At 38.4% G+C, this 72,089-nt stretch overlaps 3 protein-coding genes across 3 annotated transcripts; 1 reads left to right on the top strand and 2 right to left on the bottom strand.

Annotated features, from left to right (window-relative positions):
• Positions 1 to 31,292: 31,292 nt before the first annotated feature.
• On the top strand, positions 31,293 to 31,861 carry LOC138873736 (uncharacterized). Its single transcript, XM_070152213.1, has 2 exons — positions 31,293 to 31,583; positions 31,700 to 31,861. Exons 1-2 carry the CDS (start codon positions 31,293 to 31,295, stop codon positions 31,859 to 31,861), a joined length of 453 nt encoding a protein of 150 aa, XP_070008314.1.
• An 11,546-nt stretch (positions 31,862 to 43,407) lies between these two features.
• On the bottom strand, positions 43,408 to 44,867 carry LOC104233442 (transcription repressor OFP1-like). The gene has a single exon (XM_009786840.1). It carries the CDS (start codon positions 44,706 to 44,708, stop codon positions 43,665 to 43,667), a length of 1,044 nt encoding a protein of 347 aa, XP_009785142.1. The 5' UTR covers positions 44,709 to 44,867; the 3' UTR covers positions 43,408 to 43,664.
• An 11,751-nt stretch (positions 44,868 to 56,618) lies between these two features.
• On the bottom strand, positions 56,619 to 57,173 carry LOC138873735 (uncharacterized). The gene has a single exon (XM_070152212.1). It carries the CDS (start codon positions 57,171 to 57,173, stop codon positions 56,619 to 56,621), a length of 555 nt encoding a protein of 184 aa, XP_070008313.1.
• Positions 57,174 to 72,089: the final 14,916 nt, after the last annotated feature.

Below are 72,089 nucleotides of genomic sequence, written 5' to 3'. Positions count from 1 at the left end.
GATTCCTCACTATTACATTAGTTTAAATCCTCTTTCAGTACCCTATCGTCAGCTCACTTAAACTAGTAATTTCTGCTCTTTTCAAACCCCCAAATTGCCCCTGTTAAACCCTGATTATTACTGTATTATCCTACTGCAACAGAAGGACATTTTGAACTTCTGAAAGTTCAAATTCAAAGCTGCCCTAGACTGAGTTCTAATTATTTGTATTGCAGTTAACCATTTTCAAGCAATGTCAAATGTCCAATGAACGACAATGACTCGATCCATCCTATGAAGCTATACTACTCAGAATATTTGAACATTCAATCCTATAAAGCTAATCGACGACGTTTATCTAATCGACTATACTAATCACGACGTAGAATAATCAGTCGATCAAAAAATGAATGGGGCATTAACTGCCTTCAACCATTTTGCACGACATAGGGAATCTATATGACTGACGACATTAATTAACTCGAGCATGTATATCACAAAATATTCAAACACAAACAAAATAACAATCGACCAAATGAAAGGTCTTATGAGGACGGAACAGAATTAAAGGAAAAATGACAGAAAAATCAAACAAATTAAACTAGCATGTAAACAAACACAAATAGCACACAAACAGAAGGAAAGAAAGGGAAATTTACCTCTGAAAACTTAAAAACAAAATGACCCATGCTCGAACTGGACTCGACCCTTTTTGAGGTCGAACGGACTTTAATCGAAGTGTTCTCGACTGAGAACACCTCGATTAAGGTCTATTAGACCCCAACCTGCTATTGATTTGGACGGACCCCCATGGGTTCGATTTTTAGGGTTCTTGAGCTTAGATTTGTGGTTCGAAGAGTTCTACCTAGATTCGAACGAAACAAAAGTTGATTAGGGTATGAGGAATGTCAGGGGAGTGGCTGGGGTGAATTTGGGACTCATCAGGTGACTTAGGGTTTTGGCTCGAATCTTTGATCGAAGATTCGAGCACCCTAGAGGTGATTCGAAGTTAAGTGACCAGGGATTTAAGTTCAGGGTGGCTTGTAGGTCCAGTGGTGTAGCTATGGTAGTCACCGGCGTCCTTGCCGCCGGGTTTTCGTTGAAAGGGAACCAGGGCGGCTGCTAGGGTTTCGGGGGTGTTTGGGATCTTTCTGAGAGAGACGAAGGAGCAGGGTAGGGTGCTTGGATAGGGGGCGGGGTAAAAGGGTTAGGCTTATATACGACTTAGGGGTTTAGATCCTGGCCGTTGGATCGGGTGAGATTGATGGCCAGGATCTATTCACAGGAGGGGGACGACGTCGTTTGGGCGTAGTGGTGGGTGAGACCGGGTATGGGAATGGATTGGGTCAGGTTAACGGGTCTAGGGGAGGGCTTGGATCCGTTGGATCAATGGGGTTGGACGGCTCAGATCAACGTGCCTACAACGGCGTCGTTAAGGTTTAATGAGTGGCCTGATCGGTACCGTTCATTTGAATCAAATCAACGGCTCAAGACGGGGACGCTGATACGGCGTCGTTTGGGGCCGTGCCTGGGCAGCCTGGGTTTGGACTGGATCCATGTGGTTGGTTTGGGCCTGAAAGTTTGGTTCCACCTGGCCCAAACCAGGTTTCCTTGATATTTTACCCACTTAGGATTACCAAAATTAAACAAAAATCCTAAATAAATTGTAAAATCAAAAATAAAATTACACACATATTATTTAACACCTATAATAATTAACACACAAATTTAAATAAAATTACTCAATGACAAGAAACACACATGCATATATTTTTTGGTTTTCTTTTAACCAAATTATGGTTAATTAATTTCTAAATGTACCATTAATTCCTAAATGCATGCAACATGTATTTTTGTATTTTCAACTATTGCAAGGTGAGTGTTTACGGATAGAACAATTATCAAAATGTCACGCATATTCTCAAAATTGTACCCGAAGGTAACTTGCTTTATTTTCGATTTCTTTTGGAGTAGTTTCCGTGAATCAAAAATCACGTGCTCACAGCATGGTCCAAAGACGTGTTTTAGATGACGTTGAAATCTTCCTTAAAATAATTAAAAGCGGTTTAAAGCTAAAATGCACATAGGTCTAAAAGTGTTTTTAAAATCAAATAATTGAGCCAAAAATAACAGTTGAGCGACCGTGCTAGAACTCGGGAATGCATAACACCTTCTCCCGGGTTAACAGAATTCCTTACCCGGATTTCTGTATTCGCGGACTGTAAAACAGAGTCAATCCTTTCCTCGATTCGGGATTTGAACCGGTGACTTGGGACACCATAAAATTATCCCAAGTGGCGACTCTAAATCTTTAAATGAAATAATCCCGTTTCGATTATCCTTTAATTGGAAAAACTCCCTTATACCCTTCCGGGGGTGTAGGTAAAAAAGGAGGTGTGATAGCTCTGGCGACTCTGCTGGGGATAAGAACCCAGAACTTCTGGTTCAAGGTTCAGAATTCGAGCTTTGATGAATTGTTATATTTGACTTTATCTACTATTTGATTTTATTACATGTTTGGGTCTAATGTGCTAAATGTTGCTTTTACCGCTTTGATATTATCTGAACTGTATATAAACTGTTACGAAACCCTTCTCTTCTCATCTTCGGGGATGTGCTCACTGGTCGAGACTCCCACTCTGTTAGTGTCATACCTTGAAATAAGAAAGAGGCTCGGACAATTTACTAAGCCGGATGGCCTTTTGGTTCCTGGTACGTAGCCCCCTCCTCAGCTCGAGATGTCCGCTCAGGTACACAAGTCTAGAACAACTGCCCAGGTTTTGAACCTAGAATAACTCAGCTTCATGTCGGATCCCTAGTAGGAACGCTTGTTTGCATCATGTGCACTTGACTTAGGGGACTCGACACAGGGGTTGGGTTTGTCTAGGACAAGTACACCCCAAAAAATAAAAGACTATCCTGATGCATCTTATGTGCTACATGTTGCATTTATTCAAGGGTAAAAGGGTCATTTGGCGGACCAATGATAGTTGAGGGTAAATGAAGAAATGAAAAAAAATAATGAAAAAAGAAAGAAAAAAAAAATAAAAGAGAGGGTGAACTGTGAAGATAAAGCGAGTGGGGCCCGATTATGTTTTCTATCATATTCTTGTTAAAAAAGAGAGCTTGAAAATTCAAAAAACAAAAAAAGATATTTTGCATTTTTTTTATCATTTTCCGTAAATCAAAAAATCAAAAAAAAAAAGAAAAAGAAAAAAAATCCAAAAAAAGTTACATGTCTCATCATTTTTTTTAAAAAAAAAAGAAAAAAAATATGTTTTCTCTAAATTAGTAGTTTTTTTTTAATTCTCGCTCGTATCCAATCTGCCGGAACTACGCATACCTGATTCTCATCTTTCGGGGCGTGATACGTAGGCAACCCACATAGGGTTCGGTCTTCCTAGTACATCTTAGATTCTTGGCTTTGCGGGGTCTTTGCCAAATTTTGCACTTCTAGCCATCTTTTGGCCAAATAAGTCATTTTGCAAAAATAGCCTAAATCATATCTTGCATGTTTTCAACAGGAAGGGTTATTGTCTCGCATAGCACTCTAAGTCTTTAACCTATTTGGTTTTAATTTTCCCATACAGGCGTGGATTTATTTATCGGAGTTTGAGCAGGACAGAGCCCCAGGACATCTAGTCATGATCGCTCATTCAGGAGTGGATTAAAAGAAGATTTTCTTTTCTTTTTATGTTTTGAGTCTGTTATTTTATTTCATGTCATCTTTTATCTCTTAGTTTTGTATAGTAATGTCGAGTTTTAGTATTATTATTGTACTTTCTATTTTGCATTTGAAAGGGTGTGTAATGAATCAAAAATCCAAAAAAAATAAAAAATTGCGTTTCATATTTCCGTTAGGAATCTTCTTTAGAATACTAATTGTAGGTATTAAAAAAAAGTATTTTGGAAGTGGTTTTTCCTTTAGGCAATTAATATCTAGGACTTAAATAAAAATTATTTTTATATTTCCTTTACTATATTAGGACCAAAATTCAGAAAAAAAAAATTCCTTTTAGTACCTTTTAAAAGTTTTCCTTAAGGCATTAATCTCAAAAATCCAAAAAGATTTTCTTTTGACGTTCTTAATGAAAAATGAAAAAAAAATATTTTTTTATTTTGCTAAGAACTTTAGGATATTGTACATAGAAGAAAAAAGAACATACTTTATCTTTTGTTTAAAGTTTCTTCCTTTAGGCAATCAAATTGAAATCCAAAAACATGTTGTTTTATCCTTTTTGCTTGTTTCAAAATCCTGCATCAGGATATCAAATGGAAATTCAAAATATTTTTCTGTGGTTTATTCTTTCGATCTTCTTCCTAAAAAAAGAATCAAAAAGTATTTTTTTTTCTCTTCTAGGGTTTTTCCTTAATAATTTCTCATAGAGTGTTTGTTTCAAGAAAGAAAAAAAAGAAAAAATATATGCTCGTTAAGCTTGAGTTTGCAATAGGTTATAGAACATTAAGTCTAGAAAATTCAAAAAAAAAAGGATTTTCTTCTTTTATTCCTCTTTTCTTACAAGAATAGTCCTTAAGGTAAAAAAAAGAGAAAAGAAAAAGAACGTTAGTTTGTTTACTTTATTCCCGTTCTTCCAGAACTACGCAAAGATCTGATTCATGCGGTGTCATGATACGTAGGCAACATACATAGGGTTCGATCGAATCATTTTTTTTATTAAAAGAAAAAAAAGGTGGAATTGTGGGATGTGAGATATGAGAGAAAGAAAGGGTGATGATTAAAAAAAGAGAAATGAAGGAAAATGGGCAAGCCAGCAAGTGCTAGAAAAGCAAAGAAAAGAGAGGTTGAAATGAACAAATTGGGATGATGCCAACTGACCTTTGTACCCTCAAAGTCATTTTAGAACCGATAACTGTGGCTAGGTGCATTGCACATAAAGTGAGATTATCTTATGTTAAATACATAAAGTCAAAGGCAATGGCAGACAACAACAGAACTGAGTTGGTTGATACCGGCGCTCGAAAGCAGTTGGTTGAATAAGACAATGGGTTGGTTGAAGAGGTAAAGATGTTAAAACAACACATGGCTGACATGTATCAGGCTTGGATGACTGGGAAGGCGTCACCCCCGCCACCACCTAGCTTCCTAGATGTTGCCCTTACCCAAACTCCGGACACAATGCCAGATAATCCTCCATACTCTCCAGATCCACCCGCTTATCTCCAAGCTCATGATGCCAAATATTACCCCTCAGAGGTTGCCCACAAGGTTCCCTACTCATACAAACAGGGCCCAAGGGATGAGCCTCATGTTGAAAATGAAAGGTTCGCAGGAAGAAAAGGGAAAGATGGGGCACCCAAGAGGCTGAAAGGCATAAAACAATCCTTAAATAACAAGCAAGGAATGGGATACCAGGGAAGCATGGCTTACAAAGAACTGTCTGTGACCCCCGAAGTTCGCCTACCCGCGGGGTTTAAAGTGCCAAAATTTAACTTGTATGATGGGTGTGGGGATCGGTAGCCCATCTGAATGTTTATGCAGTGAAATGAGAGGTGTTGGAGAGAAAGATGACTTGATGATGGAGTATTTCAGTGAGAGCCTGACTGGGGCAGCTTTGGAGGCATGCTCGTCAAGACGTTGGTAAGTGGCCTACATTGGGTGACATGGCTCAAGATTTTGTTCAATACTTTCAATACAAATCAGGCGTTACCCCAGACTGCTCTTCCATATCTAGGATGGGAAAGAAACTGGAGGAAAACTTTAGAGAATTTAGGCTCAGATGGAGGGAGCAGGCTGCTCGAGTCAATACCCCGATTGGTGAAGAAGAAATGGTTGAGCTTTTCCTACAAGCCTAGGGACCTACCTACTTCAGTTATTTGATCCCGGCCCTGGGGAAACCTTTCAATGATGTGTTAAAAATAGGGGAGCTAGTAGAAGAGGGAATCAAGTCAGGCAAAATCATGAGTTATTCGAAAAACATTCAGAACACCCTAGTAAGCTTGGGTGGAAGAAAGAGAAACAGAAAAGATGATCCAATGGGCTTTTCCGATCAACACTTCCAGCCTCGACATCGTCCCCGTGGATATCCTTATGCACCAGATGATCCTCCCCAATGTCACTTCTCTCCATAGAACTCCCAAAGTCGTACATCACTCTTCTAGTACCCAGCTTCACAAAATGCCTATCTACCCCCACGAGTCTACTAAAACCACTCTGGATCAGGTTTCCGGCTCAATCAAGCATTTAAGAACGAGAGGTTGCAGAAGATGAAAACCTTAACTCCATTGGGAGAGTCATATGCCAGTTTGTTCCAGAGTCTAAGGAAATTGGATATGTTGAAGCCGATCCAGATAAAAATGCCAAACCCTCTTCCAAAGAAGTTTGATTTTTCTCAAAGGTGTGCATATTGTTCAGATGCCTCGGGGCATGACATAGAGAAGTGTTGGAATCTGAAGAATGCGATTCAGAAGCTTATTGATGCAGGAGACATTGTCGTGCAAAATCCAGACGCAGCAGACACTAGTCAAAGTACGTCACTTGTGCATAATAAGACGCATATGGTGGGGATGATTTATTTTTTAAAAGGAATGTGAGAATTCTTCTGGGATCCTAGGAGGTCCACGTGTTACAAAGATTTTAGTGCTATCAGAGGTTGATCCTAAGAACGAGCAGGAAAAGGGAACCCAAAGGCAATCTGTTAAGAACAATATGATGGAGACTTGTGAAGGTCCTAGTATCGTTGATGCACAAGTCAGTGGCTAAGATGTTGGGTTTTGATGATTGGAAAGACGCTCCTTTCTTGGTTAGCCAGGGAGGAGTTTTGGTGGTTTATTTTGTTGTCATTTCTGCTATCCGGGTTATTTTAGGGTTGTAATCCAGATATTGTCTTGTGACTCAAACCCTTCTATCCTTTTATTTTGCTTAGTTTTTAGTCATAATAGCCAGTTTAGTGTTGTCTAGGTTTGTTCTATGTTTGTAACCCCAGTTTAGTTTGTTTGTTTTGTTGTCTAAACCCTTTCACCATTTGTCTAATACCATTTTCTGTTTTCTATGATTTGTAGTCATTTTTGTTTAGTTCTCTTTTCTTTTTATAGTTATTTTCCTGTTGACTCTAGTGATGTGACATGCACGCGTAATTCTCAGCCTGGTTTAAAAGTCAGTTTAATCACGAAGCAATGAAACAATGTTGAAGATGTAAGGACATTTGAGGGAAATAAGTAAAGGCATTTTGAGATCACTTCAAGCCCGAATTGTGTGAAACTGGGGCAGATAGAACATAAAGAAACACTATTGAAATGCATCCTGACATGTCAGGTTGAAGCTAAAGGCAAGTTTGCCCCAAGTTGGCAGGGGCCGTTCGTGGTAACGAGAGTGTTGTCCAATGGTGCTTTGTATTTAACAGATGTAGAGGGCAAATGTGTGGATATGGTTATCAATTCTAATGCAGTCAAAAGATATTGTGTATGATTCTTTTGGTTTGTTTAATTGTGTTTGTTTGTACTGGGCATGTTTTGAAGATTGGAATAACGAAGGCATTTTGTTCTGCTATCTAAACACTTTATCCTTTGTTACCCTTTTTGAGCCTTATTTATTTCTTTTTCATACCCCTCTTTTGGAATCAGTGGTAAAGTTCAGAAACGCAAGTGCAAAATGTAAGTAAAGGATAAAGAAAAAAAGAGAAATAAAAGAATGAAAAGAGAAAGAAAAGAATGAAGAGAGAAAGAAAAGAATGAAAAGAAAAAGAAAAAAAAAAGAAAAAGAGAGGAAAAAAAACAACAAAAGAAAAAACAAAAAGAAGAAAAGAAGAGAAAGAAAAAGAAAAGAAAAATCACAACAAACAAAGTAAATTCCTATGACATGAACTACGCTCGACCTGATTCCTTTTAAGGATACGTAGGCAGCCTCACGGTTCGGTCCCATCAAAATAAAATTCCAAAAGTCCCCAAGTAAAGAAACTGGGGCAGAAGTTGTGGTTATTGTAGGAAATCTGATTCTGAAAGTTGTAATTTTGAACCCAAATGAGTTGTTTTGAGCCTTTTGATACCCTTTCTTTCTAACCCTATCCAAAAGCCCATATTACGGTCCAAAGGAAGACCTTCCGATCAGTCTTCAAGAAATGTCAAGTCAAGCAAGTGGAGGTGATTCATATCAAGGGCAACACTCTGGTCCAAGCAGAAAATAATGAAAATGAGAGTCTTATTGGTGAAAACCCCCACGGACACCGTAAGGAAACATGAGCTGAGAGAAGTCAAAAATGAGAGAGTCTTATTGGTGAAAACCCTCAGGGCACTGTAAAGCGACGGTAAGTTGAGAGAAAGAACAAAATGAGAGAGGCTTGATGGTGAAAACACTTCGGGCACTACAAGTCGAATAAGGATTGTGAATCAGAGATAATTGGGCATTGAAGCCCAGTTTCACGGTTTAGGGGGTATAACAGGAGTTAAACATCAGACTTGCTCAACAGAATAGGCCACATGTGCATATCATGGTCGGTATCCACATCTGATAGGTTTCTACTTTGTAGTTTTCTTGTTAGGGATCATCTCTTTCCTTGTCCTTTACTCTGTTCCTTTTGTCTTGTTTACTTCCTCTTCTTGAGTCCGTTCGGTCAAAATAAGTGAGAAATCACTTCAAAATTTGCCACCATCTTTCCAATTTCATAAAACGGGATCTGGCCAGTACATCAAAGTGGCATAAGTTAGGAAAGAACGACGTGTGCACTGAGTTGGTAACAATCAACATGCTTTGGGATTCATATGAAATACAAAGGTTGGTAAATGTCAATTCATGAGTAATGCAACAGATAAAGGGTATTGGGTCTAAATGGAGAAGAGGTATTTTCTGTGATAAGGATGACAGAGAAAGTGATTAGTCAAGGAACAAGCAAGGTCTTCGAGTGAAAATCAGTTATCATGAGAAATGAAGGAGCAACCGCCCTCAAAGTCAAGGCCACAAACCAACCACCATATTTTAAACTGACAAGATTTTTCTTTGATTTGAAACAGGGGCAGAAAATTTCGGTTGTTCCGGAGAAATCCTCCACAGGGTAAAGGCAAGCACCAGACAGGTTTGATGTTTGATTTTCAGGACCCGCCTGGATAATGGGATTTAATTTAAAAATCTCAGGACCCGCCTGGAAAATGGGACTTAGTTTAAAATTCAAAACAATCGTGAGTAGCATAATCTAGCACAAATGTATCCTAAAGGAATATAAGTTGGTTTAGAAGTTTACATGTTCGAGATAGGATTCAATTAGGAGTTTTCAGGACCCTCTTGAATAATGAGACTTATTTTTAAGGGTTCAATCAGATAACAACATTTAGCGTAAGTGTTGCTGTAGGGTAGTCTAATTCAGCCGTAAAAGTTGTCACTCTTAAGATAGAACTTGATGTTTGATTTTCAGGACCCTCCTGAATAATGGGATTTAATTTTAAAATTCTCAGGACCCTCCTGGATAATGGTATTTAGTTTTTAAAGTTTTCAGGACCCTCCTGGATAATGGGATCTAGTTTTAAATTCTCAGGACCCTCCTGGATAATAGGATTTAATTTGAAGTTTTCAAGACCCTCCTGGATAATGGGATTTAGTTTTTAAATTTTTAGGACCATCCTGGATAATGGGATTTAATTTTAAAATTTTAGGACCCGCCTGGATAATGGGATTTAGTTTTAAGTTTTCAGGGCCCTCCTGGATAATGGGATTTAATTTTTAAATTTTCAGGACCTTCCTGGATAATGGGATTTAATTTTAAAATTTCAGGACCCTCCTAGATAATGGGGTTTAATCTTAAAAATTCTCAGGACCCTCCTGGACAATGGGACTTAGTTAAAATTCAAAACGTTCATGAGTAACAAGATCTAGCTAGGCTCTACCTTGAGGAAATATAAATTTGGCTTTGAAGTTTTCATGCTTAGGATAAGATTCAATTTGAAATTTTAAGGACCCTCCTGAATAATGGGACTTAGTTTAATACCTCCCTTAGATGCTAAGATTTAGCATAAGTTTCATCGTTAGAAAGTTGAATTTAGCTCTGAAATTTTCACCCTTAAGATGGGATTTGATATTAAATTTCAGGACCCTCCTGGATAATGGAATTTAGTTTTAGGTGTTCAGGACCCGCCTGGATAATGGGATTTAGTTATAGGTGTTCAGAACCAGCCTGGATAATGGGATTTAGTTTTAAGGTTTCAGGACCCTCCTAGATAATGAGATTTAATTTCTTGTTGTCAGGACCCTCCTGGATAATGGGATGTAGTTTAAGACTTTCTTAGATAACAAGATGTAGCAGGAGTAACACCTTTAGAAGATATGATTTAGATTTTTAAAGTCGTCATTTAACTAGGAGTTTTCAGGACCCTCTTGGATAATGGGATTTAGCTTTCAAATTCATAGAGATACTTGGTAACATGATTCAATGCACCCAGCATCAAACCGGGGCAGACATTTTCTTTGTTTTGATTATTTTGTGGAAATCAGGCGCCCACCTGGAGAAAAAGGGAATACATTTCAAGTTTCGGTAATCAAACGCCCACCTGGATAACAAGAGAATACATTTCAAATTCAGCAATCAGGCGCCCACCTTAAGAACAAGGGAATACATTTCAAATTCAGCAATCAGGCGCCCACCTGGAGAACAAGGGAGTACAACTCAAGTTTTAACTTTCAAGTTCTTACTGATATTTGGTAACATGACATACCCAGCACCAAACTGGGGCAGAAGTTTTTCTTTGTTTTGTCTATTTTGTTGAAGTCAGGCGCTCACTTGGAGAACAAAGGAATACATTTTAAGTTTAGCAATCAGGCGCCCACCTGGAGAACAAGGGAATACATTTCAAGTTCAGCAATCAGGAGCCCACCTGGAGAATAAGGGAATACATTCAAGTTTCAGCAATCAGGAACCCACCTGGAGAACAAGGGAATACATTCAAGTTTCAGCAATCAGGAACCAGCCTGGAGAACAAGGGAATACATTCAAGTTCAGCAATCAGGCGCCCACCTGGAGAACAAGGGAATACATTTCAAGTTCAGCAATCAGGCGCCCACCTGGAGAACAAGGGAATACATTCAAGTTTCAGCAATCAGGTGTCCACAAAAGGGAAACATCTCAGATTATAATTCAAGTCAGCAACAAAAGAAGTTAGTGGCAAGAATGCGAGTCAATAGTCCGAGATGATCAACAGAAGTTAGTCGCAATAAGGAAAAAGAGGGGAAGGCAGGAAGTTAATCCAAATGCAGAAGTTGATGAAAGACGTGGGTTGCTCAAGACATGGCTGAGGTTACAAGCACTGCATGCCCGGTTTTGATTCGAAAAGCTGAAGAAGAACGAGCTAGCACCTGCAACTAGCAAGCATCAAGGTTCAAATCCAAAGTCTGCATGAAGAACCATTCAAGACTCAAGATCAAGCTCAGAAGAATTATAGATAGGAATCTTGTAACTCATAGTTGACAGGCTTAGTTAGTCTTTTTCATTTTTTTATTTTGATGTAGTAACAGGACCGACCTCGGCGGAACGGCACCTCGACTGGCTCTCCACCTCGGCACACTCCATCATCTCACTCATCTCTGAACTACACGTGGCCTTATTCCTTTATAGCCAAGGATATGTAGGCAGCTCAGATACCAGGGCTCGGTCACATTCCCCTCTCTCCTAGTTTTAGTCTCTCCAAATAAGGGTCGGGTCAAAAAACCTATCTAGTCGTTCTTTGACTGAAAATACTTTGTATTTCCAGTCAAAGAGGGGCAGCTGTAGACATGTGATTTTTGACCCTCCCCAAGATTTTATATATTTTAGCATGTAAATATTTAGTTTAGGCCTAATATAGCTATTTCAACTCATTTTGACTCTCTTACCTTATTTTATTACAAGAAAAATGAAATTACAAAAATAATTCTCCTTTTTTAGTCGCTTTTAGTTTATATATCTTTCATAAATTTAAATAAAAATATACAAAAATAGTACCTTATTTTTATTTCTATATATTTTTGAAAACACCAAAAATAGTTTCATGTCTTAATATAGTTTAGTCTAATCATAAAATTAGTTTTATATTTTTATATTATAATTGTATATAAGTTTAGAAGGAGGAATTAGTGTCGGATTGGTTTATCCCGTCTTTATGAACTTTGTAGTTTTTTATTTAGTCTTTGGCCCAATTTCAAAGCCACATAACACAAAACCCACACCCCTAAACCTAAAACCTTTCCTATATAGAAACACCCTACACTCTATACCTAGAGGAACGCCTAGAATGAGCTGAAGAGCAAAAAACAACGCCTAAGGGGAGAGCTACAGCCGCAATAGACACGACCCCCCCCCCCCGGAACTTCACCTTCCTCGTCGCACCCCACCTCCAAACACCAACAGAGCTCACCTCTCAACACACCCATCAACAACCTCATCTCCACACCAAATCAGACCCTCTATCCGTTCTGATTCTTCATCAACTTCCTAACAAAAAAACGAGCCACTGAGAACAAAAACGATAGACCCTTAAGCCGTGACCCATCTCCAAATCCCTCTATATCCTCTTCAACCTTGAGAGAACACAAACCCTAGAGAGCTGGAAGCCGCAGCTGCTAACCTCGACCCTTCTGCCATCTCCTTCGCTCGAGCTGTTGCTTCGCCAGAATTGATCACCGGCAAGTGACAACACCAACCAGTGACCCCTACTCGAAAATACACGAAAACGCTACTCATCTCCTTCCAAAAAATAACGCCAAAAGCTCCAAAAGCTCTGCTAGAAAACGTAGCAACACAGCCAGGAAAAACAATCTCAAAAACTAACCCAATCCAGCACCAAAACCGGAACTGAAACTCAGCTGAAGACGTTCCAAAAACGTCCCAAAGTTCTGTCCGTTTTCGAGTCTTCCGGCATCGATTCGAGGTGATACTAGTTTCGAAGTCTGAGTCACCGTTCGAGTACAGTTCGTGATTCTTGTTTAACATTTGTTGTTGTTTGCTGTATTGACGAGTTCCCATCGACGGGTTTTTTGTCCCTCGATTAACTGTAAGTTGTTTTGGAAAGCGTTACTGTCGAGCAAGCTGTTTAAATGTCTGATTTCTCCATATTTTGTTTTTGACTTAGAGATTTCCACATCTCAGTGTTTTATCTTGTTGTTCTTTTAACACCTTTATTGGCAGATGGTTCTTATTGTTGTTCCTCTTATTCAGTGTCACTCTATTTGCATTTTGCTATTCGTACATACCCTTTTTCATGATAACGTTATTTCATTCTTTAGAATTTATGGGTCATATGCTTTCACTTTAAAACAATGATAATTGGACTCAGGATTAATTCTTGGTGAAATTGTTTCGATAAGGAAATTTGTTGTCTTTTGTTTGGGATGATAACAAAATGAATTCTACTAAGCTTAGTTGGGTATAGCTATAGCTAATCTACTTTAAATGAGTTTAATAACCTTTAGTATCGAATCCTACACCTTCCCAATACACCTCCCTAATCTGTTGGATTCACACTGAATCTTGAATGTAGAAAATATTGATGAACGCGTAGTTGCTTTGGGCGCATAATTTAAATTACTTTCCTAAACTCGGGTGTGCATTTCATGTGTCCCAAATCCAAATCTTAGCAACGTTAAATAAAATGTGTCTCGGACTGCGGGCGCATTTCATGTGGCATGGTCCAAAGACATGTTTTAGATGATGTTGAAATCTTCCTTAAAATAATTAAAAGCGGTTTTAAGCTAAAATGCACATAGGTCTAAAAGTGTTTTTAAAATAAAATAATTGAGCCAAAAATAACAGTTGAGCCACCATGCTAGAACCACGGAACTCGGGAATGCATAACACCTTCTCCCGGGTTAACAGAATTCCTTACCCGGATTTTTGTATTCGCGGACTGTAAAATAGAGTCGATCCTTTCCTCGATTTGGGATTTGAACCGGTGACTTGGAATACCATAAAATTATCCCAAGTGGTGACTCTGAATCTTTAAATGAAATAATCTTGTTTCGATTGTCCTTTAATTGAAAAAACTCCCTTATACCCTTCCGGGGGTGTAGGTAAAAAAGGAGGAGTGACACTACCTATCCCTTCCTATCAATCCTAGAGGATTTTTAGGACTAATATTCCTAAAGGGGAGGGAGCTTAGGCTGATTTTAGGTTTTAAAGGTGAAAAAGCTAAGGCGACATACAAAACATATAGGGGTTGCACATCAGGGGAAACATATAACAAATAAGAGGCTCATGTATACCTACTCAAACAAAGCACATAATTAGCATGACTTAAACATACATCTAAGGTCTGAATTTAACATAATAAGGTAAGGGAAATTTCAATTGTTAAGGCAGACCAGTTTATTACATAACTCAGATAAGAAGTCTGAATCAGGCCTGCCTGCTGGTTGTAGCAATTAACAAAGGCGGATTCAATTTTTTGGTTATTATCACCTAAGGCTTTCCTAAGCATTTAGGAGAGATCCTATAGACATGGTATCTATTCAGAATGAAGTGAAACAGTAACAATTGAAGACGAACTATGTGGATCTTATAGGCATGATTTCTAAACCGTGTTAAAGTAAAGAGTAAGGTTGTTTAAAACTGATTCAGAGTCAAAGTGATTTTAAATTGGTTTCAGATCCTATAGGCTCGTGTTGCTCATTTTTAATCCTATAGACATGATATCTAGTCGAGCGTGAATTGAAGCATGAAGTATCCCTATAGGCATGATTTCTACGAAAGGGGGTACTAAAAATGATATCTGATTTTTAGCACGTTAGTTCCTAAGAATGGTGTTTAAGTGTGGTAATGCAAAAATTAAGACAAGTCCTTTAGATAGGTTCTCTAAATGCGGAATTCAATATGCATAATTTAGGTCTTATAGGCATATTCTCTAAATGTAAAACATTCAGAAATTTAATAAAATTGGATCTTATAGGCATGGTATCTAGATGCAGAATTAAACATGCAGAACAACAGATGATATCTAAATTGCAGAATTGAACATGCAGAAATTTAGATCATATAGATGTGATATCTACCCTTGAGCATGCATAATTACCCAGTCCCTTTCACTAGCCAAGCCCCTAAATGTTATTACAAAATTATCACAGACTAGACAATGAATTACACCAAGGAAGCACAAAAGAAAAGTTACAACCAGAGGAAGTCTGATTCTTGACTTCCTCTCTGAGTTATGGAATAAACCACCTCAAGTGCCATTGTTTCAAAGCCTTTCTCAGACTTGAGTGGGTCAAAGTTCCCTAAGGGTCTCAAGAGGACCCCGGGCAGTGCTCACACCCAAGTTGCATAAACAAATAGAGATGAGTGTAGTGTGGAAGGGCCAGCCCTTATATGTCCAAGTTCAGAGGGAGCTCATGGGTCCCAAGGCAAGGCTCACACAAGAGGGGCATAACTTAAGTCTAAGAATATAGTAGAAGTGGAGGAGTAGAGATTTAGAACTGAATGGAGAATGGAGAGGGGAGAGGGGTGAGTTGAAAACAGTAGCAGTAAAGCTAAAATCACAAAATCAGCAATTGCACAAAGGGGTCAGGGGTTTGGGAAATACAATGTAAGGAGCATATATCCTTAGGCAGGGACCAGGTTTGGGCACGTACAGTAATAGATGATGTTGTCATGCCTATAAACCAACCAGACCACACAACATATGGAGGGTATATGGAGGTTATGATCCCAGGGAATCAGGTTTGGGTCATGCACAGCAATGTTCAATGTTGTCATGCCCCAAGCCAACCAAAGATACCAAACACATAGGGGATGTGGAACATATGACCCAGGGAGGGTCAGGTTTAGGTCATGCACAACAATATATGATGCTGACATGCCCTCAAACCAATATACAAACCCATAGGGGGTATGGGGTATTGGGGTTCATACATGAGAAAACATTAATTCAGAAAAAGGAAAGGGCAGATCATAGCATGCTTGATAATGAAACTCAATTAAACATAAGCAAGAAACAGGTAAGAGTGAAGGAAATAGTAAAGAAACATGTTGTTGTTGATGCTGGAAGAGTAATTAGGACATACCAGTAAAGAAAGCAAATGCAGAAAGAAAAAGTAGGCAAGTTTCCCACAACCTAACCTTGGCTTTCAGCCGGCTAGACAAGGTAGCAACACAAGTAGTAATAGAGAAAAGAGAGAGAGTTTGAGTGAAGTGTGTGTTTTTGAACTCAATTGGTTTGTGTCCTTGAAAGAAGAGGGGTGCAGGGTATTTATAGTTTTTTTTTTTAGAAAACGAGTGAAGGAAAAGTAATAAGATACAAACATGGAAACAATCATAGGTTAAAATCAATTGCACAGGTGATTCTCTTTAATTAAGGAATCATTATTTAACAGATTCAAATAAGGAAAGAGATCAGTTTAGATACAGACTGATTATTGCCATAAAAGAAGCAGTAGAAACATTCAGTAAGTAATCAAGTCTAATTACAAAATATACTTATTTTGGAAATAGATTCAACAAGGTAAATATTATAATAAAGGGAAAGAGTCAATTAATTTTGAACGGGCGAGTGAAATTAGGGTCCATAAAAGGGAAACTTTAGAAATCAGACACAAGGTGAAGATTAATCAAGGAAGAAATTTCAGCATATAAATAAAGTTAACAAGGTAATCAGACATGTGAGGCCAAACAAAAGAGATAACACAAACATGTTATAGTGGCAGAAATAAGCTAGTAGTAAAGCAAACATTCGAAGCATATTAATCAAGCAGGTCAAGTCACATTTAACCAATAGTGAATAAAAAATGGAGTATCAGAAGCATGAAAAAGTCTCACAATAACAGATGAGAAACATTTTGAAGTTAGGGTTTCAGGCATAGTCAAGTTTTAAAGATAGTAGAAACCTAGAGTTAGAGGAATCACATAAAGAAAAAGTGATTCTGAAACAAGGAACTTCAAATCGAGTTAGGCATTTAAACGAACAGTTTCAGACCCAAAGCCACAGGATTCTCAACAATAGTCGAGCCCTAAAAATAGATCAAACAAAACTTAACCAAACAAACACTCATCTAACAAACTGCTTTTAGAACTCGACTGAGACCCACAAAAATTTAGGGTTTTCAATAACAACGAGTTCGAAAGATGGTAAACTGACGAGTCAAGCAAGATTTTAAACAAACAAACGCACATCTTAAACATATTAAAAGTCAGAGAAGAGATTTTGAAATAACTTAACAGGGAAAAACCCTAATCGGAAAAAGACAAAGAGTCGTTTTTGAAAGAAAAATTGAAGAAACTTCGAGAAGATGCTTAAAAGTTCAAAGCAAGCATAGATCTAAAGTGGATCTGAAAGAAATCGAAAAGACCTTAGAGATTAGGGTTTTAGAAAACCCAGAAAAGATGAGAAAGGCTTCGAAAGTTACCGTTTTAACCAGGAGAATCAAAGGTCTGACTCGAATGACCATGGTCGGCCGAAGAAAGGTCAAAGATTACCGAAGAAGGGCCATAAACTAAAATTGAACGAAGACTGGACTAGAGCTCTTCATAGACTAGCCTTGAAACCATAAGGACAAACACATAGGAGCCAGGGAAGGTTGGTACAGGTCTCCGATGACCTCGGAAGGCTATGGATTAGGGCGGATTAGAGTGGCGGCGGCTAGGGATCAAGTGGTGTTGTAGAGAGTGTTTGAGAGGAAGGGGATTCTAAGACGGCGGTAAGTGAGAAATGATAGGGTTTTGGGGTCGTTTGGAATTAATTAAGGCAAGGCGACTATTGGCCGTTGATCTGAGTGATCAACGACCTGGATTTAAATGGGTAAATGAGGTGGTTTATGAAACTGGGTTTGGGCCTGGTCTGATGAGTTCAATTGGGTTAAAATTGGGGTAGGATTTAGGCTATGATTGAAATGAATTTGGGCTATTATTTAAATAGTCAATTTGCACTTTTAAAATTATAAAAAATAGCAAATTGATAGCTGGAAATAAATTAAGGTACTAAATGATTTACAACATATAATTATCAATTTAAAAATACTGGACTTAAATTTTATAAATATAGACGCAATTAAATCTTGAAGGGGCTAATATTGCAATTATATGCAATTTAGCTTTAAAAATACTAAATAAATTTGTAAAAATATGCAAAAATATCTTAGCAATATTTTAGTACAAATATAAGAATTCAATAAATTAATCACCAAAAATGATAATTTTGGGAATTATTATTTGGTTTTTATGAATAAAATAGGGGAATAAATTGGTTAAAAATCTTTAAAAAAATAAGGAAAAATAATAAAACATTTGGACACACTTATACATGCATACACATGCTGTTTTAAAAGTATTTTGCATATTAAAAAATATATAGGGAAAAATTGGGTATCAATAATAGGACTGCATTTAGAGAGGAAAATACAGAGAAACAGATAGAAGGCTCAGGTATACCTTCACAAGTAATGCACGTAGACAGCACGACTCATACACAGATAAGATCCACATTTTAACTCAGAATCCTAAAGCATGGTATCTAAGTGACAATAGCAGAATTTAGATTTATCACATGACTCAGATAAAAAGTTCGAATCGGGATTGCCTACTGATTTTAATAGTTGATAGTTAAACACCAATCATGGAGACGGTTTTGGTTTTATTTAAATGATTGCCTAAGTAATATGCAGCAATTATTCAGAATTATTAAAAATAGTTTGGATATTGTTTTTTACTTAAAACGTGTTGTTCTAAATATTGCAAAGATATACATGGATTATTACCAGTTTGTTTAAAGCAGGATGAGACCGTTGATACTCATTTTCATACATCAGTAGTGTAACTAAGCGTAGCTGAGTGAGTATGAACGAGAAGCTAATCATGGTATCTAATGATTTATATGCAGGATTTCTAAATGCACAGCATGATTGCAGAATTTCCTAAGAGCAGGATTTCTAAATGCACAGCATGATTGCAGAATTTCCTAAGAGCAGGATTTCTAAATGTACAACATGATTGCAGAATTTTCTAAGAGAAGGATTTCTAAATGATTGCAAAATTTCTTAAGAGCAGGATTTCTAATGTATGTATGAATCCTAAGCATGGTTTCTATTGCGCAATTAGAAATATAAACCTAATAACATGTTTTCTACCCTTAATAACTATAGCATGCATATTTATCCTATCCCTTTTCACTGGTCACCCTAATACTTGTTTACAATACATTATTACAGACCAACATTGAAATGAAATACATAAGTAGAAATGAAAAATAGGAAGTTACACCATAGGGAGCCTGATTAGGACTTCCTCCCTGAGTTATGTAATAAATCACCTCAAGTGACAAGATTGTTCCATAGCCTTCTCTTAGATGGGTGTGTCAGAGTTCCTTAAGGACCTCAAGGGATCCCGGGCAGTGCTCACACCCAGATTTCATAGCCAAGACAGAGTAAGTGCAGTGTGGAAAGTCCAGCTTTTATATGTCCAAGTTCATAAGGAGCTCAAGGATCCCAAGGCAAGGCTCACACAAAAGGGGCTGAACCTAGTAGTCTAAGAGTATAGTGAAAGTGCAGGACACATGTTTGAAAGGAGTTTTGTTTAAAAACTAGATTGAAAGGTCCATTTTGAAAGCAATTAGTAACAGAGATGGTTGAAAGAAGTTGTATCAGTAAGACAGGGTTCAAACACTTCAGGGTAATACCACACACAGCAAGTGAATGAATTCAGTAATCACACATGGGGTAAAAAGGGTTTGGGGATACATATATATTGACTACAGACACCTGACCCCAATAGGAGTATTAGGACTGGTAGGGACATGCTCAGAGATGGTTGGACACTGGCATAATCACAAACCAGTCATGAACACATAGAGGAGGGATAGGGGATTTGGGATTCACAAGATGGTAAGAGCACATAATACAATCGTCTAGGCATGCTTAAGTCACATGAATTTAAAGGGGAGGGGGGATCATATCAGTATGCTTGGATACAAACTTCACAACAAAAACCACAAGTAAAAGCAGGCCATTAATAAAAAACGAAATAGGAATAGAAACATGTTGTTGTTGAGGCTTTAACTGAAACTAGGACATACCAGTTAAGGAAGAAAAGTACAGAAAGTAAAGCAAGTAGAGTTCCACAGTCTACCCTTGGCTTTCAGCCGGCTTGACAAGCAGTTAGCACAAGTAGCAGAGAGAGAGGAGAGAGTTTTTATGTGTGTATGTGTTTTTTTTAACTAATTGTTCATGTGTTAAGACTGTAGAAGAGAGTCATTTAAGTAGTAGTTTGAAAACTGGTTAAAATATGGCAAGAATCAATTCCTTAGTAATTATAGAACTCAGTATAAAGAATTGGTTCGAATCTCCCTTTGATTAAGGGAGTCAGTGGGATGGTAAAGAGCGGGTGTCAAGTAAGGAAAGAAATCATACACGGTTGGAGTAAACAAATAAGGAAAGATTTCAAAAATAGTACCAGTATAGAACAGGTAATTAAGGCTAGGTTCAGAAAGTTTTCAAACTAAGGAGACAATCAGTAGCAATGCAGACAAGGCAAGGAGAATTAATTAAGGCAAGCAACTAATTAAATTAAGTGGAAAGGTAGGGGTCGAGATTCAGTAGCATAGAGTAAGGACAAATTCATAAAGCCCTGATTAAGGCCACAACTTAGTAGAAAAAATAAATATCATAGCAAAATAGGGTAAGGAAATCAGTCAGCTTAACAGACGGGGCAAAGCTTTTAGGGTTTTTGAAAGAAAATTTTCAATCACCATCGATTAAGAAAACTAGACTTGATCAAGGGGGAGTCATGACTCTATACTTTCAACATATAAATAGAGGAGGTCCGCAAATGTAGCAACAAAAACATATTTGAAGCATAGTCACAGAAAGAAGCAAAAGATGAACAAGCGAAGTGAGCATAGTCATACAAAAGAGACATAGGTAGGCTAGGGATTCAGGAAAACATATTCGAAGCAGAGTAATCACATGACTCAAGTAAGCAGGCTAACACACAGACACGAAGTAGAGAAAGCATGCTAACACTCAGAGAAGCAAAGTAAGGAAAATTATAGAAACAAAGTAAAGAAAATCTTAAAAAAGGCTTTTAAATAGAGTCAAGTTAAAAGCAGTAAGAGCACAAAATCGGTCAAAACAAACAAGGGAAAGGGTTTAATCATAACGAAATTAGTCAGAACATGCGTAAAAGAACTCCAAGAAACCCTAGTTTTAGAAAAAGAATGATTAAAATCGAAATAGTTAGTTAAAACCGGAGATTTTTAGAGGAAAATCCTTAATAATACTTGAATCATCTCAGATCTATAAAGATCTAAGAATCGAGCAGTAGCAAACTAGGGTTTCAAAAAAAATAGTAGAGATAAAGAGAATTAGTTAAAAACTCATGGATATACCTAGATCTAAGACAGATCAAAAGAAAAGTGTAAAATCTCAAGAGTTAGGGTTTTAGAGAACCCAGAGAAGATGAGAAAATCTTAGAACGTTACCGGTTTTAGCCGGAAAAGTCATGGATCTGACTCGAACAGCCATGGATGGTCGGAAAATGGCATGAAAGATCATGGATAGGCTCTTGGAGGGTTTTGAACAAGATATGGACTAGATCTCTTCGAGATCCCTCCATGAAATCACAAAAACAAGCACCCAGGAGATGTAGGAGACAAGTATATGTCTCGAACAGCCATGGGAATCAATGGATCGAGTGAGGATCGAAGGGATTAGGGCTAGTTTTGGGTGGCGGCGGCTAGGGTTAGGACTAGGTCTCACAGAGACGGAGATGATTTGGGGATTGTAGGGCATCTATTTGGTAAGAATGAATTAGGTTAGGAGGTCGTTCAGGTTAAAAATGGTAAGAAGTAACGTAGACCGTTGATCTAGGAGATCAACGGACGAGATTAGAAAGGGTAGGTGGGGTTCGGGGTTTGGGTATGTGTTAAAAGAGTACGGGTCGGGTTTTAATTGTGAAATTGGGATGGGTATTGGGGTCCTGATTTGGCTATAATTGAAAGCCAATTTGGCTATGATTTAAATAACCAGTTTTTCCCTATTTAATTTATAAAAATAGTAAATAATTTCTGAAAAATATTTTAAAATGCTAAAATGATTTACAATTCATAGTTGACAATTTAAAAATACAGGATCCAATTGTATGCATATAAAACACAATTAAACATTAAAAGGGCTAATATTGCGATCATGTTCAATTTAGCTTTAAAAATAATAAATGTAATTATAAAAATATGTGAAAATTACCTTAACCATATTATAGCATAAATATAGAAATCAAATAGATGAATCATCAAAATTAATAATTTTGGAAATAATTATTGGAGATTTTATGGATAAAAAGGAGAAAATAAATCAATTTAAAATCTTAAGATTATGGAAAAAAATAATAAAGCTCTTGGACATGCTTATATATGCATATATATTCTATTTTGAAGGTATTTTGCATATTTAAAATATATATAGAAAAGCTAGGTATCAACAACCGCCTGAAAAATACGATCAGTTTTTAGTTTTCTTAAGTTGTTAATCTTTAGTTTTTCTTAAGTTTAGGGGTCCCGCCTATAAAATAGGGTCAATTTTAGTTTTCTTAAGTTGTTAATCTTTAGTTTTCCTTTAGTTCAGGGTCCCGCCTAGAGAATAAGGTCAATTTTTAGTTTAGTCACGCTTAGTTTATATTTTTACTTAAGCTCAATCTCACATGAGACATCCTAGTCGAGTCTATAATTTTACTCTCATCATTGCATCTTTCATCAATAGCATAGTTGATATATCATATTGCTAACAACTCACAAATCTTCCTAGTGTAAACTGGGATAGAAAATTTTGTTCGTTTGTTGTTTTCATTGTAGGCACCAGGAGCCCGCCTGAAAAACAGGGTTAACTTTCAGTTTTAAGTTCAAGTCAAAGAGGCATCAAGAAACCGCCTGAAGAACGAGGTCAACTTTCAGTTTCGTTCAAAATCAAGCAGGAGGATCCCGCCTGAGGAACAGGGTCAACTTTCAGTTTACAAGTCCAAGTCAGAGAGGCTGATAGGAGCCTGCCCTAAGAACAGGGTCAACTTTCAATTTTCAAGTTCAAGAAGCATCAGGAACCCACCTGAAGAACATGGTCAACTTTCAGTTTTCAAGTTCGAGTTAGAGGCATCAGGAGCCTGCCTGAAAAACAAGGTCAACTTTCGATTTTTAAATTCAAGTCGGAGAGGCATCAGGAGCCCGCCCGAAGAACATGATCAACTTTCAATTTTCAAGTTCAAAAAGCATCAGGAGTCTACCTGAAAAACTGGGTCAACTTTCAGTTTTCAAGTTCGAGTCAAAGGCATCAGGAGCATGCTTGAAGAACAGAGTCAACTTTTGGTTTTTAAGTTTAAGTCGGAGAGGCATCAGGAGTCCACCTGAAGAACAAGGTCAACTTCCAGTTTTCAAGATTCAAGCCAAAGACAGCAAGAGTCCACATGAAGAACAGGATCAACTTTCAGTTTTCAAGATTCAAGTCAAAGTCAGCAGGATCCCGCCTGGAGAATAGGGGCAATTTTTAGTTCAAGTCAGAAGTAGCATGAGCCCACCTGAAAAATAAGGTTTGGAAGCTCAAGTCTACTCAAATTCCATGTTTACTTCAAGTCGAAGCAGCAGGAGCCCGCCTGAAGAACAATGTCAACTTTAATATCACTATTTCAATTAGTTTTGACTCTTTTACTTTATTTTACCATAAAAATGAAAATTACAAAAATATTTTCTTTTATTTAGCTAATTGATATTTTATCTAGTTACTTTTAGTTTATCTACCTTTTATAAAATTTAAAAAAGAATACAAAAATAGTATTGATATTTATTTATCCAAAAAAAGATAAGAAGAAAAATTTAGGACTAATTTTGTCTTATTTTTATATGAGAAGACCGTTATTTTGAGCTTGACTTGGCCCAAAAGAGGCCCAAATCCGGCCAAGTCCAAGTCCCTAACCCTTACGTCCTAGCCTTTTATTTCATTTAATCCAATGGTCCATATTCCCCTATACCCCCATATATAAACTTTATCTTCCACAAAAAATGACCTAACCCTAGAACCCCTAATCTCTAAGAATGGACAACAGCTTCAACATACACACACATAAACGTAGAAAGGAAGGGAACACTCATCATTCTCTGGCTCTAAGAAGCAGCCGCGCCCCTCATCTCTTTGTGAAAATGCCGGAATCCGGCGAGTCATCAGCCATCGGCGATGCTGCTCTAACACCTAGTGTCCCACCTTCTCTCCAATCCACCTCTGCCATATCTTAACCTAAACTCGCCGGAATTCCTCAACACCAGCGTTACACCACCATCGTAACACCATTATCCTTCAAAAACATTCACAATATTTGATCAAGCAGTCACTCTTCTTAATCACCAACCAATTTTTCATACCCTCATCACCACTAAAAACTTCGATAAAAATAGAGTTTCGTCGCATGGAGTTTGGTTGAAGTTTCTGTCGGACTTTTGAGGTCGTATTCGGATTTGTTTTCGATTAGTGTTGGTAATTTGAGAGTTTGAAGGCGATATTGTTGTTGAAGCTCTCCAGTTCGCGGTTTAAGATCTGATCCCTGTTTTCGTTCCTGGCAAGATTTTAAATGGAGTTTGTTGTTGCATTTTAATACCTTCAAAGTTGATGTACCAGAATCGGCGCTGTTCTTATTAAGAGTGAAGACAACATTCTGCTTGAGGTCTAATTCTTCAGTTCTCTGCTCAATTTATCTTCTTTTAAACTTATGTGTTGTTTGTGGTGAAATTTTTGTTTGATCCATGTTAATCATATGTTGGTTGGTTAATTCTACTCATATCAATTGGTTTTGATTTACATGAACTACTTGCTGTTGAACGAAATCTAGCTAAAGGAAAGTTAGTCAAATTAGGACTTAGGTCCAAATTAAGACAAATGGTCACGGTGAATAAATGGCATTGGCAAATTTGGGCTTAACATGATTTCACTGCATTGTGTTTGTGCTTTAGTTACTTTGACTGCTAGGAGTATGCTTAGGCTGGCCACATTTGGGTAGACAAACCTTTATGGCGTTCGTGTTTTAGTTTCTTTTAAGGTGAGAGGTCGCCTGCTTTAGTTAAATTTATCCAAGGAATGCCCCGTAGATTTTGTTTTTTTTTCCGGGGTATGTCCCGTAGTATCATGTATTTTGGAGGCCATGGCTAACTTTTTGAAAAAGTATAGTATATATTAGTATTTACTAATATATCAGGTGGCGACTCTGAAAATCCATTGAAACGCAATCTTTTTGTGAATTTTCATAATTGAAAACTCTTTCAAGCTTTACAAAATATTTTTATTAATTATAAGAGGGTTAAGTGAGGTAAAAAAGGGGGTGTGACACTAGACATGAGTCTAAGGTGACGCCTGAGAAGGCATTGATGATTGTTGCTATTATGGATGACTTGCTAGTGAATGTGGGCCAGCACATAGTGGGCAAAATTAAGGAAGCATGTAACGGGAGATCTAAGAGTCTATTTTTTCCCTCATTGATCACTCAGTTGTGCTATGATGTTGGGGTGCTAAAGGACCCGCATGATTCTGAGAAGGACCCTGGCACGACAATTTATTCATTGCTCAGAAAAGGGCCAACTAGCGGGAAGAAGAAGAGGAGAATTGATGTGTTATCCCCTTCATTTGGGTAGTTTACTGAGACTGTCGATGGGTCCAGTGGTTCTTCCACAGTATCAGCAGGACTACATATCCCCATTTATCCACTACCTTATGGACCTCCCACTATGTGCCACCTTTCTAGTCAAATCTATGGTGTCGATGCTCACATTCGTCAACTTGTAGCTGGCCTTCCTTCTGGTCAATCTGGGGAGAGCACTTCTACTGGGACTGGTAAGAAGCCATATTTTGATGATGTAGTTCAGGAATAAAAAACAATCAAAAACAGGTTGGAAGACATGAGCCGAAGACAAGGAAAGATGGAGAGGCGACAGTCGAAGTTCAAGGAGCATGAGAAAAAGAAAAGCAAATTTCTGTCCAAAATGATACACAAGCTGAGTTCAATCTTTGGCTCACATGAATTAGAGGATGATGATGATGAGGATTTGGAACTCAAATTTCCCACCACCTCCAGCTCTGAGTGATGCAGTTTCAGGGAGCACCTCCTTCATTTTATCTTGTTTTGTTTAGTTGCATTGAGGATAATGCAACACTTTAGGTTGGGGGTGACTCATTTACATGTGATGATGTAGTTGGAGCATGATTATTTTTTGTGATAACTTGTGTAGATTGGTTGACGTTGTAGTTTATTAGTGATAATTTGATGTTTAATTCTAGCATGTTAGCATTAGTTTTTATTTTTTATTTTTTCTTATTTTGCTACTTTATTTACTTGTAGTAGTATTAATTAAAATTCTTGGTTTTTCTTTATGCCACGGTTCTTTTCCATGGAAATAATTTGTGACGAACCGGGTGATTTTCCCTATGATGGATGGCCTGACAACTTTCTTAAGAGATTAGTCTTGTCTAGTTTTTTTGAGAAATTTTTAGGTAAATATTTTTTTCTTTTTTTTTAGTTTAGTATCTACTAGTGAATAAATTGGTTATTGGGTGTGATCTTTTTGTCCATAAACCAACATATGGCTTGTTTGGTACAAACATGATCTAAACTTTGGCATATGAAGTCTTGATCTTTAAAATGAAAAATGATTGAAGTAATAATCCTTGTTGTGACTTTTAGGTTCTATTGTTTCCTCTTTGATTCATTAAATAGTCTTTTTAGGCTATATGTGATTTTCTTTGGGTTCATTGGTTTTAATTGGATTTTAGATTTATATGTCACTCGAGTTTGCATATGCCATGTGGTGAGAGTTGTTATGAGTTCTTTTGCATTATTTGTAGTCTATAACTTTCCCGGAATATGCTTCAAGACGAAAATCCTAGACTAACTTGGTTTAAAAAATGATGTTAGGTCTTCCTTGTACCGTTATTGTGCCTTAAATTTTCTACCCTTGCATATTTTCACTAGTCAATCCCTTTTGAGCCTTTAAATTTTTTCTTTGACAACCATGTTACAAGCTTTAACCCTTTATTCTTTATTGATCTAGCTTTTGGCGCTCTACCTCCCTAAGTACTTTGAAAGTATAAACATAATCTAAAAGCCTAAGTTTGGGGGTGAAGGTTGAAACAGTTATGATGTGGAAGTTGCTTAAAAGGTGAAAGGTAATAATATATATATATATATATATATATATATATATATATATATATTTCTTCTTGCTTACTCATCATATTTTTTGTCTTCAAAATCAAGGAAGGTTCCACTATATAAGGAGTTGTGAATAAAGGGAAGATTAGGTTTGGAATAAAAAGTGAAGAAAGGATGGAAATATTTTTGAAGAAAGTGTGCTTTAATTGTCGCAAATTGTAGTGCGTAGGGAGGTTTTGAATCAATCTTATCCAAATTGTACCCTTCCTTAACCAAAAACCTACAGTACAATCCTTTATGTCCTACTTGATTTTGAATCAAGTGTGTACATTAGTGGAGAAATACATGAAGGACAAGCCTATGGCACTACTTATGTGCATTTGAACATTTGTGTGTGTGTGTGTGTGTGAGAGAGAGAGAGAGAGAGAGAGTTAATTCTTTCCATTTGATATTCCATTTGTGTTTAAATTGCAATTTATAAGTTGGGATTCTCTCTTAAGTGTGAGGGCACATGAAATTTTGAGTTGTGAACTTAATTCAATCTCCAATTGGGAGGAACGAACAAAAGAAAATTGTTGGTGATAATGAGGCAAATTTTGAAGCTTTAGTATCATGACTTGGTTGCTACTTTGATTAATGTAGTGTTTGAGCACTTGAATCGAAACAAAATTTATGAGAAGTTGGTAATTCATATGCTTTGAATTAATTGTTGGTACCAACCAAAGTCACTAGATTGTGTTTGATTTAAACCTTTTTGACTTGAAATGATATTTGGTATGCCATTGAGCTTAATTGTTGATTTTACTAAAGGATGTTCTTAGTTGTTGAATTGCTTGAGGACAAACAATAGTTTAAGTTTGGGGGTTTGATAAGTTGGTATTTTACCAACTTATATCTTCTTGATATTTAGGCTTTTGTATGATTTTGTTGAGAAACTAAAACATTTATAGAGATTTATTGGCATATTTCATGTATCAAGTGATTTAGAGATGAAACGAAGAAACCAAGTCAAAACGTGTTAAAATGAGAAAATTTAACTGCTGCCAGTGAACACTCTATGCGACCACGGAGGAATCTATGCGATCGCGTAAGTTCAGCAGACTGAAGTTGTGCGAACGCGATTGGAGCTGTACGATCGCGAAGAAGAAAGCCTGGTCAGCGGCTGGTCAACTATGCTACGCGAACGCGGGTCTCTGTACGCGATTGCGTAGCTTTGCAGAAGTTATTCTCCACGAATGCGGGTATAAGTATGCGATCTCATAGCTTATATTTTGGGCAAATTCTGGGCAGAAATGGAATTTCACGTTTTTGACCCCCCAAGCCATTTATACATGGCCTAGCTTATTGGAAACATATCTTTGGCTTATTTTTCAGTCTTTAGACTAGAGAAGACAAGTTTTGGAGCCAGGGTTCTTGCGCACACACTTGGATCTTGAAGATTGGAAGCATTTGGTTGAGAATTTCTTGCCTATTTATATTTATTTCTTCATTTCCTTGCTTTGTATTGTATATCTAAGTGTGTAGTATTTTTTTCAATACTTGAATCTTGTTTATGGGAATATTTATATTAAAAGTGTGGATTAATTATCTTGTTGTGCTTATGTATTGAACAATTTTTAGTTATATTAAAGTGAGTTATTGTTTCTTTAATTATTCTTGCTCTTTAATATTTCCAAAGGGATTAGCTAACCCTAGGACTCGACCATTTACTTTGAATTAATTTTGGGAAAGATAATTTGGGGTTGGGAAAGATTAATTAACAAGAACTTGAGGCTTTATCCCTCACTTTATAGATTCGACCTAGGGATAGGATTGAACTACTTGTAGCCATATTTGGGTGTGCTTAATCTCTTAATTGTTTTAGGGATAATTCAATTAGGAAGTCTTATTAGTCTTCAGAAGAAGCTAATATAGAATTATTACCCAAGTCATATTAACATAAACTCGCTCATATTTATAAAATCGTAAAATACATTGGATAGTTACTGAAAGTAATTCCTCGTGCATCCGTACTTGTAACCATTGATCATTACTTGCTTTCTAGGTTAGTTTTTATTTTCTCAATTAGTTATAAATATTTTCTCAAAATATTTCTAAGTATTTGGCTTAGCATAATAAGTGATAATTCTCTTACACGCCTAATCGCCTACATATTGTTCTCTGTGGGATTCGACCCCGACTCATAGTTTGGTAAATTATATTGCATGTGACCGTGTCCATTTACTTTTTAGTAGTGGATTTGGACGCCATCAGGTTTCATGTAATCGAGTATTTCACCTTGGGGGTGCTCCAGTTCTATTTGTGAAGAATAAAGACAGTTTGATGAGGATGTGTATTGACTACTAGTAGTTGAACAAGGTTACAGTCAAGAACAAGTACCCATTGCTGTGTATTAATGATTTGTTTTATTAGATTCAGGGTGTTATGGTATTCTCTAAGATTTGAATTGAGATTGGGGTAGCATAAGTTGAATATTAGGGCTTCAGATATTCCGAAGACGGCTTTCAGGATCCAATATGGTCACTATGAGTTTTTGGTGATGTCTTTTGGGCTGAACAATGCCCCAACAACTTTTAAGCACTTGGTAAATAGTGTGTTCCAGCCACATCTTGATTCTTTCATCATCATGGTCATTGATGATATATTGGTGTATTCTCGCAGTTGGGAGGATCATAAGTAGCACTTGAGGATCGTGCTCCAGACTTTGAGGGAGAAGAAGCTATATGTTAAATTCTCCAAGTGCGAATTTTGGCTTGATTCAATGGAATTCTTGGGCCACGGGGTGTCTAGTGAAGGGATTAAGGTGGATACAAAGAAGATTGAGGTAGTTTATAGTTGGTCCAAACAGTCTTCTGCTACTGAGATTTGGAGTCTCCTTGGATTGGCTGGGTATTGTCGTCGTTTCGTAGAGGGCTTCTCGTCCGTTGCATCACCTTTAACTAGATTGACCCTAAAGGGTGCCCCATTCAGGTGATCTGATGAGTCTGAGGAGAGCTTTCAGAAGCTCAAGACTGCCTTAACTACAACTCCAGTTCTAGTTTTGCCTTCAACATCGGGTTCTTACATAGTCTATTGTGATGCTTCATGGATTGGCATCAGGTGTGTCTTAATGCAGGATGGTAGAGTGATTGCTTATGCTTCGCATCAATTGAAGCTGCATGAGAAGAACTACTCAGTTTATGATTTGGAGTTGGCAACCATTGATCACATGCTGAATATTTGAAGGCATTATGTTTACGGCGTGTCATCTGAGGTGTTCACAGATCACAGGAGTCTAGATCACTTATTCAAGTAAAAAGATCTGAACTTTAGGTAATGGAGGTGGTTGCAGTTACTGAAAGACTATGATATCACCATTCTTTATTATCCAGGAAAGGTCAATGTGGTGAACGATGTATTGAGTAAGAAGGCTAAGAGCATGGGTGGTCTTGTTTTTATTCCACTTGGGAAAAGACCATTAACTTTGGATGTTCAGGCTTTGGCCAACAGGTTCGTGAGGTTGGATATTTCGGAGACTATCGGGTTCTTACTTGCGTGGCTTCACGATCTTCTTTGTTTGTGCACATCAAGGCACGTTAGTATAATAATCTCCACTTTCTTGCCCTTAAGGACACGGTGCGGCACGATGATGCCAAGGAGGTGACTATTGGGTATGATAGGGTGTTGAGGATGTAGGTTCGAATATGTGTTCCAAATGTGGATGGGTTGCATGAGTTGATACTTGAGAGGCCTATAGTTCGTCGTATTCCATTCATCCGGGTGCCACAAAGATGTACCATGATTTGAGGCAGCACTACTAGTGGAGAAGAATGAAGAAAGACATTATGGATTATGTGGCTCGATGTTTGAACTATCAACAGGTGAAGTACGAGCATCAAAGACCGGGTGGTTTGCTTAAGAGGCTTGATATCCCAGAGTGGAAGTGGGAGCATATTACTATGGATTTTTTAGTTGCACTTCCATGGACCTTGAAGAGATTCAACGTAGTATGGGTTATTGTGGATAGTTGACCACGTCTGCACACTTTGTTCCAATCATGACTGCCTACTCTATAGAGCAGCTGGCTTGGATTTATATTCGGGAGATTGTTCCATGGTGTGCCAGTGTCTATTACCTCATATCAAGGCACGTAGTTTACATTGCATTTTTGGAGAGTCGTGCAGCTAGAGTTGGGCACACAGTCGAGCTGAGTATGGCATTTCATCCCAAACGGACGGACTGTCCGAGCACATTATTCAGATACCGAAGGACATGTTACGTGCCTATGTTATTGACTTCGGGAGTTCATGGGATCAGTTTCTACCGCTCGTAGAGTTAGCCTACAACAGCAGCTATCAGTTGAGCATCCAGATGGATCCTTACGAGACCTTATATGGGAGCCAATGTCGTTCTCTAGTTGGTTGGTTTGAGCCTGGGGAGGCTAGGTTATTGGGCGCTGATTTGGTCCGTGATGCTTTGGAGAAGGTGAAGTTGATTCAGGAGCGGCTTCATACAACACAATTTAGGCAAAAGAGTTATGCTGATAGGAGGGCTCGTGATATGGTATTCATGGTGTATGTGAGGGTTCTATTAGAGTTTTGCCCATGAAGGGTGTGATGAGGTTTGGGATGAAAGGAAAGTTGAGCCCTCGGTATATTGGTCTTTTTGAGATTCTTTAGAGAGTGGATGAGGTGGCCTACACACTTGCATTGCCACCCAGCTTATCAGGAGTTCACCCGGTGTTCCATGTTTTCATGCACCGAAAGTATTATGGTGATCCATCACATGTGTTAGATTTCATCTCAATGCAATTGGACAATGATTTGCCATATGTTGAGTAGCCGATGGCTATTTTGGACAGGTAGGTCCGGAAGTTGAGGTCGAAGAACATTGCATCGGTAAAGGTTCGGTGAAGAGGTCAACTGGTCAAGGAGGCATCTTGGGAGATCCAGCATGATATACGAAGCTAATATCCTCATATATTTGGCACTTTAGGTATGTCTCTATACTCGTTCGAGGACGAACCTTTGTTAGGGAAGAATGTAACGGCCCGACCTATCATTTTTAGCATTTTAGCCGTGTTTCTCCTATTTTATGCCATGCTTATGTGTATTTGTAGTCACGTGACTTGCTAGGGTGGTTGGTTTGGTTTCGAAGAGGTTTTGGAGTGAATTGGGACACTTAGTCCCAATGTTGGAGGCTCAAGTTGTAAGATTTAACTGGAGTTTTACTTTGTATAGATGACTACAGAATAGTATTTTGATGGTTCCAATAGCTTTATATAAGGGTGTATTGTGGGCGGGGACCGGCCCGGGACCGCGTGCCAAATGGACCGATCTCTAGTGGTGCAAAAGCCCATAGCGGGCCGGTCCTTACCAAAAAGCCCGTGAGCTCGGGACCGTTTAGTCCGGGACCGGCAGGCGAGCCTGGGCCGGTTCAACCGGGCCAAACAGGCCCAACGGCTAATTTAAAAAAAATTAAAAAGGGACAACGGTTAGATATTTAAAATGTAGCTGTTGGACTGCATTTTTAGCCGTTTGGCACTTTCAAAAATAGCCATTTGGCTCCCAAACTTTGTTTTAACCCCTAACTTTTTATAATTACACTTTTTCCCTATTCTCAACTATAAATACCCCCTCATTCTTTCATTTTTACTCACAAATTCATCAATCTCTCTCATTTTTCAAACTCAAATTGAAGTATTCAAGTCTTCACTCATCTCTCATTCTCAAACTCCAATTCTTAATTCAAGTTAAATCATGCCCGGTGATTCTAGATTGCACCCATTTGTTTTGGAACACTTTAATGTGGTAGAAGAAAATGAAGAAGTTTACATAATAAAGTGCAAGAACTGTGGTCGAGTCTACACTCGTCGTCGAAAGGAGGGCACAGACTCTTTAAGGAGGCATATAAAGAGTTGTCTTGCGTGTTCTCCAGACATTCGTATTTAAAATTTTAAGTTGATTTGAGATAATTTGTGTTATTTTCAAATTATTAGACGTATTATGCTTAATGTTCTAGTTTGTTAGATTAATTTGAAGTATTATGTTGAAGGTATTTAACTTTAATTTGAAGTATTAAATGTAAACTTTAATTTGCAGCTTTGATACCGAGTATTAAATGTAAACTTTAATTTGAACTATATCTATAGCTTATATATATATAGTGCAATATATATATATATATATATATATATATATATATATATATATATATACATATAAGCTATATATAAGGCAATATATATATATATATAATACATATATCTCTAATACATATAAACTATATATATATATATATATATATATATATATATATATATATATATATATAGTTTATATGTATTAGATATATAATATATATACTATATCAAATTTAAACTATATATATATATATATATATATATATTTGTAGATATATATATTATAGATATAGATATAGTATATATAATATATATAAGCTATATATTATATAAGGCAATATATAATTATATATACATACTATATATACTATATATATTTATATAGCTATATATAAGCAATTTATATTAGTATATACATATATAGTTTACAAGAAATTGCCTTAGATAAAAAATAAATAGCCCGGAACGAGAAACGCCCGTTTAGGCCCGCGGGCCCGGCCCATTTAGCCCGGGACCATGTGGGCTTAGGACCGCAGTGGGCCGGTTCCACTCATTTGGCCCGTTAGGCCCGAGACCGTTTGGCTCGGGACCGCCAAAGCCCGGCCCGCAAAACCCAGGCCCGTTTAGGCCCGGGCCCGGACCACAATACAACCTTAGCTTTATATGATGATTTTGAACTTAGGCGTATGTCCAGATTTGGATTTGGAGGTTTGTAGATTGGTTTGGTGTTTTTTGGCTGAAGTTGGAAAGTAAAATGTTTGGAAGGTTGATAGCTTTGACCAATGGTTGACTTTGTTGATATTGGGTTTGGATTGTGGTTCCCGGAGTTGATATAATCCCGTTGGGTCATTGGACTTGCATGCAAAATTTGAGGTCATTGCGGGTTGATTTGATGTGGTTTGACATGAGTTTTGTAAGTTGGAGATTCACTAGTTTACTTAGGCTTGAATTGATGTGTGATTCGTAGTTTTGATATTGTTTGGCATGATTTGAGGCATTAAGTAGGCTTGTGTTATGTATTGCAACTCGTTGGTATGTTTATACGTGGTCATGGGCCTCGATTGTGTTTCAGATTGTTTTTGGATCATTCTTGAACTTCGTTGAATTGTTGAAGGTATCTGGTTTCTAGTATTTTTGCACCAGTGAAGGCATGGCCGCAGGTCCGAGCCCACAAATGCAGACATTGAGCTGCAAAAGCAAAGATGGGGCAGGTTGGAGCTAGTCCGCAAGTGCGGACATTTGACCGCAAAAGCGATGTTGGTTGAGCTAAAAAGTTTCCACAGATGCAGAGGATTATCGCAGAAGCGTGATCGCACCTGTGATGGTGGAACGTAGAAGCGGGTCCGCAGGTTCAAGGTTTAGGCCGAAGAAGAGGAAATCTTGGTGTTGAGGCAGAAACGCATATACGATTATTTGACTGTAGAAGCGGCACCACAAATGCAGTTAAGTGATCGCATATGCAGAATCACTAGGCAATAGAATCTTGAACGAGGGGTTTGATTTCATTTATCACATTTTGAGTTAGAGAGCTTGGTTTGGGAGAATTTTGTATTCCAACTTCCAGAAGCGGCATCCGACTCCGATATCAATAAAGTCAACTCCCGGTCAAACTTCTCAACCTTCCAAACCTTTAAGTTTCTAACTTCCACCAATTCAAGCTGAAATGGCCTACGTACCTCTAAATCAATATCCAGACACGCTCCGAGGTTCAAAATCATCATACAGAGCTATTAGAACTGTCAAAACTCTATTCTGGGGTCATCTATACAAAAGTCAAACTACGATCAACTCTTTCAAGCCTCCGACTTAGGTACTATGTGTCCCATTTCACTGCGGAACTCACCTAAATCAAAATCAAACACCCCCGGCAAGTCACATAACCATAATACAATATAGAAGAGGCAATGAATAGGGGACCGTGGCTAAAATACTCAAAACAACCAACCAGGTCGTTACAGTTTGTTTTATACTAACAAAGGTAGTGCAAATGTTGTTGGTTATGGAGATGCAGGTTATTTATCTGACCCACATAATGCTCAATCTCAAACATGTTATATGTTTACATGCGGATGTACTGCAATATCATGGCCATTTACAAAATAATCCATTGTTGCTACTTCCTCAAATCATGTTGAGATAATAGTTATTCATGAAGCAAGTAGAGAATGTATATGGTTAAGATCGATGATACATTTCATTAGAGGGAGATATGGTATGAAATGTGATACCAAAATACCAATAATTTTATATGAAGATAATGTTGCATGCATAGTGCAATTCAAGGGAGGATTCATAAAAGGAAATAAAACAAAACATATTTAATCAAAGTTATTCTTTACACATGATTTACAGAAGAATGGTAATATCGATGTGCAGCAAATCCATTCAAGTGACAATCCAATAGATTTGTTCACTAAATCTTTACCAACTTCAAATTTTGAGAAGATGTTACACAAAATTGGAATGCGATGACTCAAATGTTTAAGCAGATTTTTCATCGGGGACAATAAAATATGCGTTGTACTTTTTTTCCCTTACTAAGATTTTTTTCACAATATTTTTCTTGTAAGGTATTTCCTTCCCTAGGATTTTTTTCCACCGGATTTTTTCTAGTAAGGTTTTAACGAGACACTTAATAATGAACCTCCAAGAGGCAATATTATAAAAATATTATATTATAGATGTCCAGTTATTACTCCGCTATAGATAACATTCCTACATATGATTATCCATTTAGTACTCCATTGAAGTTTATCTACAAATAGCTGATGCAGGCAGGTTGCAAGCAACTCAATGAAATGACATGCAGCAGTATCCTATTAAACAGGCAGGTTGCGTGAATCTCATGCAGACAACTTACAAGCAGTTTATAAAAGTCTCACAGTTGCTTCTTGAAAAGTCTTGCAGCTAATTCCTAAAAATTCTCGCAATTGCTTCCTTTCTTCTTTAAATAGAAGTAATTTTAGTTCATTATGTACATAATCGAGGGGTTAATGGACCCCGTAAATTTTGGTAAAAATCTTGTATATGTATATATGCATACTTTAAAAATAATTATATAAATAGCTTGGCACCCTGAACATTGAAAAGCCTTTAAGGGGCAGCGATAAAAATATAATAAGGCCCCCGTCTCGTAAAAATTCTGGATCCACCTCTAATTATATACATTAGTTTGAAGTTGAATAATATATCAATCTCTCTATACTTATCTTTGATTTATTTACTTTATAGTCTTTATTTCATAATATGACAGCTCTCTCTAAGAAATAGTCGTACAATATGGGATACATAGTACTATTTTATTAATTTGTCTTTCCCTTAGTTTTGTGGCTGACATTAGAAACAACAAAGAACAAAATCAACAGTTATCTCACAGTAGTATCAAGGAAGTTGTATGGTCCATTTCGAAAGAACTTTTGTAGTTTTGTCCTCCTTTGGATTTTTTAAAAGTCAATTCACAATGAACTTCCGTGTTTCTTATCATACGGGGACACCCTAATAAAAATTCCACCAAAGGTATATATTTTCTCTAGCTACGTTGCTCTGCAACTTGTATTTTTCGATTCGGTTGTTTAGGTTGTTATCATAAATTCAGGAAAATATGGGACTCAAATAGTAAGTTTTAAGACTTACCTGGCCACAGTGACATTTTTGGAATAAAGCGTACTAGCAGAACAATTTGGCGTTATTTAAGAATGGAAATAAAGAAGGTTGTCTAATCTTCAATATCTAAAAGAAATCTTAGCTGTCGGTAAGAATCGTGCACTAGTAAAATATCAGCTCTGGAAAACAATAGATTTTGTCTAATTGCAAAAATAAATTTCAGGATGACTTATGTGATAGTATAAATTAATTCTGATTGGAAGATTACAACCACATAAAAAATTTCAATTGACTATTTATTTTGTCTCTAACCCAAGGGCGGGGCTAAAGGTTCGGATGTAGTTTTGGTCCAAACTCTATATTTACTTTTAAAAAATTCAATAAATATGTAAAAATTATTAATTTAGAACCCAGCAACTTAAAAGAAATAGAATTCCTAAATCCTAACTCACTAGCTTCAAATCATGACTCTGTCTCTGCTCTATTCCACCCTAAAAAAATAAACATTATTTTCATTTATGATCCACACAACTCAAACTTCAAAATTATCATTTGGTGATAAGATGGTGAGGAACGTTATGAAACCACCCAAAGAGTTAAAAGCAAATTTTATGATACAAAGACATTATAGTTGTCCTTGAATTGGACGAATTATTCGAACATGATCGTTTACTCGTAGCAAGAGCACGGAATATTGATTGTTTCTTATTGTTAGGTGTTGGTCATGATTTTATTATCATATTTGGTTTTCTTATGAGGTTTGAGAGTCTTGTTTAGGGGGAGAGCTTTCGAGACAAGTGTCAGTGTGCCACTTGTATTTGCCTCTTTCAGAGGTTGTTCTCTCGATATTTTGTACCCTCTTTTATGTAATAGATTGCTTATCTCCGTCGTGGATATATGTCATTTGACCGAACCACGTTAAATATTTGTGTCTCTTTTGGTAGGTTACTCTTTTGTTGTCAGATTTATCGTCGTTCAAGGTTTGTTTTACTAGCTTCCGCATGACACCTTATTATCTCGATCCAAACACTTATCACAGCATGCTCTACCTCTATAACGAATCTCACTCGTCAAACCTAAAATTTCACTTAGGAAAATTTAGTAAACAAGAGCGGGGTTAAAAATTTATATCAGTAGTGGTGTCTGCTGCTGGGGGCGAAGCCACGGTAGTAGCTACGGATGCGGCCGAACCCAGTAACTTTTGTTTAAACCCTGTATTTGTATTGAGAAATCCAATGAATATGTACAAATTATTAATTTAGAACCCAGTAACTTAAGAGAATTATAATCTCGACCCACAAGATTCAAATCCTAGCTCCGCCTCTATCTACGACAGCGTATTTGGAGCCCTTTACTCCCATTCGACAATTAATAGGTTCTAAATGTCCACATTTGCCATTTCACCATGTTGGAAAACTAACTCAAAGTTGTAGTGGAAAACCTTAGTTATTTAGGATTTGATTTATTTAATTCATGTCTAAATAAGATTTGCAATTAGAATAAATATAGGAATATGCTTTCTTGTTTCTAGTTGAAATAGGTTTCATACTATTATAAATATGGGTATTGATAGCTTATTTTATGTGTGGAGGAGTGTGAAAATTTATGAGAATTGTAGAGAGCTTTTAGAGAGATTAATAATAAAATATTTTTCATTCGCTCCAACATGATTAATTGACATGTCTGTATATAACCTAAGTACATCATAGTTAACAAAAATATATACTCACCACAATTTTTTCTCTTATAATAAACTAATATAGTTTGGTATAAATATTAAGTGCAAAACTTAAGTTGTTCATTTGCTTTTTTTTCGAGTACACATGCTTTTTAGGCATATGACAAACAGAAATCAACGTGTATAAAAAGTATTTGTCATGCACCTTGAGGACAAGTGTCCCTTTGGTTTGGCTCACTAGTGATGGTGCCTTTCTTTTCTCACTTTTACCGATTTGATAATTTTCCTCAAAGGTTTGCTATATTTTCACTTGTAATATTATTGAAGGATCCAACAATAAATGCTAGGCTTAATTGGAAACTAATGATTCACAACTTGACTTATTTGGAAATTGGAAGTATCGAAAATATTGAAACCTCTTTTCTTTCTTGTTGTTAAGAAAAAGTTTGTAAGATGCGAAATTTCCTTCTATTGTGCCTCAAACCTTGTTTACAATACATATGAAGATTTACATGAAGTGCCAAATCTTGGATAGTTATCTATAGGAGGAAGCTACTAATTACTCTATGGTCGAATGACTTGTTTGATCAAATTTGATTTAAATAATTTGCGTTTGTTAGAGGTTATTGTTGGACTTTAAGCCATTGGGCTTTAAAGTAGAAGAAGTGTGAATTGAAAATGGAGGGAAAATGAAAATTTGAAGAAGTGAACTTTTGTATTGCACTTTGTCCCTCATTGGTGAGCGACAATCACATTTGTGTGCTTATATATAGATTCACTTCTTAAAGCTCTTAAAAGGAGTTGAAGAGAATGAACCCTCGCGCTGTTGTCGTCGCTTGGATTTGGATTTGGATTTGTCAAATGATCGATAAGATTATTTTTTGGACAAAATTTATTTAATTATTTAATAATTAATTAAATGCCAAATCACTGCTGAAAATACGCCAGAACCCTGCTGAAAGTTCAGAGGGCCTCGTTGGCCGCGGTTCTGCCGCGACCGCGGTAGAATCGCGGCAGTCAGATTCAGAGAGCCTCTCTGGCCGCGTATTTTTTGAAAAGACACCTTTCTAGACACCTCTTCTGATATTTGCCTATAAATTCTGAGGCAAGGCTGCATCTTCTATACACGAAAAACCACTCCAGAACTTCTTTCTTTCTAAATACACGAAAAACCACTCCAGAACTTCTTTCTTTCTGAATACACTGCATCCTAATTCGCAGTCTCTCTCTCTCAAATTCGTAAGTGTGTTTTTGCTCCGTCTTTTGAGTTCGTTGGTATCCTGCAGTTTGTATTGCCACTGTTGCAGGAAGGTTTATTCCGCTTTATCCTGGGAGGATTTAATCCATTACCTTGGCAACGTGTGAGGGGGTTAAAATTCCTTAAGGACACACAAGAAAATTGTGGACTCGGAATATTTCTGATTCTTTACTATTTTATACAGTTCTTTATTCTTCTAACAGTTTTCTGTTTTTTTTAACACAGTAACGTTCACAGTTATTGTCTCCTATTTATTTGGTTATTCATCTTCGAAAGGAAAAATACTTACCTGAACCCGATATTTATATCAAACCAAACATATTAAGCTTAATAGTTAAAAATAAAAGGAAGAATGCATATCACTTAAACTTATTCATGTTAAGTAATAAAAGTTTGTATGAGGCAAATATCATGTATTCATTCATTTAATATAAACATCAGGTGCAGATAATTTTTTTCCCGAGTAAGGAGTCATTAGAGCGTATCTAAGTATAAGATCTATGCTTAAGACTTGGTCATTTTTTTTTCATTTCGTGGAGATTGAAGCAGCTAACTGCCTCCACAGGAGTTGTAAAGAGTATAAAATAAGTAATTGCGTTCATTATGTTTTAATTATCAACATGACAAAATTGCAAGTGATATTTGAAATAATTATATAATCATCAATACTTCTAAGCAAAAAGAATTCTAGCTTTGAAATGGTTGTAAAATTATGGAATCCAAAGTTTTTGCTGAAAGGACCAAATATGTAAGTAGAAATAATGTGTAGACTGAAACTTAATTAGGATCCTAATCGGAATAGAATAATTAAATTGACATATAAAAGTCAAATTATTGGAGTACGCGACTTTACCGCATGCATATATCAAATCAATTATTATAGATCCAACTTCTTTACTCTTTTTCCTTTTTCTTTTTTTCTTTTGTTGAATTTATGCAGTATAAATCGGACAATAAACAAAAGTCACGGTGATGAGCATTGAGCAGTAGGAACTTCCACTTTGCTAGATTTAGTTAACAAACAATTAAATTTAAAAAAATCATAGATTTTCTGTTCATTATTACTTTTACATCGTGTTCGTGTGGTTCAGGCTCACCCTGCTATACTATCTAGATTAAAATCAGCTCGTTAATTGTAAACACGTTGCCTACTATCAAGGGTGAGTGATGAGATGAATATCACGGACGAAACTAGCATAGGTCTTGCGGTTCGGCCGAACTCAATAACTTTTGTATTTGTCTTAAAATATCTATTGAATATGTATATATTATTAATTTAGAACCCAGTAGCATAAACGGACTAGAATTTCGAACCCATAAAGTTCAAATCTTGACTTCGCCTCTGATGAATATGATTGTTCCACCCTTAACAAGCTAAGAGGCGTTGGATTCGAGCTCTAAATATGAAATTTTTTGATAAGGAGCATTTTCCCCTTTGTAGGTCTTATACACACGAATCTAGATTAATATTGGACCCCAACGTGGGCATCAAACACAGAGTGAAAAACAAAAATAATTTAAAAGACACCTGAGAAATAAAATTTGTAAACGGCTCTAATCATGTTATTGATGTTGAAGACATAATTAAAAAATAAAAGTTTTTTAAAAAGTAAACGTATATTTTCTCTATTAGCTAAAGTTTTTAGATAAAATAGTCACAAATTTCAATATAGTTGATTTGCACAACCATTTTCTCTAATGGTTACTTTATAAAAAAAATAAACTCTTAAATAATAAAGTCTAGACTTAATTTGAAATTAAATCACATATTTCTCCCCCAAAAAAAAAATTTAGGTTTGAAATTGGATACAAACTTTTGTAACTTTCGAAGCATGCAACTTGTGTACTTTATCTACCCAATCCTCTCTTTAACTTTTTAGACAAAATACAGAAGCAAAAGCTTCTTTTAAGCCCATGCTGATTCTCTTAGTAGAAGATACAACAACTTCTGAGAATAAAAGCAAGTAAATAGTAAAGCATATGGAAACTTGTATAGAATATAATGTGCTTAATTTGAATCTTCTTTCAGAGATTTCTACTGTTGACATTTCAATGTTTTTGCTTTTTGAGGAGTGGGAGAGTACTTTAAAGCTGAAGATAGTACCCACAGAAAACTAGTAAAAAAATTTTGGGAAAAGAAACACAATTAAAAACACAAAATTGTCCTGAAAGCCTATTTTCTTTTGGAAGTGAAGCTAAAGTTAGAATCAATTGTCAGTAAGTTGAGTCATACTAAAGTGTCCTTTATAGCTTATACTTTAGTTCATTTTAGTAAAATAATTTCGAGTAGTATTTTTACTAGGCATCTAACGGGCTTTTTTGGGGGATAATATAGAAGAAATTTTCTCACCTCTGTTGGAAAGTGACAATGACACAAAGTACCAATCACAGAAGAGTGCTATTTTCTTTTGTATTTTATTAACTTCGGTTATTAGGTGAGCGGTTAGCTTCGGTGGACAGTAGAAGGGGTAGAGGTACGCCTACGAAGTTATGGGGAGAGGTTATTAGGCGGGATATGGCACAGCTGGAGCTGATTGAGGACATGACCCTAGACATGAGGGTGTTGATGTCAAAGAATATGATGGAAGGTTCATAGGTAGTCGAGCGTTTCTCTTTGTCTTACTCAGTTCGCAATCATTAATGTTAGTATGATATCTTTTATTCATAAATGGCTATTACTACCTAGAGTTTGACTGCATTTTTGGTTTCGATCTTATTTCATCTTGCTGTTATTCCTACTTGTTGCAATTACTTTTTCTTTTTCAGTCGTTCTCTAGCCGAAGGTCTATCGGAAACAACCTCTCTGTTTTTCCAGGGGTAGGGGTAAGGCTGCGTAAATTTTACCTTCCACAGACCCTATTTGTGAGAAACTACTGGATTTTGTTGTTGTTGTTGTTGTTGTATATTAACTTCGATAATGTAAAAATTTTACATATCAATTACGCCAAAGGAAATTAAAACTAATTACTCACAAGCAGTAAAATTTAGTAACTTGAAAATCAAGTACATAACTTCTTGCATCAAGTTAAATTGCATTAATTAATTGCGTATGAATTCATTTACGCTAAGGATGAATATAATATAAATAAATACATAAATGGGGAAATTCTCTAGTGTGATTGTCAATTCTTTACCTGCCGTGAAATGTAGAAGTGTCTAATAATTGAAATTGCACTATCTTTGCGTATCACTGATGCAGGGTACAGTTATATGATCTAATGCCAAAATAGCAGCCCCGCTATCTAATTAGTTTTGTTTCAACTAGAACTTTTGTCATATCAAACTTTATGATTTAGTTTGTACCAGTTGATCTTTTGTGTACTATTTTGAACGTATAAAAAGTCTACTTGAGTGAATGTCAGCCTTTAATTTTATTTCATTTCTAGGATCTTTTTAATAGTGGTAAACTCTGGATAAATGCATGAAATTAAGATTTGAATCAAATTTCTTGCAATTGTCAAGTATAGTACTCTAGCAAATACCGTAAGACATGCTGTATTGCCAACGTATTCTACTGAGTGACTTGAGCTATTACTTGAGATCAGAGCCAGTATATTGTATACGGGTTCGGCCGAACCCAGTAGCTTTGGTTTAAACCATGTATTTATTTTAAAAAATTCATTGAATATATAAAAGTTTTCTACCCTCAATTTTGGCTCACTTCCATGACAACACAATCCCATAAATGTATAAGAACACGTCAATAGGAAATGAGACAAATTGTTCATTAAAACATTGGAATTTCTACTTATACACATTATCATAATAACTATACTTAACAAAATTTACAAAAAATATTTTAGCTTAATAATATAAGTAGGGAAGCCTCGAAGACGACAAAGTTATTTCTATTTAACTTATAAGTCTTGGGTTCTAGGGGTAGAATCAGCCTAGGTAGACTGCCTACGTTACATTGTGAGTCCCGGCGTGAACACGAGATGACTCCTCCTGACCAGACTTGCCCTATTTTAGCTGAACATCAGTAATATCAAACCAAATTTGCTTGAAAACCTTGATGATAAGATCATGATACTGATCTGAATTCAACGAAAGATAACAAGCAAGAAGTTGTTCTAAATCTTTAGATGTTCTTATGTTATTCTCGACTATCATCTCCACCATTGATTCTTTAAAATCTCTCTGTGGATCTTTAGATGATTTCACCACTGCAAAACTTTCACCAACACTTGTTTTTTTACTTGAAGATACACTTTTTCTGCTTACAATTCTTGGAGATTTTGTTCTCAGCTTAACCCCACCATTTGATGAACTCACTGAAACTCTTCTCTTTGGACTTGTAATAGTACATTCTTCTTTTTTCACTATCTTCACTGTTAAAGATTTATGCTCTGTTTTTTCTTCCATTTTCTTGATACCATTTGTTGAATCTTGATGTTTTTTGGGCTTGGTCAAAATTGGAGGATGATCAACAGAGTCAAACCCATGATCATTGTGGATTTTGCAATGACAAGATGCAGACAGAATCATGGAATCAAATGTTTTAGGAGAGTGGACAGAGGATTCTTGTTCAGAAGAAAAATTAGAAGAAGATGAAAAAGGGGAATTAGGGTAATCTTCAGGAGTAGTGGAATTGTCTTTTGTCCAAACAGATTCAAGAGAAGCACGGCAATTGCAGCCTGCTGAGACAGTTGAATTAACAAACCTAGGAGAAATTGATGTTCTTGATTTCCTAGTAGTGTTCCTCTTTTTCTTGGAAGATTTTTTTTGTGGCTCTGAGATATTAATGTTGTTGGGAATTGGATTATTCTTAGGACTAAGGTTTCTTGAAAAGTAATAGGATTTTCTTTGGCATGACAAGTTGTTGTTATGGTTTTGTTGAAGATTTGATGATTTTGAGGAAAATATTGAAGAAGATGAAGATGATAATGAGGATGATGATGTTTGGCTTTTCTTCGTTTGGCTTTTGCTATTGGTACTCATGTCCTTGAGCTTGTAAAACCAAGTATTTGGTACCATATCTGATAATCTAAACCTATAATTACCCATTTTTTTCTTTGCAATGTCTACTGCTTCTGTTATCTCTTCTCTCTGTATTGAAGGTGACTACACTAAATTGGAGTGAGCAAAGGAGGATAAATAGAGTGAGTGAGGTGTAGGCAGGGGGATGGTTGTCACTTGTGTCTTGTGATAGAGAGGAACAAAATATTTAAGTTAGTAGGTGTGTATTATCTATGTACACAATTATACTAATTTATAGGGTAGACGTATGACAAACGACTGGTTGTGTTAAACTTTGAGCGGGTCAAAACGGGCCAAATCAACAAAATAAATCATGATTCAACTCATCAAAAGTAGGTTAAGTCGAATATATTAAATAGCGTGAAATAACCCAACTCGTTTAATATAACTCAACATTTCCTCCCTTATATTTGGTTTTTTATATATGTATATATAAAGAGAATGTGAAAGCAATATTTTTCTTAAATTACTAACTTAAGTACATCCAAATTACATAATTCTAGATGTACAAATTTGATTTTGTATGTTTGGATTTAGGTCACATTTTGACCCCTTGGGTTATAACATTTGACATATCTAATAATTTGATGAACTATTTTGAATTTAACCGATTATCAAATCAATAATTGAATCATAATCCAATTCATTTAAACTTAGACGGATTACATAAATAATAAAAACGAGTTGATTTTGCCAAATTTAAACCGTGGATGACTAAATATATTTTCTTAAAATTTATTTAACCATATATCCATCAAGTCAAAAATAGAGCATGCAACCAAACGTGCATCTGTCCATGTTAATAGGGTCCACAAACAAAGAAAATGTGTCAATAAAGCATATAGAATACGGCCAAAATATTGAGAGGGTGTGGATGATTTTTCCTACTTGCTCTTTATTTAATATTATGCCGAATGACCAAATCATCACCTTGTCAAAGTTAAAGAAAAAGTTTGGTTTTTCCTCATTATTATGTGTGTATAAATTGTAAAAAATGGTTCCTATCCCTAAAGATTCTCCCCCTTGTCTTCGGCTGACTTTCAAGACCATAACGAACAATTTGGCTTTAGTTTATTTGGGAAGTAATTTATAGACTAGCCACTTTTTAGATAGATACTTTTGATTTAATTAAAAAAAAAAAATACCATGACGGTGTTATGAATTTCAAATTTAAACAAGTGAAAAAAAATAGGAAAATGTCATGAAATGTCGCATTTTTAAATTCGAATCCATAACACCGTTATGAATTCCAAAGATTGACTATTTTTCAATGCGTTTTGATATGTCTATTTTACAATTACAAGTCGAGAAAATGGCTATTTTGAACTTTACCCAACCCAAGATTTTCACTAGTTTTATACTATGTCCCGTAAAATTCAGTTCTTCAATTACTTTGACCCGATGAAGTTTAAATATCGTAACTTCCGCCCTATCCGAGTAGAAAAGTTCACATATTATGAACAATGCCCACATGTGCTGTTTCATTTTGAATATTTTTATTTTGGTGATTGAAGCAGGGTTCTTCGTACACCACCATCCGTTGACTTAATTTATGTTTAAATGAGTTGCGTAATAAACTAATTAATACATTGTGCAATTATAACATGTCTACTCGTATAGTCGTATTTAATTTGATTGAGGAAATGGAAGTTTGGTTTCGTATAGCTTCCTTATTACTCCCTCCGGTTCACAATAAGTGACAATTTACTTTTTTATTTTGGTTCAAAATAAGTGTCCAGTTAGGTAATCAAGAAAAAATTCAATTTGTTTTTTCTCTTTTATCCTTATATGCATATCCCTAAAAAGTTTTCCCACTCCTCACTATAACTATGTGACCAATATTTAATAAGGTTAGTTTAGTCATACTAGGTATTTTTGTATAGGATTTAACATTTTCTTAATAGACTTGCTAAAAGGAAACTGATCACTTATTGTGAACCGGAGGGAGTAAAATAACACAACTAAGATCTCATCGTGGAAATAACTTTTTGCAAAAATACAAAATAATGTTGTGCATAATAGACCTAACTAGGTTCGACCCTTCCCTAAAACCCGCATATAAATAAAAGTTCTGTTACTTCCATCTTCAAAATTTCAAAAACTTCAAACTCAAAAATGTTACACAACACTCATAGATCTAGCTTAACCATCTGAATATAATGCAAGAGACTATCATATTGTCTAATCTAAGAATATGATTGGTAATCATATTACAATTGGTTTGATCATTTATTTTGTCTTTAATTCATCTATTTGTTATTTTTATTAATTTGTATCGAATTAAACCACATATTCTTTAAACCACATATTCTTTAAACCACGTATATATTCAATTGTTACCCATTTTTAGGGTAAACAGTTTGGCGCCCACCGTGGGGCTAAGAATAATATAACACACCCTATTTTACGCTTGGTCTTTGAAATCTTAATTCCAAGTCAGCTTAAAAATGTCAAACTCTTAGTATGCTCACTTGAACGTTGATGCTAAGTCAAGCCATCACGTATAAAATTATAATGTGGTACCCAAAAATGATGTGCTTCATGTTGATCCCAACAGTGTGCCAGCCACCGACCCGGTCGATGCTAACTCGCAGGCGGCCATCAACATCAATTTGCCAATTAATCCCGAAAATAGTGTCCGTTGGGGACCCCGACCAACACAACGAGAAACGCCCGAAGGTGAAGGTGATAAGGTGAGCCTACGACTGATTTTCAAAATATTGCAGGCTCAACAAGCGGAAATAGCATAGCTGTAGAATCATAGCCGCTTCCCTAAAAATGTCGAACCTGAACAATCCCACGAAAGCATTCGAAGAGATGAACAAACTACCGATAAACCAGGTGACGCTGAGCACGAGGTAACTTTAGAGGTAATGAGGATGCTCGAAGCATTGACAAAACGGGTGGAGTTAGTTGAGAAAAATATTGAGGCCAATGACAAAAAGCGAATCCTTAGTCGTTTTTTCCGCAACTTAATTCTGATTTTTTCAAATTTAATATTTTCTATCAAAACAACATATATAGTAATATTATGACTTTAAACTCATTTAAATCATTATTAACAAGTCTCATATTCATTATACGTCACCTTGGGATGCACAGGGGGTAACAATCTTCCCTCTTAGAAACATTCGTCCTCGAATGTTAAACTCCCAGAGATCTATAGAAATTTTGGCAAAGTCTCCTATGTAATGGGCATTTGGGCTCCACATGCAGCGTCTGGCGCCACCTGTGGCGCTGGAAATTGAATTGAAAATTTGGGCAGCGCCCTGGTGGGCGCCGGGCTGGGCGCCGTTGACGGGATTTTTGTCCTATTTTTCCCGGTACTCGGTTTATTCGGCCTTAGATCTATCCAACATGTATAAAAGAAAGACTAAGCCTATTTTTGGAGGGGGACGCCACTTTGGAGGAAAATACATACAAGAAACATCCATGAGCAATAACATCTCAGATTTCTTCATCTGAGATTCAGGATTTTTCTTGTGTGTATTTTCCTTCAAATGGTGTCCCCCCTCCAAAAATAGGTTTAGTCTTTCTTTTATACGTGTTGGATAGGTCTAGGGCCGAATAAACCGAGTCCCAAGAAAAATAGGACAAAAGTCCCGTCAACGGCGCCCAGCCCGGCGCCAGGCGCCCACCAGGGCGCTGTCCAAATTTTCAATTCTGTTTCCAGCGCCATAGGTGGCGCCAGGCACTGCCTGCGGCGCCCAAATGCCCATTTTCCCGATTTTGTTCGTTTTGGCTCAAATCTTACGTGTTTCGCCCCCAATTGCTCCCGAATCATTCCTACAAGTAAAAACACTTCAAATTAATATAAATCATAGCATTTAACATCCCAAATTCACGAAACAAAAGTAAAATATGAGGCGATATACATAGAAATATATATACTTTAAGCTAAACATCAACACCCCACACTTAGACTCTTACTCGTCCTCGAGCAATGGAACTATCTAATAACCCCCCAACCACGTACAAGTCTCAATCATAGAGGAGCACCTTAACTTTTACTCACACATTATACGCTTGACTATGTACAATACCGGCACATAAGCATGAACACACAAAATTTTACATTCTTCCCGTTTAAGCATACCCAAGTATAATATTTCATTTCAATAAATTCCAATAACCTATTCGTCACCACCCAACCTCAAAAGTCGACTTGCAACCACTAAGCACCCTCAATTCATGCACTTACCCAACAAGAAAGTTTACAACATTACCAATCATTCATGAGATCATGTGCCCTCACCAACAAACAAAAGAGTGAATATAAATTGGTCCACACATTCAAATATGCTTTTGAATATAGATTAAGGACATCACACAATTGAAAAAAATTCGCTCACTCTCACAAAAAATTCATATGCATCCCGTGGTCGTACCATAAGCTTGCCCGTAGTGTATATCTCTACTAATTTAAGCTAGCCAAATCTAGGATCAATTAGGACTTTAAGGTTGTAATGTAGGTTAAGGAACGAGTAGGATATATCTAGGAATAATGACTAACCCTCCTAAGCACTTTAATACACTATATTTACAATTCAAGAACATATTCTTCTCAACCAATTCACTTGCCATATACAACATAGCCCTCTTTTCAATTAAGCACTTCTATATTTTCATTAGCACAAATCAATAAGAATTGGAGGTGTTTATTGTTCTACATACTTTCACTATCATTTTTCTTTTCTTTCAATTTTTCTTTTCCTTTTCTCTTTTTTTTTTCACACACTCCATATATTAAAGTTCATCAGCTAGTGACCTTTGATTTCAACTTTAGTGCACCAAAGGGCCCTTTCATGGTTCCACTCAAAAGATAATCCCCAATCTCTAACCTAACTTCTTTTAGCGACTAAGTGCCTTAGGAGGTAAAGGTTCAATCAATATCAAATTAAGAACAAAAATGGGGGTATGGCTTGTAATGTGGGTGCCAAAAGAAAGGTCTATAGGCTCAAAGGGGCTAGCAACGGAAAATTTTATTTTTTAGTTGACAAACACATCCATGATCAAGCAAGAAAGTGCCTACGTCATCCAGTAGATTAGCACAACTTACAATTTCGCTTCAATTAACATACAGATCAATTTCTAGACTACACAGGATAGCACAGAAAAATCACAAATCCTCACACACACGTTGCGCATGACTCAATCAAGACGATTTTTTTCAACTCTCAAGTCAAGTAAGCACAATTAAATGAGAAATTTAAGCAGCATTGCACTATGTGGCATACGAGTCAAACAACTGAGAGAAGGCATTACAAAATAGGCTATTTACTTTACTTAGGCTTCACATGTCAAACCAAATACAAGGGAAGACAGAATGTATGTCATAGCCTAATGTTCCAGCTTCAACCATGTCAATGAGTATCTCAGAGTGACTCAGTTTCTTCCTAAACTACTCCTAAAAAAATAAAGTACCCGGTTCGAGCTACATCCTTGGAAAAGAACCGGTTCTCAAAGAAAAACCAAGGAATACTACCTAGCTATTCTAAAAAAAAGTATAAAATCTTTTTGGTGTTTTTAAATCGGACTTTTATCCCTCAAGAAAATTTTCCAAAAGATCCATCGTCGGGAAAAGTCCGAGCTTTTTAATTTTTTTTCTTTAGTATTTTTTTTTAAAATTTAAAGCAACTAAACTACACTAGAACTACGGAAAGAAACAAATTAAAACAAGTTGATACAAAATATACAACAACAACACAAGTAGTATTCCTCCCACCCCACACTTAAACTATGCATAGTCCTCGATGCAAGTAAAAATAAAAAACAGAGTGGGGTAAAAAGAAAAACTCCCTGTCAGTCAGAGTCCACCTCCCCTAGCAGCTCTGGGGTCATCATCATCCGGTCTTAGAGGCAGCAAAGTCATGGGTCCCGTAACACCATTCCCATCCTCATCCTCAATGTCTGAGTCTTTGACAGAGTTGACGTCCTCCGACGAGTGAACAGGGCTGCCAGGTGCAATCCTCAACATCTTCTTGGATGTGTTGGACAAGTCATTGCGTAAATGCATACGCTCCTCATCTGTAATGCCAGCCCTGCTCATTAGTAAGTTCAACGAGTTATAAATGTACCTGTTGAAGTTCTCCTCTTGCTCTATCCGGGCTGCGGGGGTGAGTTTTGACGATGTCTCCACCAGAGATGTGATGTCCATAAGCAATGACGGAGCCTCCACCACCTCATCATGCCCGGGGTACTCCCGCACTCCTTGAAATAGCATATACTGAGTGAGTAAGTTTCCGAAGAAGAACTGCCTAATGTGTCACTCAAATCTCATACAGGCCATCTCACTAAGCATAATTGCAGCCACATTAATGGGTCGGCCGGTCATCAAGAAGAAGATGAGACACACTCTATCTTAAGCGCAATCACTGCCGTGCTCCGCCGGCATTAGTATCGCTTGCACAAAATTCTGCCATACCTTGGCAGCTTTGTTGAAGTCGGAGCGCACTATAGAGAGGTGAATGTTGCCTTGCTTCCTTATCCATTTGGCATTTGAATCCACGCCACAAAGAGTGTGACTTATTAGCTCATATTTCTGGCTTCTGCTAAAGCGTTGGAGTCTCCTTGGGTTAGCATTCTCAACCCCCAAATAGTCACACAAAGACTCTCTATCCATCGGCACATCCTTCCCTCTTACACGTGAAGTGCTCCGTTGGTAATCCCAGTTAGCATATAGCTCTCGGACCATGATCAGGTTTGCAGGCCCCGGGCATTCCGAGAACTTGTGCATCTTTAGAGCTCACAGCCTGTCAAGTACCTCCGGGAAGTTTCTTTCTAAAGCTGTGGTATTAATCTCCATCTCAGAAATGTATCGACCAGATGGCACGAAGTTCCTGTGCCATGCAATAGCTGCAACATCGACCAAATCCAAACGAGGCCTTGCCCTCAATGGCGCCTGCTGAGATCCCTCGACGACCTGCTTTCCTTTGGACTGCCGTGAAGAGCTTTCTCCCTGCTTGCGCTTTTTGGGAGCAGGAGAAGTGGTGGAGGAGTTTCCAATGCCTTTGCCTTTGCTAGAACCCTTACGAGCCATAGTATTCTGCAACACAAATAAGCACAACTGTGAGAACACTGCAAGAAATATGCCTAAGGTTGTTGTGTAAGTCATGAAATGACCCCACACTTAAAACCGAAGGTACAATGTACACTATGTCACAATTTTGAATTCAACATGTACACGTGTTGCACCCTTAAGCTAGGGTACTCAAGACTTCCCCACGCCATACAATAAGGATTGATCATGGCTACGCGAATTCCCATTAAGGTAAGGAAGAGGCATATGGTATGCACCTTTCACAACTCCTAGACTATACTAAATTAGTCAAATTTACAAGATACTACAACATATATTATCAAAATAAATGGTGTAGGAACATGTATTGCATCAAAGCCACACCCCCTAGCATGTAAAAGAATCCCTACACACCCCACACTTAGCCCAAATTCATACACAAGTATACCCCATTACTCAGACTTCATCGGTGCACCAAAATCCTCATTTAAGCATTATAACAAACACGTTGCGGACATAAGGTGTGTGCTTCTAATTCAACAAAGGTGGAATATGGTGGCCCTCCCAATTTTTTACGAAGTAGAGGAAATTTTAGTTTACTACTCCATATACACAATAACCACACAATTTTCGACCAACACAAGTCACCCACTATAAAATATTCATAAGAACTACATAGGGAAAGATATTGGGGATTAGGGCTCTTGGGAATGGGATCATGTTTATATACTAGTTAAAACATAAAAAGAAATAGAAGAGAAGACGAAGAAGAACATACCTGTAGACTGGAGAAGGAGAGCAAGAGAGAAAAAAAAACTTTGAGAAAATTTTTGGTGAGGAAGAAGAAGCTGACGCGGGCAGAAGCAGTAGCATTTTTTTTGATTGTGTGTTTGGGTGAGGTTGGGTTTTGTTTGAAGTTGGGTTAGGAATGGGTTATATTGTTAATGTAAATGGGTATTTGGGTTGGGGTAGCTGGGTATGGGTCAATAAAGAAATAAAAGAAAGAAAAATAAAAAAAGAAAAACTTACCTGATCACCCCCAGCTTGGCACCTCGCGCCCTGCTTGGCGCTGGGGTTTTTGTGGACACTGCTTCCAGTGCCCCAGGCAGCGCTGGGTGCTGGCCTGGCCGCTGTTTCGTGAAAATTATTATTATTATCATTATTTTTTTTGATCTTGATCCCCCGAGCCTTTTATATACCTAATTTGCATATCCTACACCATTATATCTAAAATTTCTATACCTACAAAGAAAATGCAAAACTTTATCTACTCTAACTAAAAGAAAAATTAAGAAGTTAAACTAGGAAAACAACAAAAATTGGGTTGCCTCCCAACGAGCGCCTGATTTAACATCGCGGCACGACTCAACACATTTTAAGCATCGGCCAAGTCCACCGAGGTCTTGTGACGTGAAATGTCACCACCCCAATAATGTTTTATTCTTTGGACATTTACCAAGAAGGTACCACTTGAGCTTGTATCACTCAGTTCCACAACTACATGAGGCCTCACACTTACCACAACAAAAGGACCTGCCCAACAAGACTTAAGCTTTCCGGGGAAAAGCTTCAACCTCGAATTGAACAAGAGAATTTCCTGACCCGGCTCAAACTCTCGAGGTTGGATGTGCTTGTCATTCAACCTCTTAGTCTTTTCTTTATATAATTTGTCATTTTTATATGCGTGCAATCGAAACTCATCAAGCTCGTTGAGTTGCAGCAACCTCTTCTCACTAGCTAAGTCCATATCCATGTTCAGCCTTTTAATTACCCAGTAGGCTTTGTGTTCCAGCTCGACGGGCAAGTGACACGCCTTACCATAAACTAATTTATATGGAGAAGTACCTATGGGAGTCTTGTACGTAGTTCGATATGCCCATAATGCGCCGTCTAGTTTCCCGGCCCAGTCCTTTCTATTTCCACTTACTATTTTCTCTAGAATCTGCTTTACCTCTCCGTTTGAAACTTCTACTTGACCACTCGTTTGGGGCTGATAGGTAGTGGAAACCTTGTGCTTAACTCCATACTTTCCAAGAACATTATTCAGCAATTTGTTGCAGAAGTGAGTTCTTCCGTCGCTTATCAACATTCTAGGAGTTCCAAAGCGTGTGAAGATGTTCTTCTTTACAAAGTTTACCACAACCTTTGCATCATTAGTGGGAAGAGTAATGGCCTCCACCCACTTAGAAACATAGTCGACCGCTACCAAGATGTACTTGTGACCATTAGAGTATGGGAAAGGTCCCATGAAATCAATCCCCCAAACATCAAAAAGCTTTACTACCAAAATATTCTGCAGAGGCATCTCGTGCTTCTTCGTGATTATTTCAGTTCTTTGTCATCTGTCACACTTTGTAAAAAAGGCATGTGCATCCTTAAACAATTTTGGCCAATTGAAACCTGATTGTAGAACTTTCTGGGCGGTTCTATCCCCACCGTGATGTCCTCCGTATGATGAAGCGTGACAGTCATGCAATATTGCATTCATCTCTTCCTCAGGAACACATCTTCGCACCAGTTGATCTGCGCATAGCCTGTATAAGAATGGCTTATCCCACATGTAGAGCCTCACATCATGTAGGAACCTTCTTCTATTATCGGGTGTCAATTCTGGTGGTGTCACCCCACTTGCAATAAAATTCACATAATCTGCATACCAAGGAGCTTCGCTTGAGGTAATTGCCAATAACTGCTCATCAGGAAATGTTTCTTTGATTGACCCTCCTTCAGCTACATGGCTACGATTTTTTAATCTGGATAAGTGATCAGCTACTTGATTCTCTATCCTTTTTCGATCTCGAATTTCTAAGTCAAACTCTTGCAAGAGGAGGACCCAACGAATCAGCCTCGGCTTGGCGTCTTTCTTCTCAAACAAGTATCTGATAGCTGAATGATCTGTGTAGACGTTGACTTTGGTCCCCACTAGATAGGATCTGAACTTGTCAAATGCCCACATCACTGCAAGCAACTCTTTTTCAGTAAATGTGTAGTTCATTTGGGCTGGATTCAGAGTTTTGCTCGCGTAGTAGATGGAGTGAAAGATTTTATTTCTCCTTTGCCCCAAAACAGCTCCAATATCTATGTCACTCGCATCGCACATCAACTCAAATGGTTGCTCCCAGTCCAGAGCAATGATAATTGGTGTAGTCACTAACCTTTCCTTCAGCTCCTCAAATGCTTTCAGACAGGCATCATCAAACTTGAAGGGGACATCTTTCTCAAGAAGCCTACACAAAGGAGAGGAAATTTTCGAAAAATCTTTAATGAAACAACGATAAAAACCTGCATAGCCCAAGAAACTGCAAATGCCTTTGACTGATGTCGGAGGGGGCAATTTTTCAATCGCATCCACCTTCACTTTGTCCACTGCAAACCATTTTTGGACACCTTATGCCCCAAGACTATACCTTCACGTACCATGAAATGGCACTTTTCCCAGTTTATCACCAGGTTCATCTCTTCACATCTAGCAAGCACTTTATCAAGATTCATTAAACAGTTATCAAAAGAGCACCCAAATACGGAAAAATCATCCATGAACACTTCTACAAATCTTTCAACTATGTCAGTAAAAATAGCCATCATACACTTTTGAAAAGTTGCAGGTGTATTACAGAAACCAAAGGGCATTCTCTTGAACCCATACGTTCCATATGGACACGTAAATGTGGTTTTCTCTTGGTCCTCTAGGGCTATAGCAATCTGATTATACCCCGAATAACCATCTAAAAAACAATAGTATTCCTGGCCAGCTAATCTATCAAGAATTTGATCAATAAAGGGGAGGGGAAAGTGGTCCTTTCGGGTGACATTGTTCAATTTTCTATAATCTATGCAAATCCTCCACTAAGTGACAGCTCTTGTGGGAATCAAGTCATTATTTTCATTAACCACTATAGTCATCCCCCCTTTCTTAGGTACACATTGAATGGGGCTTACCCATTCGCTATCTGAGATTGGAAATACAATACCTGCATCAAGCCACTTAATCAATTCTTTTCTTACCACCTCTTTCATGATTGGATTTAGTCGGCGTTGTTGCTCTACACTTGGCTTGTGTCCGTCCTCTATGAGGATTTTATGCATGCAAAAAGCTGGACTAATGCCCTTAATGTCAGATATTGTCCACCCAAGTGCTCGCTTGTGCTCACGTAGCACTCTCAACAGTTTCTCTTCCTACAATTTAGACAAGTCAGAAGAAACAATAATAGGTAAAGTGTCAGAATCACCCAAATAAGCATATTGAAGGTGAGGAGGCAGGGGTTTTAGCTCCAATTTTGGAGCCTCCTCAATTGATGACTTTGAAGGAGGCCCCTCTAGCCTATTCAGGGGCTCAAAGGGGTGTATCCCCTGCATGTAAGCACAAGATATATCTAGGATATGCATCATCTCCTCAACCTCATCATCAACCTCCAGGCTATCGAACAACATAAGTGCTTTCTCTAGAGAATCGTCTAGATATACACTCGTGTCAAGCATTTGCTCATTGAGAGCTCCTTATAGTGGCGGGGGAGTTGGATATCTTTGTAGACATTATAGACTGATTCCTCATCATCCACCCTCAAAATCATTTTTCCCTCTCTTACTTTAATAATTGCATCACTAGTACCCAAGAGAGGTCGCCCCAATATGATTGGAACCAGTTCATCAGCCACATAATCTAGGATAATGAAGTTCGCAGGGAAGATAAATTTCCCAATTTGCAGCAACACATCTTCAATCACCCCCTCAAGGTATGCTATCGACCTATCAGCTAGCTGCAACATCACAGTAGTTGGTCTTGGAGCTCCCAGACCCAATTGTTTGAACAAGGATAAGGGCATCAGATTTATGCTCGCTCCCAAATCGCAAAGAGCACGACCCACATCAATATTACTAATTCGTACAGGGATGGTGAAGCTTCCAGGATCCTTAAGCTTTTAAGGGAGCTTGTTTTGGACCCTTGAAGTTAACTCCTCAATAAGTGCAACTGTCTCAAATTCAATCAATCTTCTTTTGTGAGCCACTATATCTTTTATGTACTTAGCATACTTTGGAATTTCACGAAGTACATCCGCTAGTGGAATATTTAATTGAACCTGGCTCAACATAAAGAGAAATTTGCTGAACATGCGATCATCATTCTTTTTCTGCAATCTCTGGGGGAAAGGTGGTGGTGGCCTTGTAGCCTCCACTGGATCTGAAGTTGCATTATTTTTCTTTGATTCGTGTGTCGCCTTAGGAATTAGCTCCCCCTCAGGTATGGGCTTATCTTTTCTTTTCTTTGGCACTTCCTCTAGTTCCCTCCCGTTTTTGAGTGTAACTGCATTCACTTGAGGGTTCTTCTCTGTATCACTGGGGAGAGCGCCTGCAGGTCTGGTATTTTGATTTGTTGTTAACTGCCCCATTTGCCTCTCAAGATTTCTAAAATCAGTCTTGAGCTGTTGATTGTCAAGCAATAACTTCTTTAGCAAATCATTTGTACTCTCTTCCATTTGTTGGGGTGGCTTCTGAGGTTAATTGAAATTTCGTTGGGGTCTATAATTATTCCGATTTGGCTGATTTCCACCCATGAGAAGTTGGGATGATTCTTCCAATTTGGATTGTAAGTGTTCCCATATTGTGCATGCTGATTTATTGGACCTCTGCTCTGTTGCCCCACATAGTATATGGATTCAGGATTTGTGGGGCACATGTGACTCATATGATTGTCGTCACATAGTTCGCAGCAAATAGACATCTATTGTACATGTTGCATCGGTTGTGTTTGCTGCATTGTCATTATATTCATCTGATTTGCCAATTTTGCTATATCGGCTCTCTTGGTTGAGAAGTCATCAAGCTCAATCAACCCGACTGCTTTCTATTTAATTGCCTCTGTGAATCCCCATCTCCTTTCTAATTATGATCATTAGCAGTGAAGTTATTTAGCAAAAGTTGGATTTCATTGTACGGTCTAGCCATGCAACTACCTCCACAAGCTGAGTCAAGATTCATCTTTGATGCATCATCTAGCCCATCAACGAAAGTGTGACCCAATACCTCGTCAGTCTGACAATGATGTGGACAGTCTTTGAGTAGCTTCTTATATCTTTCCCATGCTTGGCGAAGTGTCTCGCCAACCCATTGTTCGAACCCAATAATCTGACTACTCAATGACTTTGTCTTCTTAGTGGGGAAAAAACTTGATTAAGAATTTCCTTGCTAGATCATCCCAAGTGCGGATTGAGTTCGTGGGCTCCTTCTGCAACCATTCCTTTGCTTCCCCAAGTAGTGAAAAGGGGAAAAGTGTCAGCCTGACATAGTCCTTGGAAACGTTTGGATAATTGTAAGTGTTTGTAATTTCCAAGAAAGTCTGAATGTGCCTTTGTGGGTCTTCATGAGATAGACCCAGATATTGCCCAGTGGACTGAATCAGCTGCACCATGTATTGTTTTTGTTCAAAGTGCCCTGTGATATCAGGCTTCACAATAGCCTGAGTCATATTAGCAAGACTGGGCCTTGCGGCTTCAATCACCACACACTCTTCATTACCTGCCATCTCTATTGGCTGTGGTTGAACTACGATGTCCAGCTCTCTTTCAATTCTAGTTCTAGCCTCGACTTCCCTCCTCATTCTGTGAAGTGTTCATTCAATTTCAGAATCAAGAGAAAGGAGATTGTTTGCGCTTCTACTCCTCCACATTCAAGAGAAGAGCCTGTGTTAACACAAACAAGGTAAACTGAAAATTAAAACTTGAATAAATAACTAATAAAAGCTCAATTCAGTCAAGTAGCTAATTTCTAAGTCCCCGGCAATGGCACCAAAAACTTGTTGCGACCAAAAACACTCACGCAAGTGCACATCATCGTCAAGTAATAAATTAGTGAGTAGAGTATCGTTCCCACGAAGACTTGTGATTAATGATTGACTGATTCAAACTCAATTAACTTATCGATTCAAAAGATTTTTTCACAAAATATAGAAGTAACTATTTTACTACCTAAAACTATCAACCAATGAATTAACTAGAGATCAACCGAACAAATAACAATTTCGAGTAACAATCAATAGGAGAGAATATTCCAGTGTCACGGGTTAGTTAACAATCGTGTTGCTTTCTTGGCTTAAAATGACTAATTGATTTATCTGGATTGTTGATTGACAGGGTTGATATTACTCATAAGAATCTGTCGAGTCCTTACTTGCCTATCCAAGTTAACTTAATGCCTATATGTCTATGGAATTAAGATTAACAAGAATGCATCTATAATTCTTGTATTTCAACCAAGCAGGGCAATTAGGTATATGTCTATCCTAATTGCGAATCCATTCCTTGATGCCCAGGTTCAAGAACTTGCTCTATTTAATTCCATATGCAATCTAGAGTTCCCACTTTCGAGTTCAACTCTAAATTCGTAGATATTATCTCACTGTTAGCTACTCAACAAAATAATTAAGAACAGAATTAAATAAACAACCTAATATGATAAAATCAACTTCGTTAAATTAAACCTCAAACAACAACATTCATGCTTCACCCATGACCCTAGAACAATAGGTTTTTAGCCACTCATAATACTAGCAAACAATTGCATAAGTTTTGAATAATTGAAAAATACTAGAAAAGATGAAGAAATCTGAGATGTTATTGCTCCCGGATGTTTCTTGTGTGTATTTTCCTCCAATGTGGCGTCCCCCCTCCAAAAATAGGCTTAGTCTTTCTTTTATACGTATTGGATAGGTCTAGGGTTGAATAAACCGAGTCCCGGGCAAAATAAGACAAAAATCCCGTCAACGGTGCCCACCAGGGCGCTGCCCAAATTTTCAATTTTGTTTCCAGCGCCACAGGTGGCGCCTAGATGCCCATTTTCCCAATTTTGTTCGTTTTGGCTCAAATCTTGCGCGTTTCGCCCCCAATTGCTCCCGAATCATTCCTACATGTAAAAACACTTCAAATTAATATAAATCATAGCATTTAACATCCCAAATTCACGAAACAAAAGTAAAATATGAGGCGATATACATAGAAATATATATATACTTTAAGCTAAACATTAATGGTACCACTACAAATCTGTTAGACATAAAACCCAACAATACTAAGACACACAGGGCCACAATCATCAATAACACCAATGAACTCACACGACCAATGTTAATAACTAACATAAGAATCAAGTACCATATATGTACCTAAAGGCTGTGATGTCTCAGTCGGATCCTCCTCCGGAAGCGGAAACAAGTGAGGATACCTAGACTTCATGTCTTCTTCATCTTCCCAAGTCATCTTATCCACATTATTATTCCTCCAAAGTACTTTAACTGAAGATATGTCTTTAATTCTCAATCTCCGAACCTGTCTATCTAGTATAGCAATGGGAGCTTCCTTATATGATAGCTGCTTTGTGACCTAAACATCATCAACTGGAATGACTCTATAAGGATCTCTGATACACTTATGGAGCATAGACACATGAAAAACTGGATGTACTGACTCCAAGTTGGAAGGCAAGTCTAACTCACATGCTACCTGACCTACTCTACGTATAATCTTTTAAGGTCCAATGTACCGAGGGCTAAGCTTTCTTTTCTTACCAAATTTCATAACGCCTTTCATCAGTGATACCTTTAGGAATACCCAGCCATCTACCTGAAACTCCAAGTCTCGTCATCGATTATCTACATAGGACTTCTGGCGACTCTGAGATGCTAATAGCCTTTCCTGTATATGCTTAATCTTATCAACTGCATGTTATACCAACTCTGGTCCTACCAACTTAGTTTACCCAACCTCGAACCATCCGATAGGTGACCTACACTTCCATCCATAAAGAGCCATCTAAATGATGGATTGATAGTTGTTATTATATGCGAACTCAATAAGTGGAAGATGATCATCCCAGCTACCTCTGAAGTCTATCACACAAGCCCGTACAAAATCCTCTAATGTCTGAATAGTACGCTCAGCCTAACCGTCTGTCTGGGGATGAAATGTTGTATTAAGACTTACTTGAGTCCCCAATTCTTTTTGGAAGGACCTCCAGAAATTAGCTATAAACCGAGCACCTCTATCTGAGATAATAGATATAGGGATACCGTGAAGTTGTACCATCACCTTAATGTAAAGCCTTTCATAATCCTCTATTGAATACGTAGTCTTGACAGGCAAAAAATGGGCTGAGTTTGTAAGTCTATCAACAATCACCCATATAGAATCGAACTTACGCTAGGTAAGAGGTAAGCTTATGATGAAATTCATATTAATTACTCCCCATTTTCAAGTTGAAATCTCTATAGACTGCAATAATCCACTGTGTTTTTGATGCTCAATCTTAACCTGTTGACAATTAGGGTACTGAGCAACAAACTCTTTTATATCCTTCTTCATTTCGTCATACGAGTATACTTTCCTAATATCACGATACATAGTGAGTTTTTCCCATAACCTACTGAAGTAGCCCTGCCACATTAGGAACACATAATCGACCTCGATATCTGAGGACTTCATCTCCTGTAATCTAAAATAGTGGTTTCTCTATTTGAGGGCCTGTATCTCTACAATGAGATACCATAGGACCCTCATATTGCGTTACATAATTTCAGTTACTAAAGATGATATTGTCATGTCCTGAATAGTAACTCCGGTATTACCTGAATCTAGTAATCGAACTCCAAGATTAGCTAGCTAATGTATCTCATGGGCTATCTCACTCTTATCTGGCTGTAAATATGATAGTCTACCGATAGATCTATGGATGAGGGCATCGATTACTATATTCGCCTTCCTTGGATAGTATAAAATATCAACATCATGGTCTTTTAGTAGCTCCAACCATCGCCTCTGATGTAAATTCAGTTCCTTTTGCTTGAAGGCATACTGAAGGCTCTTATGATCCGTATAGATATCAACATGAATACCATATAAATAGTGCCTCCATATCTTTAGTGCATAAATCACCGCGACTAACTTTAAATTGTGGGTCGGGTAATTCTTCTCATGCTTTCTTAGTTGTCTAGAAGCATAAGCTACAACCTTACTGTAAGCACATGATTTTTGATTCGCGAAAGTTACTCCAAACAGAAAAGAAAATCAAAAATATATGTTAAAATGGTGTGGTAATTGTTATAGGTGTTAACCAATATGTGTGTAAGTTTATTTTAAATTTTTACAATTTTTTAGGAATTGTTAGTTTAATTTGTTGATTTTAAAAAAAGGGAAAGGGAAAATCGGATTGGGCCCCAAAATGAGGCCCAAAGCCAAAGCAAAGACCCAGTCCAAACCAGGCCTGCCTAGGCACGTCCCCAAAAACGACGCCGCATAGGTCGTTCGATCTGAGCCATCCGTCCAGGCCAATCCAACAGTTCAGGACCCCTTTCAGCAACCCGTTTTCAAACCAGACCCAGTAACCGGTTCAACCCAACCCCTCACTTAAACCAAACGACCCCGTTTCCATACCAAACGACCCCGTACTGTCAATCACCAGCTGATCCAAGCCGTTGAGATCATCTGATCTAACGGCCCAAATCAAATGCCCCATTACGTATATAAAACTCCCATCCCACCCCACGCCCCCCAAACCAAACCCCACCCTTCCCCACTGTACACCATCGTCCCAAACACAGCCCCTTCCCGTTCCAAACCCTAGCCGCCCCCATACACTCTCACCCTAAACCCGGCGGCCCCAACACCGGTGACTGCCAAAACAACACCCCTGATGCACCTCACCACCCTGAACACGAATCCACCAACCATATACCTCGAATCACACTCTGTCGTCTCGAATCTTGATTTGAAGATTCGAGACCAAACCCCGATCTACACCAAACCAACCCAAACTCACACTGGACAACCCCCTGACCTCCTCGTGACCAAACCAAGCCTGGTTTGGTCCGAATCTACCCACAAATCCTCAAATCCCAAATCTAAAGATTCAAACCCTAGAACACAAGAACTTGGGGAATCCGACCTGTTTCATAGAGGGTTTGGGGTCTAATAGACTTTGATCAAGGTGTTCTCGGTTGAGAACACCCCGATTAAAGTTTGTTCGGGCTCAAATGGTCAAAACTGGTTCAGACCTGGCCCGTTCTTAGTTAAGCATTCAGTAAGTTTTCTTTTCCTTTTCAGTTTCGTTTAAGTATTGTCTGAATTTGTTAAGCATGTTTTGTTGTAGTTGTTTGGTGTTTCTTATATTTTTCAATTTTCTTTCGTCTTTGTAAAGACCTTTTATTTGGTCATTTGTTCTTCTGTGTATATGTGAATACGTCTTGTGATATATATGCTCGATGAGATTAGTCGTCGAATAGATAGTTCGCATAGCCTCCCAGTGATTGTGCAAAGTTGTCTGAAGCCATTCGGGACCCTGTAAGTGTTGTTTATGTGATCGACTAGTTATTTCTTGTTATAATTAGTATAGTCGATTTGATAAACGTCGTCGATTAGTCTCCTATAACTGAAGGTTTAAATATTTTAATTCATACAACTTCACATGAGTGAACGAACCTGTTATTGTTAATTGATTGCTTGACATTGTTTGAAAGTAGCTTGCAACTGCATTATAAACAACTAAAAGACTCAGGCTAGGGCAGTTTTGAATTTGAACTTTCAGAAGTTCAAGATGCCCTGATGCAGCAATGGTTTAGGACAGTAATAATCAGGGTTTAACAAGGGTAGTTTGGGTGTAAAAAAGAACAGAAATGATTAGTTTAAATGAGCTGACAAATAGGGTACTGGATTAGGATTAAAATAATGTAATAGTGGGGGGCCAAACTTGTTAGCATGGGGCTGATTGAATAAAAAAGGGCTGCCCATGCTTTTGGGCAGAAAATACAGGCTAAAGGCCTGTCGAATGGATGGGCATGGGGGAATACTTTTAGTTTAAAAAAGAAGTTATGGGCAGAAAAGAGGAAAAGGGAGTTCAAGGCAGCTTGGTGCTTGCCATTTCTGCCTATAAATGGGATTGTTTCATAACATAAAAGGGGGCTGGACATTTTTAGTCTTCAGAGAGGTTTGAAGTTGAAAAACTAAAAGAAAGAAAGAAAAAAGAAAAATTTCAGAATATTGTAGCCAAACATTGTTTGAAAACTACACAAGAGTTCGAGTTGGTCGAGTTTTTTTTGGTGGCCACTTGCTGTTGGTTATCTGCTGAGCTGTTTGTTGTTAAACTGCTGGTGCTGTTCCATTCGATATTCTGGGCTTCCTGCTGTTTTTCTACTCTGTTTCTGGGATTGTCTGTTCGTTGCTCGATCACTTGTGAGCTTCATCATTGTTGGGCTGGTTGTTGTTGCTGTTTTGTTGCTGTGTATCTGCTGTTGCTGTGTTTGTTACATACTACTCAGTTGATCATTCTCCTTCTTCTTTTGTTTTCCTACCAGGTACACGACTAATACACTACCAATGTAATTTGAAAGTCGAGCATGAATACAAAAGAGAAGAGTTGAAGATGTTATTTTATACATAGCATGTTATATTAAATACCATACGATGTATAATAGTTTACGTTTTGCCTAGATACTGGAGTTAGCCTTCCTACATAATGAATGCAAATGTGGGGTAACTTGATGTCGTATTGTGCATGTATTCTGATAGTCAGCAGGATTGACAGTATAGTAGGCTATATTTTAGAAGTTAGCTATGTTTGTGATTAGCATGTCCTTTAATGCATGTCAAGTATGAAACTATCCATTGTTAGTTAATTTCATTTCCTTTTGATAAATTGTCTCCTTATAATTGGCAAACCATTGCTTTAAAACAAACAGCGCAAGTCTGCACTTCTCAACCTCACGAAGGTTGAGCCCCAAATCGAACGAACCCAGCAGGCTTTCATCGGAAAAGCAGTGGCCCAGGCCCAGCCGATATTGTGTGGGTTGGGATTGGGCCCATAATGTTCGATCAGTTGTCCGTGTGCATAGCCATGTTTTCTTATTCTACAAAGGCATTCGGAATCTCGTTATAAATAACCTACAAGCATGTAATTGAGTAGGGTCATTTTACTTTCAATTAGTATAGACAAATGCGACAAGAAACATAGCCATTATAGGATATCCTTCTAAAAATAAAAATGAGACGAGCCTCGCCAAATAAAACGTATAGATTGCGGGGCCCTCACAAAATGTATGGTTTAATTAGAATTCGGAAGGACCGTTTAGCGAATTTCACGGTCTTCCCCAAAATAATAACGCGATAATCTCTTTAGGCGCGTGTTTAATATTTTACTTTCTTAAGCCTGGGTGTGCATTTCATGCGACCCGAATCCAAATCCCAAAACATCAAATAAAACGTGTTCCGGATTGTGGGTGCATTTCATGTGACGCAGTCCAAAGACGTGTTTTAAGCGATGTTCACATTTCTTTTAAAAACAATAATAATAAAGCGGTTAAAAGATAAAATTTGCACATAAGTTCATATTTGTATAAAATCAGATAATCAAGCCGAATATAACAGTTGAGCGACCGTGCTAGAACCACGGAACTCGGGAATGCCTAACACCTTCTCCCGGGTTAACAGAATTCCTTATCCGGATTTCTGGTACGCAGACTGTAATATGGAGTCATTCTTTTCCTCGATTCGGGATTAAAATTGGTGACTTGGGACACCCTAAATCTCCCAAGTGGCGACTCTGAAATAAATAAACAAATCCCGTTTCGATTGTCCTTTAATTGGAAAAAACTCCCTTCACCCTTCGCGGGGCGAAAAAAGGAGGTGTGACAGCTCTGGCGACTCTGCTGGGGAACTATGACCCAGAACCACTGGTTCATGGTTAGAAATCGAGCTTAGAATAAATTGTTATGTTCGGCTTTATCTGATTTTGTTACATGATATGTGCTTAATGTACTAATTGGTTGCCTTTTACCGCTTTGATATTACGTGAACTGTATATAAACTGTGCCGAAACCCCTATCCTTCCTAAGTCTTCTAAATCATGAAGAAGGGTGTACTTCGTACGACTTCTTTTCTGTATAGTGTCAAATCCCAATTTAGAACGAGGTTCGGACAAGTTGCTAAGCCGGTGAAGCTTCTGTATTCCCGGTACGCTGCCCCCTCGGCTCGAGCTGTCCGCTCTGGTAAGCCAGGTCTAGAACAAACACCCAGGTTTTGAACCTAGAATAACTCAGCTTCATGTCGGATCCCTAGTAGGAACGCTTGTTTGCATCATGCGCATTTTTGACTTAGGTGACTCAACACAGGGGTTGGGTTCGTCTAGGAATAGCAACCTGGAACAGAAAAGGCCATCCTGACGCATCCTGCTCACTGCTTGTGCATTTATTTGCTTCGAACATGCATGATGACCGGTTGAATGTTGGGAAATTTTTACAAAAAAAATAAAAATAAAAAAAAATGACAAAGTTCAAATAGAAGAGAAAATGGGTATATTTTATTTTTATAGTTTGTTTTACTAAAAACAAAGGAAAAGAGAAAAGAGAAAATAGCAAGCTGAGAATGAGGAATGAGTTTTTATTTTAATTTACTTTATTTTCAAAAAAAAAAAAAACAAAAAAAAAATGACATACAACAAAGTATATATGTATATATATATACACATGTATATATATGCATATATTGTTTTTTTTCTCTCTCAAAGATTTTGTTTGGAACCAAAATAAAGATTTTTTGCTGTCGCTTAAAAACACCTTAATAAATGTGCAGGATGAGCACAGAGCGAAATGAACCGTTCTCGGCCCTCAGCGAGGTCCCTCTACAGCTCCACATGTGGTGGAATGACTTGGAAGCCGATGGCAAAGAGATAGCGGAAAGAGTATTGGGAGGTTTTGTCGATTTGCTGAGTGTTAGGCCAAGGACAGATATTCTTGAAGCTCTCATACCATTTTGGGACCCGACCCGCAATGTATTCCGTTTCACTGACTTTGAACTTTCGCCAACACTGGAGGAAGTCGCCGGATATGCAAGATTGAGTGGGAGGTTAAGAGGGCAATACCTACTTTCGCCAAGGCCGGTATCTCCGCATGCGTTTCTGGATCTACTAAGCATCAGTCGAAAGATACAACATGATGATTTATCGAGAGGATGTTGTGACCTCCATTTTTTGTATCAACGGTACGGAACTCCGCAAGGTTTCGAGGAACCAAACCTTGGACTAACTCATGGCGGGAACAGAAACAAATGGGAAGCAAGACGTACTTTGGCTTTTATCACAACATTCTTGGGAGTCATGGTCTGTCCAAGGAAGGATAAAAAGATAGAGATAGGCCTTGTAGGGATGGCCGATGTTGCAATCAAAAGAACCAACAGCACTGTGGTTCCTTTGATTTTGTCCGAAGTCTACCGAGATTTGACTATATGCCGGGAAGGAGGCAAGTTCTTTCAAGGTTGCAGTCTGTTACTTCAGCTATGGATGCAAGAACACCTCCATCACCGAGTAGGATACATGAACCACGGGTTGACCGAGAGGAATTGTATCAGCGGCTTCGAGAAGCGCATGACAGGCGCCAGATTTCCTGAAGGTGTCGAAGCATGGTTTACACGGTTAAGGTCAACAACAGCTGACCAAATTGAATGAGCATTTGGTTGGTTGATTGATACTGAGGTGATCTACATGTCGGCTGAAGAATGCCATGTTCTCTTAATGGGACTTCGCAGCATTCAGCCATATGCTCCTCATCGGGTATTACGACAGCTGGGCAGGTTTCAAGTAATCCCTACTGATGAAGATCTGAGCAAGCATGCCTTGGAGCTGAGCCCAAGAGTCATATTTCCCGAGGGGAAGATTAGAAAGCTGTGGCACGAATGTTGATTCTTGGAACCCAGGACCATGGTTCGAGAACTAGCTAAAGGTGAGGTAGACCCAAAGTACGATGCTTGGTTCGAAAGAAGGTTTCAGATTCGGCAAAGACCTGCTAAAAGAGCCCACGTTCAACAATTCACAAATGATTCGCAGGAGCAATGGGGATGGTTAAAAAGGGAGGAAGGTTACCGGGTTGAAATCGGGAAACTAAAGCAACAAGTGGAAAGGCTTGTGTTTGAGAACAACGTGCAAGTCGCCTCGGAGCAGGTTGAAAGAAACAAGCTAGCCCAAGAGAACCAGACCCTGAAGGCCCGCCTTCGCCAAGCCAGTAAGAGTAACATTGACCGACAGAAGCGTCGCTCCGACGAAAGATTGATAGCAAGTTTGAGAAACCAGGTCATCCAAAGCCAAGAGGAATTAGAACAATCAGAAGCTTGCATAGCAAGGATGAAGGTCAAATGGGCAAAAGGTACAATAGCCTGGAGGCAGCGTCTGCAACAGGTCATAAGGGATTATGAGATGAGCATCGGGATATTAAGGAAGACGAACTCCACTCTTCATGATCAAATCATCAAACAAGCACGAGATGCCCAGGCCAACAGAAGACATTGTTACGATGCAATGGCCTGCATGGAAAGACAAATGGAGTTGTTCCAAGATCGACTTGCCGACAATGCTCAGGCACTGGGATTGAAGAATCGACAAATCAGGCAATTGTCCATTGAAAGGAACAACATTCGAGGAAGGATCGACGAAATTGGGCATTACATCTACATGAAATGCCTAGCATGTGAGCAAATACCTCGGAAGACCCTCCTTGTTTCCATCATGGGCTGAGTCCACCGGATTATGAACGAGTTGAAGAGCTTGCAAAGGGACCTCACACCAAGGACCGCGGAAGGGCCACATGATGCCTCGTGGGCCCCTAAGTTGGAAAATTAATCTTTGGTCGAGTCCTGTTTATTTGGCTTTGTTGCTTTCCCATATGTTGTTTTCTTTTTTTAGTCAAACCGGGTTAAGGATTGTGGAGTCTGTACTATTGCTGTTCCTTGTTTGAAGTAATTTGTAATAGCAAAATTTTGAGAATGAATTTAATGATTCCAAAAGAATTTTGTGTTTCTTTACTTTAGGGCAGAACTACGCCTGGTCTGATTCGCGCGGGGACGTGATACGTAGGAAATCCCCATAAGATTCGACCACTTTAATAAAGAAAGAAAAGAAAATACAAATAAAATAAAATACAGGGTTTCCCAAAGTACTTTAAAAAGTGACAAATGAGCAAGCCGGGATGACGCATGTTGTTTGAAGCAAAGCATGTAGAAACGGTTAACTGCCTAGGAGCATTGCATCCTCTATGTGTTATGATCAAATCTGTTAAGCTCTAACGCTAACAAAGTTTGTTGTTGTCTGAATCCAGACAAGTTAGTTGTTAAAGAACTCTGGCAACACATTCTTACCAAACCAGATCCAAAGGACCGGTAGCAACAAGCATGACTACTTCAGAGAATAGTAATGAGGAAGAAAGGCCGATGAGCCAGTGGTTAAAAGAAGCGATGGAAAAGATTGAAAGGATGGGACTAGAGATGAATGCAATGTAGCTGGCTCTAGCCAAAGCACAAAAGAGCCCTGAGCCACTGGGGCACATGCCGGAATACCCTCACTCCGGCCCTTCAACAAGCCTCCCGAATCCCCGTTATCATCAGGAAAGAAGCCCCCATGATTCCCAAGCTCCACCACCCCATCAACCTCTCCCAACACCAAATATTCCCACTTTTGTGGGACCCAAGTCAGCAAACCTAGAAAGAACGACCAGTGAGCCATTGTTTCAGGCTCACGATACGCAATACTATCCCCCTGAGCCTACATTCCATGCCCCCGAACCACAGGCCTACAATCCGCACTTGGAGGTAGCGGCAGAGATTGAAAAGCCGTTTAAAGCCCCTGAACAGGATGAGGTATTGAGAAAGTTCAAAAGCCTGGAGCAGTCCTTCAGGAACCTGCACGGATTGGGCAACCAAGTCAGCGTAGCTTACAAAGATCTATGCCATTTCCCGGACGTCCAACTCTCGGCTGGGTTCAAGATGCCTAAGTTTGATTTATATGAAGGGCACAGTGATCCCATGGCACATTTGCGGGGATTCTGTAGCAAAATGAGAGGGGCAGGCGGCAAGGATGAGCTGCTAATAGCCTATTTTGGCCAAAGTCTGAGCGGATCTGCACTGGAATGGTATACCAGGCAGGATTCCAGCAGATGGTATACTTGGGATGATCTGGCGCAGGCTTTCGCGGGTCATTTCCAATACAATCTCGAGATAGTCCCTGACCGTCTCACATTATTGAGGACTGGGAAGAAGCCCGGGGAAAGTTTTCGCGAGTATGGGTTCCGTTGGAGAGAGCAAGCAGCCAGAGTCGATCCTCCCATGAGAGAGGGAGAGATGGTGGACTACTTCTTGCAAACATTGGATCCAACCTACTTTGGTCACTTGGTGACGACAGTTGGAAAATCCTTCAACGAGGTAGTGAAGATAGGGGTCATGATAGAAGAAGGTCTGAGGTCTGACAAAATCTTGAATTATTCGGCACTCAAGGCCACGACCCAGGCTATTTAGAGCGGCACGGGAGGTGCGCTGGGAAGAAGAAAGAAAGAAGAAATTGCCACGATCGAGGCAGGCAGTTGGTCCAGGGCTGGCAAGCCACACTACAACCATCCCAGACCTCACAGGCCAAACTACCCATACAACCCGCCACAGCACTGCTATCCGCCTCGAGAGCCACATTGCTCCGTACACTAGGCCCAGACATATACTCAGCCTCCGGTTCGCCCGCAATGGCACGCGCCGGCTCCCCAGAACACATATGCACCACCACAAAACACCTATCCTCCACCAGGGGCATATAGAAACTCTCCAGGGGCAGGCTTTCGGGGAAATCCAGCTGCTAGGAATGATAGGCTACGGAAACAGAGAACGTTCACGGAGTTGGGAGAAACTTACACCGCTTTGTTCCACAAATTGAGGCAGTTGGGTTTGGTTAGTCCGGTCGAGACTCGAGGACCAAATCCCCCGCCACAAAACTTGGACCAATCAATAAGCTGTGAGTACTGCTCGGGGATGCTGGGGCACGATACCGAGAAGTGTTGGAAGTTAAGGCATGCAATACAAGACCTTATTGATGCCAATAAGATCGAGGTCCAGACACCGGAGGCTCCTAACATGAACCAGAACTCACTGCCAGCGCACCATGAGGCTTACATGATCGAGTTGGTGTATGAGGGAGGAGAGTTGAGAAAACCCTCACAGACAGTGATGATGATCTAGGCCGCCCCGAAAGAAGGATCAACCAGTGGGGGAACGAGGGTACAGTCGCAGGGAGAAGGCGTCAAGCCAGTAGTGATATTGGGAAAGAGCCCGTCCGCCATAACAAGCAAACCCGAGCCAAATAAGTTGGTAATATCAGGGACTCCGCCCACACCTGCAGTTGTGTTGAAGGGGGTATACAGAGAACTGGTCACCATAAAGCCTGTAGTCCAGCTGCCGATGTTTGAGAGCAAGGCTGTGCCTTGGAAATACGACAAGGCGGTGGTGATATACAAAGGAAAACAAGTGGAAGAGGTTAGTTGTGAAGCGCAAGGGCTGACTCGATCAGGACGGTGTTTCGCTCCGGTAGAGCTGAGAAGAACTAACCCAGTTGTAACCAAGAAACCTGTATCCGAAGAAGAGGCTGAGGAGTTCCTGAGAAAGATGAAAGTGCAGGACTACTCCGTGGTCGAACAGCTAAGGAAAACACCGGCCCAGATCTCGCTGTTGTCATTACTGATCCATTCTGAGGAGCATCGCCGGGCCCTGATGAAGATATTGAACGAAGCTCATGTGCCCAACGAGATTTCTGTAAACCACCTGGAAACCATTGCCAACAAAATTTTCGAGGTGAACAGGGTAACATTCTCAGATGATGATCTGCCGGTGGAAGGTACGGAGCATAATAAAGCTCTCTACCTAACTGTCAAATGTGAAAACTCGGTAGTCACTCGGGTATTGGTGGACAACGGTTCAAGCGCCAATATTTGTCCATTATCCACCCTAAACCAGTTAAAGATCGACCACGGAAGGATCCGCAAGAATAGCATCTGTGTTCGAGGGTTTGACGGAAACGGAACAGCCACTGTGGGGGATATTGTGTTTGAATTGACCATCGGTCCAGTCCTGTTCACCATGGAGTTCCAGGTGTTGGATGCCACAGTATCTTATAACCTTCTGTTAGGACGACCATGGATTCATGCAGCCAAAGCAGTGCCCTCCACCCTACATCAGATGGTGAAGTTCGAGTGGGATAGGCAGGAGGTCGTACTACACGGCAAGGACACGGCGTGCGCCATGGGTGGCGCCATTGTACCTTTCATAGAGACAGATGATGACAAAGGTCCTTGGGTCTACCAGATTTTCGATACAGGGTCGGCAAACAAAATTTCTGAAGGAGAAATCATCCCGCACTCTAGGGTATCTGCCGCGACAGTCATGATGGTCTCGAAAATGTTGGGTAATGGATTCGTGCCGGGAAAAGGCCTGGGAGTCAAGCTTCAGGGGATTGTCCAACCTGTCTCCCTGCCTAAAAATCTGGAAACTTTCGGATTGGGGTTCAAACCAACCGCAGCAGATGTAAAGCAAGCGCGGAAAATGAAGAAGAAAGTC

Source organism: Nicotiana sylvestris, chromosome 7 (assembly GCF_000393655.2).
Source record: "Nicotiana sylvestris chromosome 7, ASM39365v2, whole genome shotgun sequence".
Lineage (NCBI taxonomy): Eukaryota > Viridiplantae > Streptophyta > Magnoliopsida > Solanales > Solanaceae > Nicotiana > Nicotiana sylvestris.
Note: the sequence above shows the minus strand (reverse complement) of the source record. Positions and strands in the feature narration are given on the sequence as shown.

What these genes read in the sequence shown, in the direction of transcription:
- LOC138873736 (XM_070152213.1), top strand. Translation starts at nt 31,293, where the DNA reads ATGTTACGTGCCTATGTTATTGACTTCGGGAGTTCATGGGATCAGTTT. An exon ending in ATAGGAGGGCTCGTGATATG is followed by an intron (nt 31,584 to 31,699) that starts GTATTCATGGTG and finishes GAGATTCTTTAG; the next exon opens with AGAGTGGATGAGGTGGCCTA.
- LOC104233442 (XM_009786840.1), bottom strand. Translation starts at nt 44,708, where the DNA reads ATGGGTAATTATAGGTTTAGATTATCAGATATGGTACCAAATACTTGG.
- LOC138873735 (XM_070152212.1), bottom strand. Translation starts at nt 57,173, where the DNA reads ATGGAAGAGAGTACAAATGATTTGCTAAAGAAGTTATTGCTTGACAAT.